This window comes from Carassius auratus, chromosome 47 (assembly GCF_003368295.1).
Source record: "Carassius auratus strain Wakin chromosome 47, ASM336829v1, whole genome shotgun sequence".
NCBI classification, from domain to species: Eukaryota; Metazoa; Chordata; class Actinopteri; order Cypriniformes; family Cyprinidae; genus Carassius; species Carassius auratus.
In genome coordinates, this window is record NC_039289.1 from 7,501,901 (window position 1) to 7,573,989 (window position 72,089).

The 72,089-nt window shown below is 38.4% G+C and overlaps 2 protein-coding genes across 14 annotated transcripts in view; both read left to right on the top strand.

The window, feature by feature from the left end:
* Positions 1-11,223: 11,223 nt before the first annotated feature.
* LOC113064971 (complement factor H-like) lies at positions 11,224-42,839 on the top strand. 5 transcript variants are annotated; one of them, XM_026236012.1, is made up of 11 exons: positions 11,224-11,370; positions 13,359-13,553; positions 13,632-13,799; positions 13,897-14,073; positions 22,239-22,433; positions 22,512-22,679; positions 22,776-22,952; positions 24,770-24,946; positions 30,193-30,369; positions 42,288-42,473; positions 42,630-42,839. In XM_026236012.1, exons 1-11 carry the CDS (start codon positions 11,301-11,303, stop codon positions 42,824-42,826), a joined length of 1,887 nt encoding a protein of 628 aa, XP_026091797.1. In that variant the 5' UTR covers positions 11,224-11,300; the 3' UTR covers positions 42,827-42,839. The 5 variants fall into 5 exon arrangements, with proteins under 5 accessions (XP_026091797.1, XP_026091798.1, XP_026091800.1 ...); XM_026236013.1 differs by lacking the exons at positions 42,288-42,473; positions 42,630-42,839 and adding exons at positions 30,850-31,035; positions 31,237-31,489; XM_026236015.1 differs by lacking the exon at positions 24,770-24,946.
* A 20,371-nt stretch (positions 42,840-63,210) lies between these two features.
* LOC113064969 (complement factor H-like) overlaps positions 63,211-72,089 on the top strand; it is a 52,215-nt gene continuing 43,336 nt past the window's right edge. For 6 of the 9 annotated variants that reach the window (XM_026235998.1, XM_026235999.1, XM_026236001.1 and 3 more), the window contains exons 1-11: positions 63,211-63,367; positions 63,599-63,766; positions 63,873-63,978; positions 64,084-64,160; positions 64,341-64,523; positions 64,644-64,811; positions 65,070-65,264; positions 65,343-65,510; positions 65,615-65,791; positions 68,492-68,686; positions 68,765-68,932. In XM_026235998.1, coding sequence (XP_026091783.1) covers positions 63,298-63,367; positions 63,599-63,766; positions 63,873-63,978; positions 64,084-64,160; positions 64,341-64,523; positions 64,644-64,811; positions 65,070-65,264; positions 65,343-65,510; positions 65,615-65,791; positions 68,492-68,686; positions 68,765-68,932 — 1,675 coding nt within the window. In that variant the 5' untranslated portion in view covers positions 63,211-63,297. The remainder of the gene's footprint in view (positions 63,368-63,598; positions 63,767-63,872; positions 63,979-64,083; positions 64,161-64,340; positions 64,524-64,643; positions 64,812-65,069; positions 65,265-65,342; positions 65,511-65,614; positions 65,792-68,491; positions 68,687-68,764; positions 68,933-72,089) is intronic. The other 3 variants (XM_026236007.1, XM_026236005.1, XM_026236008.1) reach the window with 3 other exon arrangements.

Below are 72,089 nucleotides of genomic sequence, written 5' to 3' on the forward strand. Positions count from 1 at the left end.
CTATTATAACAGACCAAGGCTGCATCTCATTTCTAGTCTTACTTGATCTTAGTGCTGCGTTCGACACCATAGATCATGACATACTCATAGATCGATTACAAAACTATACAGGTATTCAAGGGCAGGCTCTAAGATGGTTTAGATCCTACCTGTCCGATCGCTACCATTTTGTTTACTTAAATGGGGAGTCATCTCATTTATCATCAGTAAAATATGGAGTGCCACAAGGATCCGTCCTAGGTCCCCTTCTATTGTCAATATATATGTTGCCCCTTGGTAATATTATTAGAAAATACGGAATTAGCTTCCACTGTTATGCTGATGATACTCAGCTATATATCTCAACGAGACCAGATGAAACTTCCCAATTATCTAAGCTAACAGAGTGTGTTAAAAATGTAAAAGATTGGATGACACACAATTTTCTCCAATTAAATTCAGATAAGACAGAGATATTAATTATTGGACCAAAAAACACTACACAGAATCTTGTAGATTACAATCTGCAACTAGACGGATGTACTGTTACTTCCTCTACAGTCAGAAATCTGGGTGTTATATTAGACAGCAATTTGTCTTTTGAAAATCATATTTCCAATGTTACAAAAACTGCATTCTTCCATCTTAGAAACATTGCCAAGCTACGAAACATGTTATCTGTTTCTGATGCAGAAAAGCTAGTTCATGCATTCATGACCTCTAGACTGGACTATTGTAATGCACTTCTAGGTGGTTGTCCTGCTTCTTCAATAAACAAGCTACAGGTCGTCCAAAATGCAGCAGCTAGAGTCCTTATGAGGTCAAGAAAATATGATCATATTACCCCAATTTTACAGTCTCTGCACTGGCTACCTATTAAGTTCCGTATCAGTTACAAATTATCATTACTTACCTATAAGGCCCTAAATGGTTTAGCTCCAGCGTACCTAACTAGCCTTCTACCACGCTACAACCCATCACGCACCCTAAGGTCACAAAACGCTGGACTTTTGGTCGTTCCTAGGATAGCAAAGTCCACTAAAGGAGGTAGAGCTTTTTCACATTTGGCTCCCAAACTCTGGAATAGCCTTCCTGATAATGTTCGGGGTTCAGACACACTCTCTCTGTTTAAATCTAGATTAAAAACACATCTCTTTCGCCAAGCATTCGAATAATGTTTCTTTTTAATTGTGAGTGTAGTTGCATCTGTTCAAAGTTGCATTTTTATTCATTAGCTTGGGTTAAACTAATTTTACTTTGTTGGATCAGCAGCTATGCTAATGATGTCTGTATTTTGTTTCTATGTTTCGCCACGGGATTTACATCCCGTGGTAACTAGGATTTAAACAAGCTCCAGTCTGGATCCAGAACACCTGAGAAGAGATGATGCTGACCCTCAGAGGACCCCAGATGATGCTACCTTGAATCAACAAACAGAACTAACAATTATTGCTAAATGTGTGACTGAATCATATAATAACTTAATAATATTGATAGTTCATCGTCTAGCTGACTACGTCTTGTATTATTATTATTATTTTTTCTAAAATCCTGTCAAATGTGCACAAACTACTAGCTACTACTAAATATTGTAGAAACATAATTTTCTGTAAAGTTGCTTTGTAACGATTTATTTTGTAAAAAGCGCTATACAAATAAACTTGAATTGAAACTTGAATTGAATTGAACAACTAAGGAAAATCCAAAATTTAGTATCACCGAAAATTAGAATGTAACTTAAGACCAATACAAAGAAAGCAGTTGGGGTTACAAAGAAAGTGCCCAAGGGCACCTCAGTAGTGGTATTGCCGGCCTAGAATTAGGAGTCAAACAAACTAACCACTAGGCCACGACTTCCCAAGCTACTGCTAAATATTTTAGAAACTTAATTTTCTGTAAAGTTGCTTTGCTCTGATTTGTATCATTCTGCTGATTGGACTAGGCTTTGTCCTGGGTTATTGAAAAATTCAGAAAATGGGAACAGCTGTCCAAAGCTTCACAAGACTGCCCGTCACGATTTGGAGACCAGTATGGAAAAGAGAGTGACCGTGAAATTTGAATACAGCTACTTGCCCCAAGACCAAACAATTGAAATCTTATCTTCTTTCGGCTCCCTCTACCAGCTATTGGCCAAGGTCAATAGTGGAAATAACAACTATCTCCTGGCTGAACCCTACAGCGAGACGGTCTTGCGTTCCTCCCCCCTCTTCCACAGACACCTGTTGATTGTTGACTCTGTCTAAGGACCTGACCAAGGATGTCTCCATGGCAACTTGCTGTGACGCTTTTACAATCTGTGGACTGAGGCATCTGGATTGAATCGCAACTCTCCAGGCCTACAAATACACAAACTCTTACATACATACATACACACATATATATATATATATATATATATATATATATGCATTCAGTCCCCCGACCCCCCCCCCCCCATCCCTTTCCTTTGCCGCTTTGTTCCACCAGTCTGTCAAGTGGGTCTGTGACCAGTGCTTTAGGGCTGATGGACCGGATGGCTGCTTGCCTGCGCTGGATTACCTCGATCCCCCAATTTCCATCCCCAGTTGCAAAGCCGTGTGTTTGTATTGATTATGTGCTCTGTTGCTGAGGTGTTTTTCCTGTTCTCATACTGTACTCCCAATAGGAGCATAGTCTGGGTGTTGTTTTTTTCTCCTCACTTTCCTAATGTTATGCTGTATGTTATGTTTCATCCATTCCCTGTCTTCCTGTCCTGTCCTGTCTACCTGTCATATTATATGTGTGTATGTACGGACAGGTTGATGGCTAATTTCGCTGGTACTTGCGACAAAAAAGGGCTTCTACATAAGGAAACCTTTAAAATGGAAATGAAAAGATGAAAGAAAAGATTAAAATCAATAACTAAATTATTAGTTCACCTCATTAACTTCTATGATGTCTTTGCAAATTTTCAGAATTTTTAATCAGTTTTTTTTCCCATAAAATAATAGTCAAAGAAGTCCAACAGTTACAAGCACAAAAATGATATTAAGTTAACAAAAGTAATCCAGCAATATACTCCAAGTTCCCTTTCAAGGGAACTTTGAACTGTGTCCTCTAGGGGTCGCTATGGGGAACGCCTCATCGTGACCCGTGTCTGAAGCATACATTGAAAAAACACCAACAAGTTGGCCGCCAACAGCCCCTGACGTCACTACCGGTGCGACTATAGATAAATACGCACTTGGGAGAACACGTCATTCTCTTCTTCGTCTTCATTGACTGTTTTGTTTGAAGCGTACAGTGTTTAGGAGTGCATGTTTCTCGCCAGATGCTTTGCTCTGATACCTGCAGTTCACATGGCTTGCATCAGCTCTCGAGGGATCTGATGAGAAAATTCTTCCTATCAGTAATTTCCTTTTGTTTATGCTGCACTCCAGCTTAAAAAAATCATCGTCATCTGCATCCACAGATTCCAGCATATTAGTTATACCAACATTGAGGGGATGTGCCAGAATGGTTATGAAGATGCCATCTTTTAAGGAGAAGCTGACATGCTACCTCTCCATGGGGGAAGCATCTTCTCTTAAGATGTAAATTTGTTAAGACTTCCTCCTTGCAAACCGATCACTAACAAAACGTTTAGAGGTTGTGTGCATCTATGTCAAAGTTATCTGATGCCCGATGACACACAATTTCGGCATTGGTTGTTTGGGCTAAGAGCACGCATGTAATGTCCTTAAGGGGACAATTTGCTTGCATTTGTGAGCATTTTTCCAAAAAAAAAGAAAAAAAGAAAGAAACGTCTCCGCTCTCGTTGTCTCTTTTTTTGATGAAAGAGGGGCAGACATCTGCTTCCCACAAGCTAAGCGTTCTAAGAAGGTGAAGCCGCGAGGTCATCTCGATGAGCGTTATCTTTCTGGCCTTTCGTCCAGATCAGAGTGATACTTGAGTATCTACTCACTCCCTTTGGGGGTTTAACATCTGCCCTTATCTTCCCCTTCCTAATTCCCCTGTAACCACCAGCTCTCCATCTGACCGAGGTTAGGTGGGAACTTCATGCATTACAGTTTCCTCTTGAGCGGGGCTCCAGCGCGGTAACCAGGGTGGGTGAGGATGATCCATTCTTTATATATGTATTAAATTGCTGGTGGTTGTTCTAATCTGTGAGTTTTCTTTGCAGTGCTCAATCACAGTGTTTACTAAACACTCGTCGGCATTATGTCCAGCCAGTATGATATCCCTGATTCCGGCTTCATGCTTCCGATATCAGGTGGCCAGATCATAGATTTCTGCGGGAGCCTTCTTGATCATCAGGCCCTGCACGGCACCGCAAGGAATTTTCTGGATGTCCGGCCAGGTCACCCTGAGGGGTGGATATCCCTTCTTGCTGACGCACTGAGCGGAAAGTGAAGGTGGCAGATGTGGGAATCTTCTTGTATATGCTGTCTCAGGTGATGCTCCCCTTGCCACAGGTTTATAAATTTGAGCTTGCCTCTCCCATGCGGTTCAGCAACTCTGCGATGCTTAGGAAGCTTTAAGTGCACACGCTAATCTCTGTGTACTTTCTGAAAACCATATGATGGTGAGTGTGCACGTTGAACACTTTGTGCACTTTCTAAAATCCACATAAGTGGTGAGTGTAGACGCAAGCGATGCACACTTTCTGAAATCCACTTAGTGCTTTTTGTCATGATTCTGTTCTGCACTTCCCACAGCATGGCAGCGTGGGTATACTGTTCCCCATAGTGCCCCCTATAGGACGCAGTTCAAAGTTCCCTTGAAAGGGACATGTTCCCTCGCCACCTATTTATCTATAGATGCAGCGGTAGTGACATCAGGGGCTGTCACCGGCCAACTTGTTGGTGTGTTTTCAATGTATACTTCAGACACAGGTCATGACGAGGCGTTCCCTATAGTGCCTCCCAGAGGACGCAGTGTCTCGTTCCCTACTCAGGGAACCATGGTTACATTCATAACCTGACACATTTTCTGAAATGATGTGTCCAATTTTTATGATAAAAAGAGGGAAATTCAAGTGTTTCAATTCACCCTCAAATCAAATCATCAACCACTTTATGTATGCAGTGCCCAAATGTAATGTCAATAAAATTTAAACTTAATACAAACACCAGTGACATTTAATGTTATCAGCTTTGATGTTACTTTTATTATTATTATTATTACTATTATTATTATTATTTCCTCCTACAATACACTCTATTTACTACTGTTAATACTCTTTGGGTGTTCACAAATAAATTATTTGTTGAAAGTTAAATGTTTAAATTTCTTTCTTTCTTCACGCACTGATGACAACATGAGACTGATGACTGAAAAGCTGATGACATGTTTTATGTCCAACATGCAATCAAATGCCTGCCAGATGGGAGATGGAATTAACAATATCCACAATGTGGAGGTACAGACATATTCTACCACTCCACCAACTAGTTTATTTCAGCTGAAACTTCTATATGTATATTTATATATATTAACACATTATCGCATTAATTGATAAATGCAGAAAATTATATTATCACGTTAACACAGTTTTTTATTATCATGAAAGTCCATTGCTCACTGGTTCTGAATGCACATATAGACAAATCATGGGTCACAGGAGAGGATGCTCCAGATCAAATTATTAAGGCTTAGCATCAACATTTACAAACCACTGTCCATTGTTATTTTTAACAGAAAAGAATGCAACAAGCTCATAATTATGACTTTATGAGTTGGAAATAGGAAGTTTCAACACGTGAAGACAGCAGAGAAGTGCTCTCGCTCCACACAGTGGAGTGAATCATTTTGTTAACTTTGTGGTTTATTATTTTGAGTCTTATGGAACGTGTAACACACGTCCTTCTCACAATATATTGCTTTAAAGATATATGGCTTTTACCACTCAGAAATATGCAGGACGTATCAGAAAATCCGTGCTCCGGGCACACTCACACTCACTAATCTATATATAACAGAACTGTGCTCTGGCCCACCTCTTCTAACGGAGCCAGGGACTGTGAAACAGAACGACCACTGTAGTCAAACGAACCAGACTTTGGGATTAAGATTGCCTAGTGTGAGCACACCCTAATTATTTGCCCACATCCCGCGCACACGAGTCTATACCCGCACAGTAAGTGTTGTCCCGCGCCGCACTCTGCTGCGATGAGTCCCGCGATTGTGCAGGTTTCTAATAGGAAGATGCCTGTTGTAATGTTATGATCGAGGCTCTAGACTCTGAAGCCTAGGTTTCTTTGACAGTGAACTTCAGCTCATCTGCAGTTTTTGGTCTCTTGTTTCTCATTTTCCTCTTGATAATACCCCATAGATTCTCATGGTCAAGACCAACACTATGGTCTTTTAACCAACTTTTGGTGCTTTTTGCAGTGTGGGCAGGTGCATTATCAATAGGTGCCTAATAAAATTAAATCAGCATCTTCAAGAAGCTGGTCAGCAGAAGGAAGCATGAAATGCTCCAAAAATTATTGGTGAGCACACTGTGAACAGCCAGCTTCTTTGGCAATAAATGTTTGTGGCTTACCCTTCTTGTGGAGGGTGTCAATAATTGTCTTCTGGACAGCTGTCAGATACACAAGTTTCACAATTTGAGTTGAATTACTGAAATGAATGAAGTTTTCCACAACATTCTAATTTATTGAGATGCACCTGTATATAATCATGTTTCTGGATTTTCACAAAAATTAAAGTACAGTAGAGTCACATTTTTCCAGGGTAAAATGTTTGAAATATTTATATGAAGTACAATCTACAGCTTCCTAAAGAAAAGGTCTACTGCTGAAAAGTATAGACTGAACTGTAGAGATGGATGGAACATTGTGAGTACAGTTGTATCTCACTTTTCCAGGTTGTTTTCAGTTTATATACATATTTATGTGTTTGTTTGTTTTGTTGTTTTTTTCAGGTGATATACACAATAACTGAAAATAAACTGGATTTGTAACTGAGGTAAAGCAGCCTAATTCATCATAAGAATAATTGTGAATGTTCAACTTTGAAATGTGTGTTTAGTTTTGCTCTAATAACGTCACATTCCCTAAACATTTCTCAACATATAATTATGTATTTGTCATAGTATCTTGTATTAGATCTGAACAACCATCTAATGAAGGAAGAAAAATGAGATGGACACACACACACAACCATGTACATACTGTGTATGCTTTTGGGAATATCCATCAGTTACATATTCGAGTTAGTTAAGTAATTGTTACTTTTATTTCTTTTGTGTCAACATATTTCTCCAACCCTTGCAAATAAAACACATTAATGACTAACTTTGGTGTTCTTTATTTCAACATGTTCCTTGCATTGTATTTATATATAACATATAGAAAGCAGTCTTTCACTCACATCTAAATGAACCCAATTGTAAATAAAGTGACACGCATACTACAACCCCAAATCAGAAAAAGTTGGGACAGTATGGAAAACGCTAATTTAAAAAAAAAGAAGGGATTTTTAAAATTTACTTTGACTTGTATTTCATTGCAGACAATATGAATAAAAAATATTTCATGTTTTGTCTGGTCAACTTCATGTCATTTGTAAATATGCATCCTTTCCTGTCATTCAGACCTGCAACACATTAAAAAAAAGTGGGGACAGTAAAGCATTTACCACTTTGTAATGTTGCCATTCCTTTTCACAACATTTAAAAGACGTTAGGGACTGAAGACACCAAGTGATGAAGTGTTTCAGGTGTAATCTTGTCCCATTCTTCCTGCAAACAAGTCTGAAGCTGGGCAACAGTACGGGGTCTTCGTTTGTCGCATTTTACGCTTCAAAATTGCATTCTCTATTGGAGAAAGGTCGGGCCTGCAGGTAGGCCAGTCAAGTACCCGTACCCTCTTCCTCCGCAGCCAGGACTTTGTAATGTGTGCAGAATGTGGTTTTGCAATGTCTTGTTGAAATATGCATGGACGTCCCTGGAAAAGATGTCTTCTTGAAGGCAGCATAATATGCTCCAAAATCTCTATGTACTTTTCAGCATTAATGGTGCCTTCACAGAAGTGCAAGTTACCTTTGCCAAGGGCACTGACACAACCCCATACCGAGACAGACCCTGGCTTTTGAACTTGTTGCTGGTAACAGTCTGGATGATCCTTTTCTTCTTTGGTCCAGATCACACGGCATCCATTCCTCCCAAAAAATATGTTTCCACTGTGTGATGGCCCATCCCAGACGCCTCCGAGCCCAGAGAAGTCAACGGCGCTTCTGGACACTGTTAACATAGGGCTTCCTTTTGGCACAGTACAGTTTTAACTGGCATTTGTGGATGTAACTTGCATTTGTGGTACTTGACAAAGGTTTGCCAAAGTAGTCCTGAGCCCATGTGGTGATATCGCTTAGGCCCTTGTCCTTTACGCACTGAGATTCCTCCAGATTCCTTGAATCTTTTAATTATGTTATGTACTGTTGAATGTGAAATTTCCAAATCTCTTCCTATCTTTCTTTGAGGAACATTGTTTTCTCACATATTTGTTGGCAAACTGGCGATCCTCGGCCGTCTTTGCTCCTAAAGGATTAGACCTTTCTTGGATGCTGCTTTTGTACCAAATCATAATTACAGTCACCTGTTGACATCACCTGTTTCAATTCACATCATTATTTAACCATTTTACCTCATTACTAGCCCTAAATTGCTCCTGTCCCAACTTTTTTTGAAATGTGCTGCAGGTCTGAATGACAGGAAAGGATGCATATTTACAAATGACATGAAGTTGACCAGACAAAACATGAAATATTTTGTGTTCATATTGTCTGCAATTAAATACAAGTCAGAGTAAATTTAGAAATCACTACTTTCTTTTTTTTATTTGCTTTTTCCATACTGTCCCAACTTTTTCTGATTTGGGGTTGTATTAAAACTGCCATATTACTAGCAAGAGAGTTACTCTATCTACAGGCAGTGCCGTCGCTCCCTACACGCAGAGTACACAATCTGCGTAGGGCACCAACTCCCAGAGGGGGCACCATCCCCGCCATTCTCCCATCCGCGCTCGCGACCGCTCGCACCTCATGTATTCGGCTGTATGTTCATAATTGATGGATGAACATCTAAGCCCGGGTAAAGGACATCGGCAATCCGGCGCAGATAAAAGAAAACGAAAGAAAGTAAAAAAAATAAAATAAAAAACAAACAAACAAAAAAAATAAAATAAAGTTGGCTTGACGTTGGACGTTCGAGAGTTGCAAATTTAGGGACCATCTCTAAAGTTACATGTGATATTGTTATACACTTTTCTATCGTCAGTAGCATTTGACGAGAATGACTTACAGTCATAAAAACAACTGTAATTGTTCATCTAGGTGAAAGCTATAATGCACAATTGAATTGAATGTTTGATATTTATTAAAATAAACTGTAAATCATATGTAAATTATGCCACGTTTTCACATGGGCTCAAACGCAAATTTGAAGCTCAATAGCATTTGAGGAGAAAGACTTGCAGTCATAAAAACAACTGTAATGTGTTCATTTACAGTAGGTGTCAGCTACAATGCACTCCTTATACATTTTTTATATATATTAAAATAAATTATACATCATTTAGGTAAAAACAAGGTCCGTTTATCACTTTCAGGCACATTCCTGTGAAAGTGGTTTTTTTTTTCAGGTTCCCTTAAAAAATTACCCATGGTTTTAAGAATAACACCACAAATCATCCTTAATATTTTTTTGATGTTGTTGTTGCTATTAAAACAGACCTAAGCCATCAATAGCTTTTAAAATGGCTTAAAATGCATTATATAAAAAACAATGAGGCAATAATAATTGGTTAATAATAACACTGTTAAAATACATAATCTAGGCAAATAAAAAATAATCCATTTATGTACGCTATTACAAATGCCTGCAAAGGGAGCCAAATGCCTTGTAATTGCTGCTGTTACACTTACAGGACAATCAAATCCTTGTTTAGGCTACTGACCAAACATTTAATTCAAATATTCACTTAATCTTTCATTTTTGGAAACCTTTTTGCTATAGATGACACAGCCTTTATAATTTCTTCAACAAAAAATGTGCATATCACATCCCTTACAAAAATAAACCATGGTTTTATCGTAGTAAAACTGCTTAATTTCCTTTTACATGATTTCCTTATGCTTGAGACTATAAAATAAATTACAGTCATAATAAAGCTACAGCCATAGGTAAATGTCGAGAGCTGCAATTGTAATTTGTAAATAATACAATTTATTCATTTACTTTTTTATTTGATTAAAGTTCTATTTTCACCCCTATAGTAGGTGTTTTTTTCATCATCATATTTGAGGAAGGGGGGCACAACAATACAATCCTGCTTAGGGCACACATTTGGCCAGCAGCGGCCCTGTCTACAGGTTTATACAAGCGGTGTCGTAATTACTCCATACTTCTGTTTCTATAATAAGGATAACAGACATTTCACATAAATTATGTGAACAATCAATTGATTAAAAATTATTCAGTTGAAAGGGTTAATATTAGATGCACGTGACACTGTGGAAAATGAAATTCATGACTAATTCTGACTTTCATTCCTTTCACATATTAAGCAAGGGTTCAGGGTTTGGCTTGGTAACAGCAATTTTCTTTTTGCCTGTAGCAGTTAATACACCAGAAAGGCAATGTGTGTATCCTCTTTTTCTTTGTTGAAATAAAATTTTGTCTCAATACTCAGGAAACACTTAGTGACAGCAGTTTACATTGTGTGTTGATCATATATGTACTGTTTAATACAAGTCTACTATACATACAGTACATATACTTATATACTATACATTGAAGAAAACCTTCCTTAGGTCATATAGGAGACAACAACAATTTAAGCATCATCAATAGGTGTCAAACTCTTCTCCTGCCTCTATTTTTCATCATCTCAACAGCTTGCTCAATTCTAATGGAAACATTTTGCAATGGCAGTTACAGACATGTTTTGCAATTAATGTACTATTGCGATGTTTGAAGGTTTGAAAGTGTTGTGGATCTTTTACCATGTCACTCATTATAATGGGACAGATTCATATATCAAATGTTCTGCTTGAATAAGTCATAATGGACATGAACTGGATAGAAACATATAACAGGATTAAGCATTAAATATGACCGTTATTTTCAAAGCTGCCCTTTGTTTCCTGTTCATACGTTACCTTAAGTTTGACTTCTCTAAGGTAACTTTTTTGGTGTGTCCAAATAACAAAGATGAGTTGCTGCATCAGATAAAGTTTTTTTTTTTTTTCACTTACAGGAAATATTACAGGTCTGGTGTGAGAAAGACATATTTTTGACAAGCAAGCAAGAGTTTCAGAGACAGACCAAAAAGGTAGCCTACTTGTGAACTGTGCTCAAAATGAGAGTTCCTGTGAAACTCCTCGGCTTCGGCTTTTGGTTGCTTTCCTTAAATTTTGCTCAATGTAAAGGCAAGTCATTTATTATTGTTATTATTCCATATTATTATTATACTTTTAACAACATATTTTTCATAATGCAAAAGAGGTAGCATCACACATGAACTGAATCATTCTTAAAATAAAAATAATAATAATTAAGCCTAATTCAAATTAAGTCTAAATTATATCTGGCTAATTTATAACTAAATTTGGTTTGTAGTTATTGAAAAGGTTATATTTTTAACCATTTAACACAGTGTAACACACTGAATTAAACACAAAACTTCTGAAGTATAAAGACTGAAATTGTATTTTCGTAAAATACACTACGATAATATGTATTTCTGTTAAAACTTCGAAAAATTATTTTGCAGTGTATCCTTAACAAATACCGCACTGTATCAAATGTGCCTCTAATACTTACAGAATATATGGACAACAAAATGCAGTCAGAATTTATTATTATTTTTTAATGTCTTAAAAAACTTGTAAATTATTTGCTTCCTGCAAAAGACAAATCTGATCCAGTTTCACAGATGTTTGATGCTTCATGTCTTCTTACCATTAGTTTTATATAATTATGTCTTCTACAGAAATAACCTAGTAAATGCTAGTATAGTAAAAGTTTGCTGGAACTAACTTGTGGTTCCAGCAAACCCATCGTTTCATCACAATTTCATCATCCAGTTAAGCACATCAACCATAACTCCTTCAAAAACAGCCAGAAACTTACAGTTATGATTGATAAACAGCTGACTTTCTCAGACCAGATGATCAGGTCCTTCGTTTTAGAACATGCTGCACAACTCCTTGTTCTGTCCGGGCTGGACTATTGCAATGCTCTCTTTCTCTTGGCAGGTCTTCCAGCCAGTTCTATCAAACCTTCACAAAGTAACTTTTACGGACCTTTAAATTAAATATTCCCTCCTGGTGGAATGACCTGCCCAACTCAATCCGAGCAACTGAGTCCTTAGCCATCTTCAAGAATCGGCTTAAAACCCATCTCTTCCATCTTTATTTGACCCTCTAACTTTAGCACTCACTATTCTAATTCTATTCTTAAAAAAAAAAAGTTTTCTAATCGTTTTGTATTCTATCTGTTTTCTTTTCATTTATTATACAATTAACAAAAGCAAAAAATATATATATGTGTATTTTAAATTCAGTCAAATTATTATATGCATTTGTGGTCAAAAGTTTGCATACACTTTGCTGAATTTGCAAATAGGTAATAATTTTAACAACAAAAAAAAAGGGGGCTATGTTTACAAACAATTAACATTGGTTAACTTACCTATTGTTGATTTTTCTGAAGTAAATAACATTATGTGAATTGTGACTATTCTCAAGCTGTTTTATTTATGGTGTTACATTCTCCTCCCAATCATTTTAACTTTATGATTGTATTTATGCCCTTGTGTGATGATAAATGAGTGTGTTGTGTTTTTATTCACAAATGAAACTACGTGAATGATTAATTCCTCAATGAAACACTATATTATTTATATCTACAGTCTATTAATTAGCTGAAATAAAATGAAATATGCTCAATTTAAACTGCATTACCGCAAAAATTCCAGTCAGGATAATCAAGTTTTATTGGCATGTCAAGCATTTACAGTTGGCTATTGTTTACAAAAATATTCAGAACTTTAAGCAAAGAGATCCAAAGGTAGGGAAAAAAAATGAATATACGTAAACATATAAAAAACTTCTGAAGTATGAAGACTGAAATTGTATTTTCGTAAAATACACTACTATAATATGTATTTCTGTTAAAACTTCGAAAAATAATTTTCCAGTGTATCGTTAACAAATACCGCACTGTATAAAATGTGCCTCTAATACTTACAGAATATATGGACAACAAAATGTAGTCAGAATTTTTTTTTTTTTTATGTCTTAAAAAACTTGTAAATTATTTGCTTCCTGCAAAAGACAAATCTGATCCAGTTTCACAGATGTTTGATGCTTCATGTCTTCTTACCATTAGTTCTATATAATTATGTCTTCTACAGAAATAACCTGTGAGCTGAAGTCAACCACAATTGGAGTAAAAAAGATCAACCCAGATGGAAAGATTATTTTCAGAGCTCGAGAAAGTGTGGAGATCACCTGCTCTGAAAAACACTGGATCTTTTTTACTAAAGAATCCAGAAAAACATTTACATGCAAAGCTGATGGAAAGTGGGACAATGAGCCTGTTTGTGCAGGTAAGGTTATAGAGAAACATTTCTGGATTTGGTGATGAATTTATTGCATGTTATTAAAGCATGTGAATTTTGTTTCAGAGATTACATGTGATGATCCACGTGACCAGCTTGTGTCTAGACCATACTACTGGAGAACAATGAAATTAGGAGAAAAACAATCTTACACTTGTGTGAATGGTTATCGTGGAACAGAAGCAGAGGCCACATGTACACGAGACGGATGGACACCAAAACCACTGTGTACTGGTGTGTTCTGCTGTAGAGTATTACAATCTTTGTTATTCTCATAATATCAATTATATGATTATGCTGATGTGTTTTTTTTTTTTTTGTTTTTTTTTAGAAATTCTCTGTGACGTACCAAAAATAAAAAATGCAGAGATCGTGGGACGTCAGAGACCAAACTATAGAATCAATTCAAAAGAAGAATACAGATGTCTTTCTGGATTTAAACCGGAGAAGCCTGTACAAATCACCTGTGATTCCCAGGGCCAGTGGAAAGACATACAGCAATGCATTGGTACAGTATGTTACAGCTTATTGACATGTTGCTCTAATTTCATTAAATGTTGTAAAACCTTTGTTTTGTTCTTAGTTTCTAAATCCACTCCAAAGGGAGATATTTCATCTTTAAAAATCCCTTTTCAAGAACTTCACAGAACGTCCTGTTTGGACTACAGCATTGTTTTCTGGGGCTTTTGTGATGTCACAAAGCAGCCCATTAATTATCATCAAAATAATTCCCGCCTACGGCAATTTGAATGGTTGGGGGGTGGAGAGGGTCGAGGTCATGGTTAGAACGCTTGGTTGAGTGCATCAGGCAAGACGACGACAAAGTTATTACACATGCACCTAAATAATTATATATGTAAATATGTATGCTACAATTATGAAAACATTTTTATTATAAATTGCTGATGGTACAATACTGGACAATGATGTAATGTTTAGATTTTACACTTCAATTATGAGACTACAGTATTTCCCATGCATTGAGTGCGGGTGTTTTTATATCATTGTATTTCTGAAGAAAACCAACTGTCTTCAAATAATGTTGGATATAATTTCCATTTAATCTTGGATTTAACAGTGCCCGGGAGGTGACATCAAGGCCATGACATAACTCGTGAGAACATGATGATATGCTGTGGTCATTTTTATTAAAACATTCTTATTAATATGAAACATTTAATTTAATATTTGTACATTATTATTATTAGTAGTATAACTTTAACTTATTAGAGCTATATTTTTGTATTTATTGTTATATATGCTTATTTCCCCTGTTCTATTTATAATTTCAATATAATTATGCTAGTATTTGCTAGCCTACCATTTATTTAGCAAATAAACGCCTGCCAAGTATGCCAGTAAAGCAGGGGCGCAGATGGGATTTTTTAACTGGGGGGGACCAAGCTGTCCAGCAGTCACTTTATTTTTTTGTAACACTTCAAAAAAGCAAACTTTCTTATATTCTAGATTAATTGTACACAATCTGAAATATATATATAAAACAAATTTGTTTTAATTCTCATGGTTACGACTTACATCTTAAGAAAATAAAAAATTCAGTATCTAAAAAATGTTAATATTCTATTTTGAGGTTGATTAGTTTGGTAAATTTTGATTATAAATGCAGGGTATCTCCTGGGCTAGTTTAGAACATGCAACCACAATTATGGGAAAGACAACTGACTTGACAGTTGTCCAGAAGAAGTTCATCAACACCCTCCGCAAGCCACAGAAGGTCATTGCTGAAAGGGCTGTCTGTTCACATAGTGCTGTATCAAAATATATTCATAGAAAGTTGACTGGAAGTAAAAGGTGTGGTAGGAAAAGGTGCACAAGCAACAGGCATGACCACAGCCATGGGAAGATTATCATGAAAAGCTGATTAAAGAACTTGGGAGGGTCAAAAGGAGTGGACTGAAGCCAGAGTCAGCGCATCAAGAGTCACTACACTCAGACGTCTTCAGGAAAAAAAGCTACAGCAGTCACATTCCTAGAACCAAGGCACTCCTGAACCAGAGAATAACGTATGCAGCATCTCACCTGGGGTAAGGAGAAAAATAACTGGACCATTGCTCAGTGGTCCACAGTCATCTTTTCAGAAGAAAGTAAATTCAGCATTTCATTTGGAAATCAAGGTCTGGAGTCTGGAGGAAGACTGGAGAGGCACAGAATCCAAAGTCCAGTGTGAAGTTTCTGAAGTCAGAGATGATTTGGGTGCTCTGATGTCTGCTACTGTTGCTCCATTGTGTTTTATCAAGTCTATGCAGCCATCTACCAGGAGATTTTGGGAGCACTTCCATCTTCCATCTGCTGACAAGCTTTATGGAGATGCTGATTTCCTCTTCTAGTGGGACGTTAGCACCTGCCCACAGTGAAAAAAAAAACACATCCAAGTGGTTTGCTGACCATGATATTACTGTGCTTGATTGGCCAGCCAACTCACCTGTCCTGAAATTCACAGAGAATCTATGGGGTATTGTGAAGAGGAAGAGAAGTAACATCTGACAAACAATACAGAGGAGCTGAAGGCCTCTGTCAAAGCAACCTGATCTTCAGTAATGCCTCAGCAGTGCCACAGACTGATCGTCTTCATGCCACGCCACACTGAAGCCCTAACCAAGTATTGAGTGCATAATTAAACCTACTTTGGATTTTTATTTTTATTTATTTTTAAGTTTCCTACTTTTCATTTTTCTAAGCTGTCAGTCACCATCAGAACTAAAAAAAAAAACGCTTTAAATATTTCAGTCAGAAATTTTTTCAGTCTGTAAATCTAGAATATAAGAAAGTTAGCTTATTTGAATTAAATTACACAAAATAAAGAACTTTTCCATGACATTCAATTTTTTTTAGATGCACCTGTCTATTATCACTATTGTTACCCCTACAGGCACATTTGAGGCAACTACCAGCTCCTCGTAGGACCCCGGGGTCAGGAGTCATAGCAGTACACACACAGAACGTAAACGTCAGTGGAAGCACCATCGTCATGTGTGTTTATTGACAACAGAACCCTGTGTAGTGAGAATGTGGGTAAAGTAACGGTTAGACTATTATTTTCTTCAGCCTGCGTCTGCCCAGACCCGATTCTTTAGCACCAAAACAAACACACCCATACCCCAAAAGGACCTGCTACGGTGACCGATAGAGAAAACATGCTGCAAATGACAAAAATACCTGTAAATTATGGAAACATCTTCATCAGTTTGACAACACGTGCTGCAAATACTCACAATACAAACAAATAAAGAAATGTGCTGCAAAAACACAGACCACATCGGAAATATTTAAGGGGACCGTAAAGTAGGGATGTGCACATCGATGCTGCAGTATCGATATATCGATACTCAGAAGCTTCTATTTTGGTATCGATATTTTCTGCAAAGTATCGATACTTAATTATATTTATAATTTCTTTATAAATAAATGTTTTTAAGCAGTGTGTGCAGGCCAATCGGGACGGTGTGTGTATGATATAAAAAGAAAAGGTCTCGCGGACGCGGTGGTATGACGTTAACACCGATTGGTCTGCGGCTGCGCTCATTGCAATGTGCCATTCACCATCACAACACGTCATGCACGCATAGACAGTAAAAGAAATGGACACAGCGACCCCATTGGAACTCAATTGAGACAAGTGAAGCCCATTTTTTGCGTTTTTTAGCACTAACGAAGCTTGACGACGTCAGCAACCTGTCTGTCAGATGTAAATGTTCTAGTAGCTGTGCGTGAAAACTGCCATCGTTAATCTTGCAGAGACGGCGAGCTTGAGCGGGGAGTTCTTTGTCGTGAGTGAGCAGGAGTAAGTATTCTGATTAATTATATAGTATTTTAAAATGTAACGCCAGTACGCCATATTAAGTTAATTGCCTGCGAGCTTCTCCTCCTGTCTGTACGGTAATGCGACAGAGAGACAGTGGTTATGACGCAATCGTTAGCCTATTTTTTACAAAAACTGTTTATACGGGGCCATAATGTAACATAGAAGGTAATGGAGCCCTTTATACATTGTCGTGTATCTTTAGAAATAAATAATGGACAAACGGAGTCTTTAAACGCCTCAGATGTAAAGTTATTCACTGTCAAAGTGACACCAAAATGAATGGGAGTCAATGGGAATTCTAACGCAAGTGAAGTTCTGCTAAAAGATGGCAGCCCCCACCCGACTTCAACTTCCGGTCGAGTTCCTTGCCCCCTGCATGCGGTCGCGACTTGCGTGAAAGATGACAGCAGTACCGCCACTCCCTATACGCAAAAAACGCATTCTGCGTAGGGCACCATCCCAGTTGCACAAAAAAAAAAAAAAAATGCACCATTCTCCCATCCGCGCTCGCGACCGCTCGCACCTGGGGCATGTTCAAGTTCAAAACAGTGCGCAACGTTTTGCTACGGTTTCCGTGTTGAATGTCATGTTTCCTGGAAACGGCGTGCACCGGTGTGCAATGGGGTTTGAGATGCGTTTTCTCTTGTTTGGTAGTTGTGTCAGAACTGCAGTCCAATCAGCAGCAACATGTATATAAAGCATGCGGTATTAAAGTGAACTCGCACAATGGCTTCAAGGAAAATAATGTACAAATGTGTTCGCTGCAGCTCAGTATACGCAACAACTGAGGATATTAGAAGACATGTTTCTGGTAAGTTTTATTGTAAAAATATAGGATATCAACATGATGTAGTTGTTTATATTTTTAGCTTCATTGCAAGTGTATGACATTTGGTATAGAAATAAACAATGGTAATTAAGTGCTTTTCCTAAAAATGAGAAAGAAAATACAGGGTATTAAAACCGTATGAACTACAAATAAAGTCAGTATGTGAGGCTAAATAGATGGCTCTGAAAATTATTCACAAAGAACACAAATAATGGCCTTCTCGGTTGCCATAGTTGCAACTCTTGCGTCATCAGAACAGTGTGTTCAACGCATCACCGTTTCTGTTTAAAAAACGTTGTCCAACGTTTTGTCGGGGCTGAACGCAGCCCTGATGTTTGCGGCTGAATGTTCATAATTGATGGATGGACATCTATGCCTGGGTAAAGTACATCACCAATCCGGCGCAGAGAAAAGAAAACTATGAAAAAATGAAGTTGGCTGGACGTTGGACGTTCGAGAGTCTCAAATTTAGGGACCGTGTCTAAAGTTACATGCGATATTGGTATACACTTTTCTAACGTCAGTAGCATTTGAGGAGAATGACTTACAGTCATAAAAACAACTATAATTGTTCATGTAGGTGTCAGCTATAATGCACAATTGAATTAAATGTTTGATATTTATTAAAATAAACTGTAAATCATATGTAAATTGTGCTACTTTTTCACATGGGCTCAAACACAAATTTGAAGCTCAATAGCATTTGAGGAGAAAGACTTGCAGTCATAAAACAATTGTAATGTGTTCATTTAGGTGTCAGCTACAATGCACACCTTAAACATTTTTAATATATATTAAAATAAATGATAAAACTTTTAGGTGAAAATGAGGCCCGTTTATCACTTTCAGGCACATTCCTATGAAAGTTGTTTTTTTGTTCAGTTTTTTTTTTCAAGTTCCCTTACGAAAATTACCCATAGTTTTAACAATAACACCACAAATAATCGTTCTTGTAGCCATGATAAATTGCAAATGTATTTATAAATGTATACATACATACATATATATATTATATATATATATTAAATCAAGATTATTTAGAAAAATCACATACACTTTTAAAATTATAAGCAGTATCGGTATCGTTAAAATTGTAACAAAAAGTATCGGTATCGTATCGCATGGAAAAAATGTGGTATCGCCCATCCCTACCGTAAAGTGACAAATGTGGCTGGGACATAATTTATAAATGTTTGCTCTGAAAAAATATATTTTGTTTATTTTAACAATTCTAGTCATACCATCCCTTAGCTTTATGGATATTATTAGCCTAAATAAGGTGACTAAATACACAATTTCTGTACCTGTGAAATGTTATGTAAGCTGGCTTACCTTACAAAAACTAACCATAGTCTGTGGTTTTACTATTGAAATGTATTAATAATTAAATACATTATATATATATATAATGTATTTATTTATTAATTCATTTCAATAGTAAAACCACAGACTAGTTTCTGTAATCATTAACAAATTAACCATGAATTTACTACTATAACTATAGTTTAACCATGGTATTTGTACAAATATGGTCATAAAAATGGTAATCAATACTCACAAAAAAAAAAAACATTGTATAAATTTTCTTTTTGTTGGGGTAATTTTGTTTGGTTTGAGTATTTGCAGAGCGTTTCTGTATTTGTTTGTGTTGTGACTGATGAAGATGTTTTCTTAATTTGCTGGTGCTTTTTCTATTTGGATGTGTTTTGTGAAGTTGAGCTCTCTCGGCCACCGTGCATCGCCCCTATTACTTTACCCCACACGTACATTCGCAACCATGGCAACAACGATCTTGGAAACAAGCGAAGATGACACACAAGCATATTCAAATGAAAGCCAACATGGATAAGTTGTGTGAAACAACGCAAAATCGTTACTCACCTATCAAAAAGAAACAAATAAACCTCGGCGTCCGATTCGAGCCCTTCCCAATCCTTGAATTTCTCTCCACCGCTGGAAAGCTGCTCCGATATTTAGGCGGGTCCTACGTCTTTCTTGATTGTAAACCCTCTTTTTTATCCGCCATCTCTCTCAATAAAAGCGTCAGCTAAATGACTGACGTTAAATGTAAATGTAATGTAATATGCATCCTGTGCACTCAAATTGAGCGCTCTCTTCTCGCTATCAGGACAAGACACGCCCCCGCCCTTACCGCTGATTGGCTACAAGTGTGTTTTGGGACTCGGTCAGACACAGTTTATTTGGCCACAAGAAAAATGTCGCTCCCTCAACATAAGAAGTAGTGGCCACGAGTAATGGACATCATTCCCTCAACATAGCATCTCCAAGCCACAACATAAGGATGTTGTTACCTCGACAAAATTATCTTGTGGTCACAACATAATATGAAATTTCCATAAATTAACATCTTGTGGCCATGATGTAGTATCACGTTCCCACGAGTTATTATGTCATGGCCATGACAAAACTAAGTGAATCGGCCATGTCACCTCCCGGGCACCGTAGGTAAAGCTGTATTTGTTAGTTACTATGGTATAAATAAATTCAAATCTATAACAGTTTCACTGCAATTCACGTTATAATGTTAGAATTAAAGAACAATTAACATAATACATATGCACTTATCTGTACATAGTAAATGCTAGTATAGTAAAAGTTTGCTGGAACTAACTTGTGGTTCCAGCAAACCCATCGTTTCATCACAATTTCATCATCCAGTTAAGCACATCAACCATAACTCCTTCAAAAACAGCCAGAAACTTACAGTTATGATTGATGAACAGCTGACTTTCTCAGACCAGATGATCAGGTCCTTCGTTTTAGAACATGCTGCACAACTCCTTGTTCTGTCCGGGCTGGACTATTGCAATGCTCTCTTTCTCTTGGCAGGTCTTCCAGCCAGTTCTATCAAACCTTCACAAAGTAACTTTTACGGACCTTTAAATTAAATATTCCCTCCTTATGGAATGACCTGCCCAACTCAATCCGAGCAACTGAGTCCTTAGCCATCTTCAAGAATTGGCTTAAAACCCATCTCTTCCATCTTTATTTGACCCTCTAACTTTAGCACTCACTATTCTAATTCTATTCTTAAAAAAAAAAAAAAGTTTTCTAATCGTTTTGTATTCTATCTGTTTTCTTTTCATTTATTATACAATTAACAAAAGCAAAAAAAAAATATATATATATATATATTTTAAATTCAGTCAAATTATTATATGCATTTGTGGTCAAAAGTTTGCATACACTTTGCTGAATTTGCAAATAGGTAATAATTTTAACAACAAAAAAAGGGGGGGGGGTATGTTTACAAACAATGTTTGTAACATTGGTTAACTTACCTATTGTTGATTTTTCTGAAGTAAATAACACTATGTGAATTGTGACTATTCTCAAGCTGTTTTATTTATGGTGTTACATTCTCCTCCCAATCATTTTAACTTTATGATTGTATTTATGCCCTTGTGTGATGATAAATGAGTGTGTTGTGTTTTTATTCACAAATGAAACTATGTGAATGATTAATTCCTCAATGAAACACTATATTATTTATATCTACAGTCTATTAATTAGCTGAAATAAAATTAAATATACTCAATTTAAACTGCATTACCGCAAAAATTCCAGTCAGGATAATCAAGCTTTATTGGCATGTCAAGCATTTACAGTTGGCTATTGTTTACAAAAATATTCAGAACTTTAAGCAAAGAGATCCAAAGGTAGGAAAAAAATGAATATACGTAAACATATAAAAAACTTCTGAAGTATAAAGACTGAAATTGTATTTTCGTAAAATACACTACGATAATATGTATTTCTGTTAAAACTTCGAAAAATAATTTTGCGGTGTATCGTTAACAAATACCGCACTGTATAAAATGTGCCTCTAATACTTACAGAATATATGGACAACAAAATGTAGTCAGAATTTTTTTTTTTATGTCTTAAAAAAGTTGTAAATTATTTGCTTCCTGCAAAAGACAAATCTGATCCAGTTTCACAGATGTTTGATGCTTCATGTCTTCTTACCATTAGTTCTATATAATTATGTCTTCTACAGAAATAACCTGTGAGCTGAAGTCAACCACAATTGGAGTAAAAAAGATCAACCCAGATGGAAAGATTATTTTCAGAGCTCGAGAAAGTGTGGAGATCACCTGCTCTGAAAAACACTGGATCTTTTTTACTAAAGAATCCAGAAAAACATTTACATGCAAAGCTGATGGAAAGTGGGACAATGAGCCTGTTTGTGCAGGTAAGGTTATAGAGAAACATTTCTGGATTTGGTGATGAATTTATTGCATGTTATTAAAGCATGTGAATTTTGTTTCAGAGATTACATGTGATGATCCACGTGACCAGCTTGTGTCTAGACCATACTACTGGAGAACAATGAAATTCGGAGAAAAACAATCTTACACTTGTGTGAATGGTTATCGTGGAACAGAAGCAGAAGCCACATGTACACGAGACGGATGGACACCAAAACCACTGTGTACTGGTGTGTTCTGCTGTAGAGTATTACAATCTTTGTTATTCTCATAATATCAATTATATGATTATGCTGATGTTTTTTTTTTTTTTTTTTTTTTTTTAGAAATTCTCTGTGACGTACCAAAAATAAAAAATGCAGAGATTGTGGGACGTCAGAGACCAAACTATAGAATCAATTCAAAAGAAGAATACAGATGTCTTTCTGGATTTAAACCGGAGAAGCCTGTACAAATCACCTGTGATTCCCAGGGCCAGTGGAAAGACATACAGCAATGCATTGGTACAGTATGTTACAGCTTATTGACATGTTGCTCTAATTTCATTAAATGTTGTAAAACTTGTGTTTTGTTCTTAGTTTCTAAATCCACTCCAAAGGGAGATATTCCATCTTTAAAAATCCCTTTTCAAGAACTTCACAGAACGGCCCGTTTGGACTACAGCGTTGTTTTCATGACATAACTCGTGAGAACATGATGATATGTTGTGGCCATTTTTATTAAAACATTCTTATTAATATGAAACATGTAATTTAATATTTGTATATTATTATTATTAGTAGTATAACTTTAACTTATTAGAGCTATATTTTTGTATTTATTGTTATATATGCTTATTTCCCCTGTTCAATTTATAATTTCAATATAATTATGCTAGTATTTGCTAGACTACCATATATTGTCATGACTTAGGTCTGTGTTGCTATATTTTTGTCTTGTTGTCTGTGTGTCTAGTCTCAGAACACATGGGTTTTGTTTTGACAGCTCATGTGTTCTGCTGTCAGTGTTTCTTCCCCCTCCCACTCATTACCCTTAATTCCCTGTGTTCCGTCACACCTGTAGCCACTCCTTCCTCATTAGCTCTCCTCTATTTTAGTTCCTCTCTTGCTCTGTCTTGTGTCAGACCGTTGTGATTGTTTTGTGCTTCGAGTGTGATTGTTTCAACCTGTCTGCCTAGTCCTGCCTTGTCGTGTTTTTGGATTTGTGTTCTTTCCCCCGGGTACTGCTCTTGTCAGTCTAGACTGGTTCTGCCTCCGGTCCCTGCCTCACCTCTCTTTTGGATCTTCTGAGACCTGACCCCCAGCTCCTCTCTGCACTCTGTCCTTTCCTTCAGGGATTTTGGTGTGACTTGACCCTGCGTCCCCCAACGACGCTCTGGTGGATGTGATCTGACGTTGCGTCACAGAAGACGCTTGGACTGGTCCCCGCTGAGAGGTTTCTTTTTTGCTCTGCTCTTAGGAGTAGCCATTCTTCTGTTTTTCCTGTTTGCCCAGTGTGGGCTAATAAACTCTGTTACCTGCATCTGAGTCCCGCGTATCCCTGACATATATTTAGCAAATAAACGCCTGCCAAGTATGCCAGTAAAGTTTTTACTTTATGATTGTATTTATGCCCTTGTGTGATGATAAATGAGTGTGTTGTGTTTTTATTCACAAATGAAACCACGTGAATGATTAATTCCTCAATGAAACACTATATTATTTATAACTACAGTCTATTAATTAGCTGAAATAAAATTAAATATGCTCAATTTAAACTGCATTACCGCAAAAATTCCAGTCAGGATAATCAAGTTTTATTGGCATGTCAAGCATTTAGAGTTGGCAATTGTTTACAAAAATATTCAGAACTTTAAGCAAATTAAACTTAATTTGAATGCTGACTATCGCATGTCAAACAGTCCGGTAGCTAAGGCCTATGGTTAATATAATGATTTAGTAATATAATAATAAAAAAAAAAAAATATATATATATATATATATATACATACATATATATATATATATAATTTCTTAATTCAAAATAAAATGTTAATGAATCCATATCTGATAATCCCGGGTTGCTATGGTATAGCAGGTTTGTTTATGTGGCCACAAGAAAAATGTCGCTCCCTCAACATAAGAAGTCGTGGCCACGAGTAATGGACGTCATTCCCTCAACATAGCATCTCCAGGCCACAACATAAGGATGTTGTTACCTCGACAAACCCATTCAAATGTTTACATATGCTTAATTCATAATACTGTGGTTGAGTATAATCTATTTTTTCCCACATAATATTAATTATATGATTATGCTGATGTTTGTTTGTTTGTTTTAGAAATTATGTGCGACCTACCAAAAATCACAAATGCAGAGATTATGAGAAGTCAAGAATCAAACTACAAAATCAGTTCAAAAGTAGAATATAAATGTCGCTCTGGATTTGAACCAGAAAAGCCTGTACAAATCACCTGTGATTCCCAGGGCCAGTGGAGAGGCATAAAGCAATGCACTGGTATGTTACAGCTTATTGATATTTTGCTCGAATTTCATTAAATTTTGTAAAGATTTCTGAATTCTGAAGTAAATAACATTATGTGAATTGTGACTATTCTCAAGGTGTTTTATTTATTTAACAAAAATACATGGAGGATACACTTCAGCCTCCGGCTTCAGAGTGAGAACGAAAACAGATTCAAGTACAAGAAAAATATTTATTTCTGTTATAAACTGAAATGGTTGACAAAGGATTGGAATAGGTCTTCCAGACAGAGCAACGCCTAAAATAACAAACCAGAGGCAAACTAAGGTTAAACAGAGCTATCTGCCCTGTACAAAAACTAAAATGAAAATCAAAAACTTCCCCGAGCTCCCTCTCTAACCAAAAACAGGAGAAAAAAAATGTCTAAAATCAAAAAGGCATCATCTCCCTACATTTCCCAAATAATCCAAAATGAACAAAGCTAATAAGATTACCTACAATACCTTTTAATTACCCACAGGTAGAGAAGTCAACACTAGAAAGCAAACCTGATCACTTCTTAGCACCAAGAAATGAGTATGAGTCCACTCACAGTTCCCACCAAAATACACAAAACACACAATAGCCGTGTTTCCACTATCGAGCTAAGACCGGGCGTGCTAGTGCATGCCAGGGCCAGACGCGTTTCCACTGTCACTTCCGTGCAGCAGAGCTTCAGGCTCCACTGTGGAAACTCTGCGCTATTCTGGCCTCGGTGCTACTGGCCCGGGGCTATGAGCCCCACCCGGCCCGCTTCAAGCCCTGGCTCGCACTGGCCCGATAGTGGAAATGCGGCTAATCTCAGTCTGAGGCTGGGGGAGAAGTGTTCCTCTCCAGAGGCTTCTCTGAGTGCTATATTAATACTCTTCGGCTCAGACTAGGTGCAGCTGATGGTAATTAACCTGAGTGAGAGAGAGATAGAGAAACAGAGCGCAATACAGGGCAGACAAGCATTTTCTTACAACAGATTATATAAAAAGACCCTCGGACGTAACAACGGTAGAGGCTAATGCTTGGAAATTATGTTTTCAAGTCCACCCGCTAGTTGTAACACGCAAACTACTCAATCAAAGTTCCGTGCTTTGTTACTACAAAGTCTCAGCCTTTATGACATAATAGAAATGATACATTTTTATTTGTATTTTTTTCCTCAGTTTAAGCTGCATGTGAATCAATGAATCAGAATTAGAATGAGCTTTCAGTTAATGAAGAGCAATTCTAGATCAGGACAGCACATCTTATTTAACACTGTAAAATCTGGACACCATCCGTTGATGTAAAGACATGACTCGCTGCCGCACGATTTCGAACAGTGATGATTTTCCGATGATTTTTCCTGAATATCTTTTCCTGTTTAATATTGCAGAACAAAATAAACGTTAATATTTGAATGCAGGCTGAAAAAAAAATTCAGAACAATTTAAAGGGGGGGTGAAATGCTCGTTTTCACTCAATATCCTGTTAATCTTGAGTACCTATAGAGTAAAACTGCATCCTTCATATCTCCAAAAGGTCTTTAGTTTTATTATATTCATAAGAGAAAGATAGTCTGTACCGATTTTTCCTGGAAAAACACGACCGACTAGAGGCGTGATGTGTGGGCGGAGCTAAAGAATCACGAGCGCCAGTAGGCTTTTGCGTTGAGAGCGTTTTGAAGCTGTGACGCCGTGAGGACAAAACCAACCAAAACAAACCATGGCTAACAGTCAGATTCAGCGTATATTTATGATCCAGAATCAGATCCAGAGGCTGAAATTTAACAAGAGCAGCATCAACGTCTCTATGTGGTATGTACTGAAACTGTATATATTTGCTTAGCGGTTTTGGAAAATGACTAAGTTCCACTTTGTCGTCTTTTTTTTTTTAAGCTGTACATGTGGAAAGTGCAGTTTGATGACAACATTGCATGTTGTTTACTTGATATGCTTACGCGCCGATAGCTAAGTTAACAACACAGAGATATTTGAAGCAGTTTTACTCACTGCATGCGGTTCCAACACACAATCGTGACCCTTTTTCGTTGGGACTGCATTATCCTTAAGAAATAAACGATGTGCAAATCCGGCGTCAAACTGGACCTTGTTTGTAAAACAAGCATCTTCGAAATGCAGGGGAACACACACAAACACTTGCACAACTCTGTTGATTCTCTGTAAAAATAAACTCCATCCACTGGTCCCTTAATGCTGTTTCTCTTTTGGTAATCTGTGCAGGGTTGTCTTGCCCTGGCAACAGTGCTTTAAGTGGCCCAAAAGAGGTGCCGGTACTCTATTATAGCCTATTTTATGAACCGGCGGGGGGGGGGGGGGGGGGGGGGGTTGGTCTTGGGTGACGGGATGGGGGGCTTATGATATTAGACTTCGTAGCCTATAATAAAAGATAATGAATTTCAAACCTTAACAAAACACATTTTTATTCAAAGATCAACCGTCTGTCATTACTCTTTAGTCTGGAACAAGAAACAGCAACATTAAAATCATGAACTCAAATGTCATTGTAAAAAAAAAAAAAAAAACAATGACTGTTGTAACAGTGCGTAAATCAGACCTTTCTGTAACACTTAACGTTAATAAGCTTAAATGAAAATAATGAAATAATTGTGTAGCGGAGTATTTTTTGTACACAGTGCCGCGAACTGTTAATCACTCCTTCACGCGTGCATCACTGTCCTCCTCGCAGCTGCAGCAACTTGCGCTCTCTTCATCAAACTTTAAAACAAAAAGGGGACAAAAATATATAGCGGGGGCTGGCTGCAGGACGACTCAACCTCCGTGGACAGTTTTTAATGTTTATCAGACAATAAATACTCAAGATTTGGCTTTAGTATAATTTTTGGGACAATTAGGGCCAGATTCAGGAGTCGGGACAATAGTTTAGATTTCGGGGCTGTCCCGAATTTTTCGGGACGTCTGGTCACCCTACCTGAAAGAGCTGCATTACTTCATTAGCTTGAGTCTGACCTGCAGTGATATCATTCAGACTTAGTGAGGTGTCAGTCAGCGAGTTTCACACACTTTCTCCGGCCACGTTGAGTTGTTGACACTTAACAGTGGGAAAAGCGACACATGCGCTATTATCTTGTATTACTTGAGGGTGAATGGGTAATTGGGTAATGTACTTTCTGCTCTCGGTGGGATGAATTAGGAAGCTTGCATTAAATCGGCAGTGCAGGTAAAAGATTAAATCCACTATTAAAACAGATGTCCAAATGAGCGTACCGGTAAGCTAAAAGCACGTTCTGGGTGCACGGAGAGGTGGCGGTACACTCAAGAGCTATATTTGGAAGTGGCGGTACTGAGTACCGGTGCTTACCGGCCCACTTAAAGCACTGCCTGGCAACCAAAAACACACTCCTTTTGTGACATTTTGCGACGCTCTCGCTCTGATCAGTGAAGTCTGTTGTGCTCTTTGCTGTGCTATACAGGAGCGCGCGCTCTTCCGGCAGACGTGCCCTTAGGACCCTTATAAGGAAATTCCGCTCCATCTAACGTCACACAGAGCCATACTCGAAAAAAAACTTTCCGAAACTTGTGACAAACTGGAAGGAGTATTTTTGGAACAGAAATACTCCTTCAAACGTACAACTTAATTTTTGAAACTTTGTCCATGTTTAGCATGGGAATCCAACTCTTTAACAGTGTACAAAACTCAGTATGCATGAAATAGCATTTCACCCCCCCTTTAATACAAATGAATGCCTTATGAATCGATCAATCAGAGTTTTTAAAAAAAGTCAAAAGAATGGCGGATGCCACAGACTTTTTTTTTATTTATTTTTTGAAGGAGTAGGCCTAACTTCATAATATATCATGTTTTTACTATCGTAATTTTTACTTGATTCAAAAAAATATTATGATGTTAATCTTATTGATTTATTTATTTTTTTCAACGTGGCACAAAAATGCTGCAGTACAGGCTACTGAATGCAAATACAATTTTGGCAAAGCGGCCCTAAAAACAAAGAAAATTTTTAATTAAAAAAAACAAAATAAAGAAAGAAAATCTTCACAGATTAAATAATGTTTTTGTTTTAGAGTTTTTTTTTCTATATTCTATAAGTATTCTATAGATAGGACTTTATCTATTATGTCGGTAAAGGCACAATGTTGAACCTTTGCAGTTCCGAATGATGGATAGGCCAACTCTTACCTTCATGAGCAAAAATTATGGCGTATTTTTAAGTTTCCATTGTTATTTAAAAAACGATTGGGTATGTGCCATACAGCGCTAATTTATCTAGGATTCATGCTTAAATTAATACTGTGAAATGCATAAAGTGTTGCATGTCTGTTTATTTTAGGTAAGTTCTGTTGGTTTGAGAAGATCAAACATAATGCTCAATTTACTGTCTGCTGCTGCCACAAGGTTTTTTCCTTTAAAATGTTAAATTAACAAACATACAATTTTTCAAACTTATTTTTAAAATAACTTAACAAAGAAACAAAAATAAAAGACCACTTTGCCATTAAAAACCAAAACTGAAACATTTTGATAGCTGTGTAATAGGAAGAGAAAAAAGACACTATGTCCGGATGGGCTAGGGCTGAGAATTTAGCTTGGCGTGCCCCCAAAATGCCCAGGCCCATATGCACCTGCGTATCTTGCATACACAGTTTCACTAGTTCACGCTTACATATAGTTAGCTGAGGTATGGTATGCGTATTTGGCGTGCTGTCCGGGGAAGGGCTCCGAGCTCGGGAATTGCCCGAACCTAGAGTACCCCCCCTTCCCCGTATATTGTAAAGTGAACTTGAAGTGAGGAGATGGGGTGGAGGAGGGATGCTGATAAACCGTCAATGGATAGAGGTAAGTCAGCGATATTTATACTGTGGGATTGATTACTTGATTGTGGTCACACAAAAAAGATGTTTACAAATGTTTACAAAAAATGTTTAAGGTAAATTAAAATTTGATTTTTTTTTTTAAAAGTAACCCCCTTCAAATGATTGCATATGCTTGATTCTTATAATCTTCGTTATTCATATAATTTGGGGTGGTGGGGTGGTGTTAGCGCAGTGGATAAGACACACGTCTGTGGTGTGGGAGACCCGGGTTCGAATCCACTGTGAGACACCAATGTGTCCCTGAGCAAGACACTTAACCCCTAGTTGCTCCAGAGGTGTGCGACCTCTGACATATATATAGCAACTGTAAGTCGCTTTGGATAAAAGCGTCAGCTAAATGAATAAATGTAAATGTAAAATATAATTTAAATTATATGATTATTCTTTTTTTTCTAGAAATTATGTGTGATCTACCGAAAATCCTAAATGCTGAGATTTTGGGAAGTCAAAAATCTAATTTCAAAATCAATTCAACAACAAAATATAAATGTCGCTCTGGAATTGATGCCGAGAAGCCAATACAAATCACCTGTGATTCCCAGGGCCAGTGGACAGGCATTCAGCAATGCACTGGTATGTTACATCTTATTGACATTTTGCTCCAATTTCATTAAATGTTGTGAAACCAGAAATTCAGTCAAATTATGATATACATTTGAACACACACACACACACACAAATAAATAAATAAATAATTATTATTATTATTTTATATATATATATATATATATATGTGTGTGTGTGTGTGTGTGTGTGTGTGTGTGTGTGTGTGTGTGTGTGTGTGTGTGTGTGTGTGTTTACAGATGTTTACAAACAATGTTCAAGATCAATTTAAAGTTGGATTAAGAAAATAAGTAACCCCCTTCAAATTATTACATATGCTTGATTCTTAATACTGTGGGGTTTTACAGATTATCCATATTGAGATTTATCAGTGCTGCATTTCTTGGTGATGACAGTCTAAAAATAAAATAATAATAATAAATAAATAAAATAATATTAATAATTAATAATGACAACCACAATGATGAAATATCTTTGCTTTGCCTTCAGAGAAATGCGGACCCCCACCAGAGATCAGCAATGCAGATACAAAAGAAATGACAAACAAAGATTATAATACAACGGAGAAAGTTGAATACAAATGCTTTGATAAATACACAATGAATCTGAGTCCCCCCTTCTCCAAATACTTGACCTGTGTAAAAGGCGAATGGAAAGGGGACATTTATTGTTTCAGTAAGTTTACACACTACAAGTTTACACACTACAAGTTTACACACTACACTCCACACTACACTCCATATATATCAGTGAGGCTATTCTCACTGTAAAGTTTTTATTTGTAAAGTTGATGTAATCTTCTAGTTTACATTGAACATTGTGATGATGAATCAATAAATGTATATTTTAACACTGAAAGTTACATGTTTATTTCAGAGCCCTGTATAGTGACAGTGGAGGAAATGGATAAAAGAGGGATAAGAATGCGGTGGAAGGCAAATGAAAAGATGATCATACCACATAATGATGCCATCGACTTTCTATGTAAGAGCGGCAAAGAATTTCGATCAACATGTAAAGATGGAGTGATGCTTTTGCCAGAGTGTGGGGAATAAAACATTGATGAAGCATTAGTTGAACTGCTAAGCAAAAACAAATGGAGCATACAAAATAAAATAAAAATTTCCTCAATTCAGTTTCTCTGTTTAGGATTTCTTGCAACTTAAAAAAAATGCTTGTGCATGTACAGTATGAAAACATGAACCCTTTTACAGGTTTTTTTTTTTTTTTTTTTTTTTTTTTTTTTAATCGTGTACACACAATTTTGAAAACTGGGTTCTTTTTTTTCAAAATATAAATCACAATTATCCAAACACCACACTCAATTTGCATAATTCCTAGATTGTTTGCAAAATGACACACTTCAGTCAAAGCAAATTGGTAAAAAAAATAATTTTGGGAAATAGCATGTGCTAGATTTTTGGCCAGACATTGTTATGTAAGGGATAATTTAGATTTTTTTTAAAAAGTGACAAAACCACAACATTCTTCATGATTAGTTTGAGATATAGGAAGAAAGTACACAAATAGGCCTGCTATAAACTTACCAAGCACTGCACAACACTGATGCTGCAGACTGAATATTTCAAGTATTTCAGTACTAAAGAGTATTTCTTACCATCATCAGTTACAGTAATCAACCCACAATGAAATCAATGAAACAAATAAAATCTGTAGACAAATAAATAACTGCATGAAGTACATATACTTTGACTGAGAAGAAAAACGTTGTAAAAGCAAAAAGAATACTGTAACTATTCATCATCTCTCTGCAGGGGATAACAAAGATGAAGTGGGGGCCCCAGGCAAAATTTAAAGATGATACACAAACAGAAGGATAAGTCCTTTTCATGTTTAATTAGCAAATGCACAACTAACAAATGCAAATGCATTACTCCATGCGTCTTATAGCAACATGATGGGGTTTCGTTCCTGAATGAATCAAACATTTAAATGATTTGGTTCAATCGCAATGACTCACTTATTGACAATGATTTGCTGCTGCTTACTGGCAGTTTTAATTTCACATTCAAAGTACCCTTTTTATCAAAAAAAATGCAAATATTAGTATTCAACGTTTTATGCACTTTAAAAAAAAAAAAAATACAAATGTATGTTCTATCATATGCGTTTTAACTACTTTTTGTATGTTGTATAATATTTATATATATAGTGGAAACCGATAGGAGGGATGCAGATATATTGATCCAAGTTATATTATTAGGCTATTGACATTTTTGTTTGTTCAAATGGTCTGCTGTCAGCCAGTTGCCTGCCCCAGGCCATAATATTTTATCCACATCACAGGCTATGTCTTCATTGTCAAGTCACCGTTGGAAGAATCGCCTCGTATGACGAATCCACCCCTGCACAGAAGCTGATTCGATATGATCACAGGTCTGCTCCATGGCCTGAATGAGGGGCAAAGGGTCATAGGACCGTAGGTCGTATACCTTCCACCACCATGCTGAAAAAAAAAAACTCCTCTATTGGATTCAGGAAAGTGGGAGTATGGGGGAAGGACTTCAAATTCAGGGTGCTCATGGAACCAATTCTGGACCAGAGATGCCCGGTGGAATGAGACATTGTCCCAAACGACAATGTACTGCATTAGGTCCACTTGGTTTAGTGCTGTGATAATCTTGTGCAATCTGTCAAGAAATGCAAGTATTAGATTTGCATTATAGGGTCCCAGATTTGCGTGGTGGTGGAGGACCTCATTTTGTGTAATAGCAGCACAAAGGGTGATGTTACCCCCTCGCTGCCCTGGCACATTGGTGATGCCCGGTGTCCAATTACATTTCTCCCTCTTCTTGTTTTCGCAAGGTTAAATCCAGCCTCATCCACATATACTGTATAAATCCATGCTGAATTTCTGCAGCATCCATTTGCAAGACTCTCTGAAACACAATAAAAGACAATAGGATGCTATTCAATATCTATTGCACAGTATTTTTTTGTGCCAGAACATTATGAGCAGTGCACAATACCAAACCTTAGTAAGGTGAACAATACATACCTCCACATACTCATTGCGCAGATGTTTCACTCTCTCTGAATTTCTGTCAAATGGTACCCGATACAGTTGCTAACAGTTTTTCTTGATTAGGGCACATTAATGGCCACATTAGTATTCAACATTCAACAATTATATCATTATTGATGATTACTGAGAATGAAACACCACTTACCAGCTTCAGCGGTGTTGAAAATAATATCCTCTGACAATTAAAAAATGCAGCGTGACGAATCGTCCCAGTCGGATGAGGAGGTCGTCGTCGTCAGGTCAAAGGTCATGTTGGTCATCTTATTGACAGCTAAATTATTATTCAAAATGTTACTAATATTTAGCTTGGGCATGAGCAGGCATTCACAAAAGGAAACGTTATGACAAAAAAAATTAGAGGAAATTTTGCTTTGACAAAAGGGCACTTTGGGCACCAAAGGGCAAAGGGGCAGGTGCTCAAGCAATAACTGCACCAATGCAAATCTGATAATCGCTCTGCTCGGCGCACCTGGGGATTGAAAAACCTGCTGACTCAGATCAGGGGAGGAGCCGCAACTTGACACAGCTTTCTGCCGTTTCAAATGAGTGAAGCCCCCTAAAAAGGGCCTAGTTATGCCCCTGGTTGTAACCACTGATCTATAATAGAGAAGCATTACTGAACATGTAGCCTACGAGTATAATATTACTTAAAATTGATTAGTAATGCCTTACACTACTGCGTTACAGCATAAAGTAATATGTTGCTGTAATGCATTACTTTTGTAATGCGTTACTCCCAAAACTTTTCAGAATGTAATACATTTCTCATACAATTAGCCTATTAAATTATGTGAATTTTTATTACATTTAAAAATTATTAAATTATGAGCTCCAAAAATGATTACATTATGAAAAATGTATTACAATAATAATGCAATATGTATTACATTATATGCAGCTATTACAATATGAGTTGCTACACTGTATCCCTGTCCACTGGCCCTGGGTATCACAGGTGATCTGTACTGGCTCCTCTTGTTCAAATCCAGAGCGACAGTTTAATGACAGCTAACTTTACTTCAAATTAAAAGGGATGGTTCACTTTCAAATTAAATTTTGATATGTTTTAGCTTACCTCAAGGGCATACAAGATGTAGGTGTTTTTGTTTCGGCAGTAGCTCCCATTTTGATATTTTTACAGTAGGTAGACATCCAAAAGGCCCTTTTTACCGCCGCACATACCGCTGCAGCGGTGTCTGTAAAGTCCATTTGCAGCTTTTGACCACTGAGTGGTGTTTTAACCACAAGTTCACGAGTTCACACTTACATATAATTAGCTGAAGTATTATAGTGCATATTTGGCGTGCTGTCCGGGGAAGGGGCTCCGAGCTCGGGAATGGCCCGAACCTAGAGTACCCCCCCCGTATATGTAAAAGTGTAAAATGAACTCTAGTGGAGGAGATGGGGATGGAGGAGGGATGCTGACAAACCATCAATGGAGACAGGTAGGCTAATTCAGCTGTATTTATACCCTAAGGTTGATTATATTAAGTGGCTCCACCTGTGTTAATTAGGCTAAGTATCTGACGTGCTCCTCCCGAACCTTGTTATGAAACTGCATTTATCAAACAAGCGCATCAAAGTACATTTTTCGCAAATATATTAGGGGTGCTCCGATCACGATCGGCCGATCGTTAATGCGCATCTCGTCAGTAAAGCCGGTTCTCTAATCAGCGGTTAATTCCATCAGGTGCGTGATTTCACATAGAGCAGCTGTTACTACACAGAGCGGTTGTTAACTGAGAAGATGTGCCAAAAAACGCTGAAAATGAAGTGGATTTGCGCATCTTCTCTATTAACAATGGCTCTGTGTAGTAACAGCTGCTCTATGTGAAATCACGCACCTGATGGAATTAACCGCTGATTAGATAACTGGCTTTAGTGACGAGATGCGCATAACGATCGGCCGATCGTGATTGGAGCACCCCTAATCTTACAGTGCTACTACATTATCAGTAGGCTATCTGATTTTGAAATCTTGCAGAAATTCATCAATTTGAACACACTGAAATGCTTAATGCACGGAGTGAAGGCGAGTGGTGTTTCTGGTATCACTGATCGGAGTGATTATTAAATGCTCTGAGCGCGGAGGAGAAGTTGTTGCTGCTCCAGTCCATTCACGGATTCTGCTGCCTAGTGAGAGAGATATTTCACAATATGAAATGAAGACGACCTTGTTAGCACAAGCACAGCATATCTGCCAAAAACAGCCTGCAGCAATGCTCATTACTCGGCTTGGCAAGCTTTACTTTTGTAGGTCACATGGCAGTAAATAATATGATGATATGATCATACAGTCAACACAGATATTTACTAAAAACATTAAAAACAACCAGGGCTGTAACATAACCGATTAAAAAACGCACGCCAGGTCTACACCGGACAAGTGGCGTGATCCGGCAAAAGACAACAGAACCCAGTGATGGATACACTAGACACGATCACCATCAGTGAACTGATGCTTGTTCTGTTTATGACGAAATGTACTGACACTGTGTTCAGATGATTTGACACTATAATGTGATTTCATCAGGTTTAGACATTTTTTTTATTTTTTTAGGCCATATGCTATTCGCCCAGCACTAAAAGTAAGTAAAGAAGGCTCCCTTTAAAATCAATTATGTTGTCAGTTAATGAAGCTCTTTTTTTTACATTGTGTGCATTTTGTTGATTATAATGAGAGAACTTGAGTTTAATCATGAGGATGGTTTAGTAATCCGTCCATTCTTTAGAGTTTCAAAGATTTAGCTAAATCGTGCAGGTTTAATTTATTTGTTTCTTGTTTTAGGCTAATTAGGCATAAATAATGTGAACAAAATTATGCAGTGCTTCACGTTTAAACATGCAACAATTTCTTAATCAGTCTACAGACAAATGTCTTTTTCATAAGAAGTTATCTGTCAAAATAAAGGACAGGTAGTGAAAAACAAAAATGCTATTTGTTTTATTAAAGGAATTTTAAAATATAAATTAAAATATAGGCATAATATGTGAAAATATTGACATTGCATATAAATCCATGTAGCTTACCCCCCTAATTCATATAATATAAATAATACTGCTCACCTTTTAAATTTATCAAATCTAAAATATGGTTTAATACCATTTGCTTAAGAGAAAATATAAGCACAGGCTCAGGCACAGGCTTGACATTTATAATGCTTGAATACATTCTAAGGAATTAACATAACTTCATAAGTACCAAACATTCATCTGTGAATATTACATATTAAATATATTAAATATTTAACACTTTTAACTATAGTGTTTTTCTTTACCCTGACTGAAGTGTTCAAATGTAAACACATCAGCGAGGCAAAACTGACATTTATTTGCGAAAATGTGATTTGATGCGCTTGTTTGATAACTTGTGGTTAAAACACCACTCAGTGGTCAAAAGCTGCAAATGGACTTTACAGACACCGCTGCAGCGGTATGTGCGGCGATGAAAAGGGCCTTTTGGATGTCTACCTACTGTAAAAATATCAAAATGGGGACTACTGAAAGTAGAAAGTGAACCATCCCTTTTAATTTGAAGTAAAGTTAGCTGTCATTAAACTGTCGCTCTGGATTTGAACAAGAGGAGCCAGTACAGATCACCTGTGATACCCAGGGCCAGTGGACAGGGATACAGTGTAGCAACTCATATTGTAATAACTGCATATAATGTAATACATATTGCATTATTATTGTAATACATTTTTCATAATGTAATAATTTTTGGAGCTCATAATTTAATAATTTTTAAATGTAATAAAAAATTCACATAATTTAATAGGCTATTGTATGAGAAATGTATTACATTCTGAAAAGTTTTGGGAGTAACGCATTACAAAAGTAATGCATTACAGCAACATATTACTTTATGCTGTAACGCAGTAGTGTAAGGCATTAAAGATATTTTAATCATAACATTATGAATTTTTGTAAGGCTATTATGGGAAAAACTATAAAAAATAAATTTGCTTGAATTAGCAATTTACCAGTGATCGTTTATTTGGTGAAAAAAGGTAACAGCAACTGACCTTCAAGAGGTTTTCTACAGCATGACAAGTAATAGTCACAATTAAATAATGTTTAATTCATTTTTATAAATATTGTAGCACTGAACATATACTTTAATTTCAGCCTTCAACCCTGTTACTGAACCTATGATATATATATATATACATCAATTGAATCTGTAAAGGGTCTACTTTTTTTGTATACAGACATAAAAACAACAAATCTCTGTGCACTTATAAAATAAAGATAACAATAAAGGTGTGCTGTCTGCAGCCTTTGTCAGCGCTGATCTTCACTTAGACACATGTCATTAAAATGAAATGTTACTCAGTGAATACTCAATGAGGAGACATGAGAGAGATATCTATAGAAAGACTGACATGTCTTCTTTTAAACTAAACAAGTGCTGCCGACAACAAATATTCTGTGATAAAGTTATCCATATGAAATTTCACGTCTCCCTTCATTATCTTCTAATGTGTCCATGCCCCTGTGCTGAACGCTTCAGATTCTAATGTTTCACTGAAGCGCGCAGCTTGAGTATGCCCACAGAACAGAAGACAACGCATCTAGTGTTAAGGTACACAGGCGTTGCAGGATCTTCGCAATGTGATGACGATGTTACGCTAGGCTCCGGGAGTAAATGAGGATATCATCAATGTAGACGAGGACGAACGTGTGGAGGAACTCCCGGTGCACCTCATGAATGAAGTCCTGGACTACAGAGGGGACATTGACTAGACCATATGGCATGACAGGGTATTCATAGTGGCCAGTAGGGGTGATAAACGCTGTCTTCCACTTGTCCCCCTCACATATCCGGATGAGGTTGTATGTGCTGCGGAGGTCCAACTTGGTGAAGACAGTGGCAGCACGGAGATGTTCCAGGGCAGCAGGGACAAGAGGAAGGGGATAGCGGAAATTGACAGTGATATTGTTCAGTGAGTGGTAATCTATGCAGGGCCGCAAGCCTCCGTCCTTTTTCTCCATGAAGAAGAAACTGGAAGCAGCAGCAGGACGGATGTAACCTTGCGCCTGCGCCTCTTTGATGTAGTCCTCCAAGGCCTTCCCTTTGTGGAAGATTTTTAGTAGAAAGGTTTTAATTAATCAAGTATATAATCAATGTGAATCTAGCCATTTTTGTTTTAAGTTATTATTCTATTAAAAGCTAATAGAAAGTTGCCTACGCCCTGGAATGTACCAAACTGATAAGAAACACACGGTCAGATATACATTGAGGGCCTGCGTAAATCAAGCAGAGGGCCTCTCCTCTAGGGATGTATGAAATGTGTAGACTAAAGATAAAGTTGTTGACAATGTGGAACCGCCCCATATAATGTATAAAAGGAAAAACCAAATAGCATACGAGAGATCTTCTTGCCAGGAGTTCTCGGCTTTGTTTTGCGCAAAATAAAGTATTTTCTTCTGAGAGAAAAATCCCTGACTGAGTTCGATTCTTTGGAGAACCGGCAAAATACACCACATATTTAAAGGAAAAACCAAATAGCATACGAGAGAGCTTCTTGCCAGGAGCTCTCGGCTTTGTTTTGCGCAAAATAAAGTCTTTTCTTCTGAGAGAAAAATCCCTGACTGAGTTCGATTCTTTGGAGAACCGGCAAAATACACCACAGTGTTTGGTGCATTTGCATGCGGGTATGTTGCCAAATCCATGGAATTTAGGCTACTTTGGGAAAATGTTTGATTTACTTTTTGGTTGGGTTTATTACACGGACCTGGCAACCCGAGGGGAAACAGACATTCAGAGGGGAACAGAATCGACTGCTACACCGGCCTCGGTTGTTGTGTCAGTAGCAGCAGTGGAATTGATGGTTGAAGTGCCAGAGTTAGAAAACTCCACACTTTTACTAGTGGGTTTATTAAATAAAGGACAAATGTCCATTTTGTTTATTTAGCATGTAGACTAAAGCGGGAACAGAACGAGAAGAGAGTCCACCCACGTAACTTAGCGCGATACTTTGAAGTCCACCAAAATAAGCTTCTTTTTCAATATAGTAATTAAAAATAATTAATTCTAAACTTACTCATTATAGCCACAAAAATTATAAGATAGGACAAATAAAATTAGAAAATATGAAATCTGTATTTATTTTTATTTTTCAAAGCACAAGACAGGCATTAATTGGCTCTGGTCCGCCCATGAGTTAAGTAATTGTGACTTTTATTTATTTTGTGTCAACATATTTCTTCGACCCTTGCAAATAAAACATATTAATGATAAACTTTCGTGTTCTTTATTTCAACATGTTTCTTGCATTGTATTTATATATAACATATAGAAAGCAGTCTTTCATTCACATCTAAATGAACCCAATTGTAAATGAAGTGACAAGCAAACTATAAAAACTGCCATATTAATACCAAGAGAGTTACTCTATCTACAGGTTTATACAAGCAGCGTCGTAATAACTCCATATCTGTTTCTATAATAAGGATAACAGACATAAATTATGTGAACAATTAATTGATAAAAAAATTATTCACTTGAATCGGTTAATATAAGATGCATGTGACACTGTGGAAAATGATATAGCCTACAGAGAATTCATGACTAATGCTGACTTTCATTAGTTTCACATATTAAGCAAGGGTTCAGGGTTTGGCTTGGTAATAGCAATTTTCTTTTTGCCTGTAGCAGTTAATACACCAGAAAGGCAATGTGTGTATCCTCTTTTTCTTTTTTGAAATAAAATGTTGTCTCAGTACTCAGGAAACACTTAGTGACAGCAGTTTGCATTGTGTGTTAATCATTTATGTACTGTTTAATACAAGTCTACTATACATACAGTACATATACTTATATACTATACATTGAAGAAAACCTTCCTTAGGTCATATAGGAGACAACAACAATTTAAGCATCATCAATAGGTGTCAAACTCTTCTCCTGCCTCTATTTTTCATCATCTCAACAGCTTGCTCAATTCTAATGGAAACATTTTGCAATGGCAGTTACAGACATGTTTTGCAATTAATGTACTATTGCGATGTTTGAAGGTTGGAAAGTGTTGTGGATCTTTTACCATGTCACTCATTATAATGGGACAGATTCATATATCAAATGTTCTGCTTGAATAAGTCATAATGGACATGAACTGGATAGAAACATATAACAGGATTAAGCATTAAATATGACCGTTATTTTCGAAGCTGCCCTTTGTTTCCTGTTCATACGTTACCTTAAGTTTGACTTCTCTAAGGTAACTTTTTTGGTGTGTCCAAATAACAAAGATGAGTTGCTGAATCAGATAAACTTTTTTTTTTTTTTCACTTACAGGAAATATTACAGGTCTGGTGTAAGAAAGACGTCTTTTTGACAAGCAAGCAAGAGTTTCAGAGACGACCCAAAAAGGTAGCCTACTTGCGAACTGTGCTCAAAATGAGAGTTCCTGTGAAACTCCTCGGCTTCGGCTTTTGGTTGCTTTCCTTAAATTTTGCTCAATGTAAAGGCAAGTAATTTATTATTGTTATTATTCCATATTATTATTATACTTTTAACAACATATTTTTCATAATGCAAAAGAGGTAGCATCACACATGAACTGAATCATTCTTAAAATAAAAATAATAATAATTAAGCCTAATTCAAATTAAGCCTAAATTATATCTGGCAAATTTATAACTAAATTTGGTTTGTAGTTATTGAAAAGGTTATATTTTTAACCATTTAACACAGTGTAACACACTGAACTAAACACAAAACTTCTGAAGTATAAAGACTGAAATTTTATTTTCGTAAAATACACTACGATAATATGTATTTCTGTTAAAACTTCGAAAAATAGTTTTGTGTATTGTTAACAAATACCGCACTGTATAAAATGTGCCTCTAATACTTACAGAATATATGGACAACAAAATGTAGTCAGAATTTTTTTTTTTTATGTCTTAAAAAGGTTGTAAATTATTTGCTTCCTGCAAAAGACAAATCTGATCCAGTTTCACAGATGTTTGATGCTTCATGTCTTCTTACCATTAGTTCTATATAATTATGTCTTCTACAGAAATAACCTGTGAGCTGAAGTCAACCACAATTGGAGTAAAAAAGATCAACCCAGATGGAAAGATTATTTTCAGAGCTGGAGAAAGTGTGGAGATCACCTGCTCTGAAAAACACTGGTTCTTTTTTACTAAAGAATCCAGAAAAACATTTACATGCAAAGCTGATGGAAAGTGGGACAATGAGCCTGGTTGTGCAGGTAAGATAATAGAAAAACATTTCTGGATTTGGTGATGAATTTATTGCATGTTATTAAAGCATGTGGATCTTGTTTCAGAGATTATATGTGATAATCCACGTGACCAAAAAAACATCTTCATCAATTTGACAACATGCACTGCAAATACTCACAAAATATATATATATATATATATATATATATATATATATATTATTCATGCTAAAGTAAATTCTAAACTTTGCTACACAACATTGACATCAACAAAGTCTCTCTTAACTTGGGCCAACAAGCAATCACCCAAAACAACCTAGCAACAGATACACTGTGGCAGTGAGTCTGCATAGATAAACACAAATCAGATTTTCTTCAGAAACTCTATATTATATTATATTATATTATATTATATTATATTATATTATATTATATTATATTATATTATATTATATTATATTATATTATATTATATTATATTATATTCCATATTTCACAATACCGATTTATTTTTCTTTAACATTTTATTCAAATTAAAGTTTTACTGAAATTTCATTAAAATATCATTCATTAATAAAATGTTCTATGGTTTAGGGCCATTAACAAATAAATAAATAAATAAAATAACATTAATAATTAATAATAACAACCACAACAATGATGAAATATCTTTGCTTTGCCCTCAGAGAAATGTGGTCCCCCACCAGAGATCAGCAATGCAGATACAAAAGAAATGACAAAAGAAGAATATAATACAGAGGAGAAAGTTGAATACAAATGCTTTGATAAATACACAATGAATCTGAGTCCCCCCTTTTCCAATTACTTGACCTGTGTAAAAGGCGAATGGAAAGGGGACATTTATTGTTTCAGTAAGTTTACACACTACACTCCATATATATCAATGAGGCTTTTCTCACTGTATTTTAATTTGTAAAGTTGATGTAATCTTCTAGTTTACAATGAACCTTATGATGATGAATCAATAAATGTATATTTTAACACTGAAAGTAACATGTTTATTTCAGAGCCCTGTATAGTGACAGTGGAGGAAATGGATAAAAGAGGGATAAGGTTGCGGTGGAAGGCAAATGAAAAGATGATCATACCACATAATGATAGAATTGAATTTGCATGTCAGGGCACCAAAAAATATAAAGCCCAAAACCTCCCAAGACCAACATGTAAAGATGGAGTGATGCTTTTGCCTGAGTGTGAGGAATAAAACATTGATGAAGCATCAGTTGTACTACTTAGCAAAAACAAAAAATAAATAAAAATTCCCCAGTTTAAATCATTACACCATACAAAAAGGATTGAAACGATTAAAGATCAGTCTTTCAAAATTGTCTCTGATATGTAATTGTCTCACTTTTTCCCCACACCTCTCATGAGTATATATATATATATATATATATATATATATATATATATATATATATATATATATATATGTGTGTGTGTGTGTATGTATATATATATATATATATATATATATATATATATATATATATATATATATATATGTGTGTGTGTGTGTGTATGTATATATATATATATATATATATATATATATATATATATATATATATATATATATATATATATATATCGGAACCACTTGCAGTTGCTTCATGAAGTATCTGGTCACAAACAAACAGGCCTGTTCATCACTTCATTACTATCACCCATTTATGAAACATTCTTTATGATAAAGCACTAAGACATTTTAATCATAACATTATGACTTTTTGTAAGGCTGTCATGGGAAAAATTTTATACAAATACATTTGCTTAAATTAGCAATTTACCAGTGATCATTTATTTGGTGAAAAAAAAGGGTATCAGCAACTGACCTTCAAGTGGTTTTCTACAGCATGACAAGTAATAGTCACAATTAAATAATGTTTTATTCATTTTTATAAATATTGTAGCACTGAACATATACTTTAATTTCAGCCTTCAACCCTGTTACTGAACCTATGAAACAGTGATCAAATTAATATATTTAGGTTTATCAAACCTTTGGCCCAAAGCTAACGTAGCACCAGAAGCTTAACCCTATGCTAAATGTAAAACCTTTTTGTTCATTTTGGATTTTTTTTTTTTTTTTTTTTTTTATGAATAGAAAATAAAACTGCTCATTTAATGTTTTCTCCTACACTTAGGATAAATGTCAAATTCAACCTTTTGAATGAGCCAAAACTCAGCAAACACAGCTATTTGCATACAAAGTAAAAGACCTTTGAGTTTAACATATCAATGTTTATCAATCGCCCACAATGTAAGATCCAGTAAATGACTGCTTATTTATTTAGTGTACGATGAGGAGGATCATCTAGGTCATATGAGGACAACAACATTTTTTTTTCATTACGTATCAATGTCTTTATCTATCTCAGCTTTTTCCACTGCAGTATTGCAATCGCAGTTACAGATATATTTTGCAATGTGTTATTGCAAGCTTGTATATTCTGAAACATCTCTCATCTCACTCATTTCTGTAGTTTTGTCTTTTTTACAATGCTTGGTGGGACAGATTCATTTATCAAATACAGTTCTTCTTGAAATATAAAGTACTCTTACCAGAGGAAAACATACATTTAAAAAGTATCATGCGTAATCTGTACAGCACAGCAATTAAAACATCAAATATTTTGCAACTTACATTTTGCTTCCTGTTTAACTGTATGTTACTCTGAAGTCGATTAATGCGTATACGCGTTTTGAGGCATAATCTCCTGATAACCACGAAAATAACTTAAATTGCACTTTCAGTTTTGAATCGTAAAGATAAGAGCAATACATCAATCGAATCTGTAAAGGGTCTTTTATTTTTATTTTATTTTTTTGTATACAGACATAATAACAACAAAACTTTGTGCACTTATAAAATAAAGATAACAAACAAGGTGTGCTGTCTGCAGCCTTTGTCTGCGCTGATCTTCATTTACAAACACATCATTAAAATGAACTGCTACTCAGTGAATACTCAACGAAGAGACATGAGAGAGATATCTATAGAAAGCCTCACATGTCTACTTGTAAACTAAACAAGTGCTGCTGAAAACAAATATTCTGTGATAAAGTAATCCCTATGAAAACAACGCGAAGTTCGTTTTTCACGTCTCCCTTCATTATCTTTTAATGTGACCATGCCCCTTTGCTGAACGGGCTATTCAGATTCTAATGTTTCACTGAAGCGCGCGGCTTGAATACGCCCACAGAACAGAAGACAACGCAGCGAGTGTTTTACGGTAATCAGGGACAGGAGACTGTAATAACAGGAGAACACGGTTTATTTGGGCACAAGCAGAGGAGCAGATAGTGAATGTGAGGTAGGGTGACCACCCGTCCCGCGTAGCACGTGTGCGCACAGCTTGCCCAAAAAGAGTTGATCGCTCTTTATCCTCGAGCCCCAGGCAGCCAAACTAACATTACTTGACAGTTCAGCACTCTACTGCGAGAGCGGGAGCGAGCGAGTTTGAATGAGAGATGAAGTTTACATCTTTATTATTTCTGTTTTAACATTTTTCCTACATTATTTATATTCAAATATGTTATGTAGGCAATAACTCAGTTTAATATTTGACTAATTTACTGGGGTGGCATTGTTGTTAACTTACAAAAATGATGATAATTTGGTGGATAATTCACATTTCTTCCTTAATAACAGGTAGTGTATTTCGATGTAAAATTAACAGTCGCCTGAGGACACTCTACAGCATCTTATCTGAGCTCAAAACGCTGCTTGAGCAAGTGTCAAGATACTAAAAATAATAAATACATAAATATGAACGTGTTTATGTGTGTTTATTTTTGTTCTCAGTACGTTATTTTAATAGCATTTAATTATGAACATAAAAGCATTACAAAAAAAATATTATATAACATCGATGAAACCACAAAGCTGACGCGGGAGGTATGTATAACTGCAATATAAAGTAATTCTGAGTATTATTGCTATTAGTATTATTTTCTAAAATTAGGTACATGTAATATAAAGTACACATGGCAATGTTTTTGCAACAGCTCCAAGTCTCACGCGCAGCATAGGCTATACGTCACTGTCCGAATCCGTTCACTTATTTATTTGTTCATTTCTTCCTTATGTAGTGAACTCAACTGCCATACACTATATAGGGATTAGAGAATGAGTGAATTCCCTTCCCTTGAGTTGTGATGTTAGACTTTTTTTTTAACTGTTCCTGTGGTGTCGAGCAACTGCAATACATTTTAATCCTATAATTTTATATAATAATTTATTTAAAGTGAATAAATTGTAATGAAACATAAATAAAATAGCTAAAGTAAATCATAAGTGGAAGTGCATCTGTCAATTCTGTCATGAGCATACATCAGCAATCACACGTTTAGGGGAATAGGGCATTATTAATATACCATGTAAGGTGGTATGTGCTGGAAATGGGTAAACCACTAGGTGTGTGTGATTAGTATTCCGGTGAGGGTGTGCGCTGTGATAGGTTGGTGTTCGAGCCTGGCGTGTCTGTTACAGCGAGACTGTTCTTCAAGTTTTTTGTTTTTTTATTTTACTGTTTGCTTCGCGATGAGAGGCATATTTCACCCCAAAAAGATGTGATGTGGTTGAAGATTTGAGATTTGGATTTCCTCAGGAAAAAAAGAATGAAGCCCTTTATTCAGTAGAGATCATAAACATGAGTAAGTCTCTTTTTATTTGTTTATATACTTCACATAACTATATACTATACATAACGTGTAAACATTTTACTAGTTAGAATTTTTCCAAAGACTTTTTTCCAAACTATAATTCCTGACTCAATGTATAATCAAGTGAAATATTATGAAGTTTCAATAACAATATATAATACTCTACCATTCAAAAGCTTGAAGTAAATTATATAAATGTAACAAATAGATAAATGTAACACAATGCTGTTCTTTCAATTTATTCCCCCTAAAAAACCTGAAAAAATATTCTCAGCTCTTTTCAACATTAATAATAATAGAAAACAAGATTGTTAAAAGGATTTCTTAAGGATTGTGTGACTGGAGTAATGATGCTGAAAATTCAGTTTCAAAGTCAACTTTGTTTGTTCCTAATAAACTGTTAAACTGCACTCCCAAGTGGATATTAAATTATGTTGTGGGATAATTAAATATATTCTAAAAAAAACTACAAACATAAAATTATATAGATTTATTTTGTCCTCACATTCTTTCTTGTAACCCTTCCCTCTCAGTGACAGCTGACTGAAAGGCTCATTATGCAGCTCATTGTGCAGGCTTTTGTCTGCTCAGGTGTAAATCACAATGAAATTCATGATAGTTGATGCCTACTCACATTTGGCTTTTACCAACAAAAAGTGTCTTTGAAAATTTAAATCAATATATTGTTTTCTGTGAGTGAGTAAACAAGATGATTTTCATATAATTTAGAAAAAAAATTCTAGGCTACAAGCTCCAGTTCTCAAAAATCACAGGAACCAATGTTCTGTATGTGTTTTATGATTTAACATTTTTACTTTTTCACTAACCATGCATAAATTTTTTTTTTTTTTCTAGAAAACAATATCATTTACGTACATACATGCTGCTCACATATTATTATAGCCCAGTTTGTGCTGATTGCCGTGAGACTAGACTTTAGCCATTTAGATGTATAAGAAACTGAAAAAAGCACAAATGTCAGGGCATGACAAAACTCCAGGCCCCTAAAATACCCTTAGAATTCAGAGGGTTAAATGTGACTTTAGAAGTTTGACCTCTCAAACCTGTCTTCTGGTTTGTCAAATGTGAATTGCAGTAAATATTGTTGTACACAGAAGCGTCTTTTTGTTGATCCACAAGCAAGCAAGAGTTTCAGAGACAAAGACCAAAAAGTTCTTAAGTGAACTCAAAACTATTTCTATAAAAATCTTTAGCTTCATATTTCAGTTGTTTTCATTAGGTTCTCAACGAATTCAAGACAATTCATTATTTGTGATGTCATTTTTCTTTTCACTTTGATTTAATTGACTTCAATTTAAATGTTATACATATTGTAATGCACTTCTTAAAATGTAGAAATACCTCAAAATACACGTATACTGTATAAACACCTGTGTTCAGTTGACAAATGTAAACATTGGACACATCTTTTGTTTTAATCAAAATATAATTGTGCATGTTTATGGAGTGGTCTGATGTAAAAGCATCCACCTTTTGAGTTTAGTAAATGATTAAATTTTTGATCCCCCATCATAAATCAGAAAACAAAAGCATGTGTGAGATGACTTCACAGAGATGACATAAAAATATGAATTTTAAAATAATAGTAACCCCCTTCAAATGATTCTTAATACTGTGGGTTTTTACCCAGATGATCCACGACTTTTAAGTTTTGTGATGGTTGTTCACAAGTCCTTTGTTTGTCCTGAGAATTTAAACTTCCAACTGTTCTTCAGGTCCCTGCCTTGCCTTGCCTCAGTTTTCCAGCATCTTTTGCATATTTATACTCTTTCCAGCAATGACTGTATGATTTTAAGATCCATCTTTTCACAACGTGGACAAAGGAGGGATTCATAGACAACTATTAAAAAAGATTCAAACATCCACTGATGCTCAAGAAGAAAACATAATAATTTAAGAGCTGGGGAGTATAAACCTTAAAATGGATCATCAAATCATAGTGACCACAGAGGGTAAATTATCATCTAACATTGCAAAAAAGAACTATTGTTCATGTTTAAGTAAATGCTAAACTTTGCTACACAACATTGACATTAACAAAGTCTCTCTTAACTTGGGCCAACAAGCAATCACCCAAAACAACCTAGCAACAGATGTTGAAATATCTTTGCCTTCTGAGAAATGCGGACCACTACCAAAGATCAGAAATGCAGATACAAAAGAAATGACAAATGAAGAATAAAATACAGAGGAGAGAATTGAATACAAATGTTTTGATAAATACATAATGAATCTGCAATCCCACTTCTCCAAATGCCCGACCTGTATAAAAGGCAAATGGAAAGTGGAAATGTATGGTTTCAGTAAGTTTGCACACTACACTCCATAGTGAGGCTTTTCTTACTTTTTTTTTCGCAATTTTTATTTGTAAAGTTGATGTAATCTTCTAGTTTACATTGAACATTGTGATGATATATAAATAAATGTATATTTTAACACTGAAAGTAACATGTTTATTTCAGAGCCATGTATAGTGACAGTGGAGGAAATGGATAAAAGAGGGATAAGGTTGCGGTGGAAGGCAAATGAAAAGATGATCATACCAGATAATGATGTCATCGACTTTGTATGTCAGATCGGCAAAAAAATGAAAGCCCAAAACCTCCCAAGACCAACATGTTATGATGGAGTGATTATTTTGCCTGAGTGTGAGGAATAAAACATTGATAAAGCATCAGTTGTACTACTTAGCAAAAACAAACAAATAAATAAAAATTCCTCGCGTACACTTTCTGACTTCAGACTTTCTCTCTGTCAAGCGACCTGTGATTTTTTCAGTTCATCTCAATGGATGCACAGCGTACCTGTGTTTGACATACCGTAAACTCTACTGTAAAGGCACACCACTCACCGTCGCTTTGGTGAAAGCAAAGAGATCGAGAGAGTCTTACAGTACATACATGCAGAATTAACAAGCTACATGTAAAAGATATAATTTTGTTATATTTTCCTATGTTCCTATGACTTTTTTTCTAGCTTTTAAGAACTGTCGCGTTTTCTGGTAGTTGGCAGAGCTAATGCGCAAACAATAATCTCATTGACTGGTGCTGAGCTATAAACGTCCCTGTTTTCATTTCAGCAAATCAGTTCGAGCGAATGCACACAACCTGATTAATATTCATAAATCCAGTAGCTCGCTAATCCTTAGTGCGTTTTATAATGTGCTTATTAGTAGAATTCATATTATTATTGTTATTATTTTCATCATCTTATAAGTATAATTGTTAGTTTAAATTGCCAAGGTGTCCATAGAGGGTTGCATACAGGTTTGTTATTTACATGTCTGCAGTGCACTTATGTAGTTTGATTCAGTATTTCACATTGATTGCTCTTATACCCCAACATTTTGCCACCTTTTATTTCATATTATTATTATTATTATTATTATTATTATTATTATTATTTTTTGCTAAGGGACCAATGAAAATTTAGATTGGTCAAATTTGACACATTGCCCACCTGGCCAGTAGAAACAATCCTTAGCATTAAGCCCTGCTCTGTCTAATTTAATACATGGAGAATGATAGATCTAACAAGCCAAAACAAATCGAGTGCAGTGTTAGTCCAGTCAGGCCACGGAGGCATAGGCTGTGAAAAGCTGATGCGGTCAGCTGTCAAATCGCTCCAATCACTACCACTCTCCTATTAGACATGGGACATATATATGTGGCACCACTGCTCAGTAAGTATGCTCAACGGCTCATAAGGCTCATACTGCTCACGAGAGCTATCGCTTGCTCAGGAACTATCAGACGGCAAATCTATCTCCATAAGAAGCGTTAGTAGTAGTAGGAGGAGCCCTTTATTGTCACTAGTCACAAGTACCAGCGAAATTAGCCATCAACCTGTTCATACATACACAACATACATACAAGATGACAAGGGGGTAGACAGAACAGGATGACACGGTATTGAGGAAGAAATACAGCATAGCATTAGGGAAGTGAGTAGAAATAACAACAACACCCAGACATGACCCAGAAAAAAACACCTCAGCAACAAAACCACATAATCAATACACCATAAACACACGACTTTGCAACTGGGGACTGAAATTGGGGGGTCGAGGTAATCCAGTGCAGGCAGCAGTCGTCCTTTCCTGCGCCATTCTCGGCACTGGTCACAGACCCGCTTGACAGACTGGCAGGACAAGCGGAGGACTCAAACAGGTTTTGGCAGGATTCCAACAAAGTATCTCACCAGTTTCAGTCGTGAAATTAAGTGAATTCGCCGTGTTGTTTGTCAAGCAATGGACTGAATTGGTATGAGCGAGCTCTTGATATATATACACTTCGCACGTGATTCATCATCAAAGTGTACTAATATGACCGACTCACAACTTTACACAAGATCTGCTCCCCGCTGGAAGAAGCTATATATTCAGCAAATCAAGCATCCACAAACAACTGGCAATTTCACCTTTAATTAATCTCTGGACATCTTCATGAAGCTAAGCAAGCTCTCTCATTTTATTGCCTAGTGCTATTTAGTCCTGTCATGCATAGGAGGGATTTATGCTTTCGCTGGCTCCACTGTGAGCCTCTGCTGACTGAGTGTGCACCTGATCAAATGGTCAAGGCTTATACGCATTACATTCGTCATCGTACAGGGTCATATGTTCGAATCCTCGAAAATGCTGGAAATTTAACGCAGTGTTTTCAAGGTTAATTATGAAAATGCTTGGATTTAAATAAGTGCTTGGACATGCATGCATTGGGTTAATATTTGCTTCTCACTGAATGGGTAACCATGGTTCCCTTTCAGTCGGTCACGTTCGACGTTACGAATGGGATCTCGCCCGAGAGCCCAATCACCTTCGAGTGGTACAAAACGAGCCAATGGTACACAAAGTACCTTGGTCTGCGGAATTTGCATCGCGAGCTCCGCCCCGCAGAGCGGGTATATAAGGAGCAACGCGAGCAACTCGCATTCAAGCTTTCGCTTCGGAGCCGAGCACATCGCTTGCTGCAATCACCGGAGTGTTTACAAGCAAGAGCTGGTGTTGGTGTGACGGCGCGATTCAGCGGTTCGTCTGGGTTTCCTGCGACAGCTCCCGCGTTCCCCTGAGCGCTTCAACACCTCTAAAAGAGACAAATTTCTCTCACAAAAGAGATACGGGCCGATTTGCGTCTTTTTAAAGATGTCATTTCGCCCGTGTGTTTCTGGGTGCGGTCGATATATCGCTCCTCGTGACGGTCACGATCGCTGTGTCACGTGTCTGGGCTTCCAGCACGCTGAGACTGCGTTCGTGGATGGCTCATGTTCTCATTGCGGGGACATGACCATCTCGGCGTTGAGATCGAGACTCGATTACCTTAAAAGGTATAGAGTCCCCTCTGCCACACCCCGTTCTAGCTCTTCTTCTCGTAAGAGAGCTACTTCGGCTGGTGGCCAGGGTGATCTGAGGGTTACCGTGTGGGCTTCCCCGACGAGCGAACCTCCTCGGGCCACACCCCCCTCACTTACGCCGCAGCCGGTTGAGTTCCCGGATGAGTTTGCTGGACCCTCTCAGGCTCCTGACATCTCATTCGGGGCTCGCGAAGAGGACCATATGTCGATCGCCGCATCACAAGGCGGGCTTGAGTCCTCGGGAGATGAGGGTTCGGCTGCGTTGCCTCCCTCGGGAGTGCCAGCGTTGTCCGAGTCTGATCCCGAGCTGACGGCCGTGCTTTCCCGGGCAGCGGAGAGCATCGGGCTTGAGTGGAATCCTCCACCCTGTCCTGAGCGCTCGAGGCTGGATGATTGGTTCCTGGGGGCTGCTCATGCGGATCGCCAGCACCCCCCTCTGGTTCCTTTCTTCCCGGAAGTGCACCAGGAAGTAACTAGTTCATGGAGGGCACCTTTAACTGCCCGAAACCGTTCTGGTTCTTCCTCCGCCTTCACTGCCCTCGATGGCGGGGCGGCCAAGGGGTATGCTGGGATTCCCCCGGTGGAGCGCTCTGTTGCGATGCAACTGTGTCCACAGAGCGCCTCCGCTTGGCGTGGTGGTCCCAAGCTGCCCTCCAAAGCCTGTAAGTTCTCATCCACGCTTGTGGCCAAGGCTTACAGAGCTGCGGGCCAGGCCGCTTCTGCCCTGCATGCCATGGCCTCTCTGCAGGTCTATCAGGCCAAGCTGCTCCGGCAGCTGCACGAGGGCAGTGCTGACCCAGGGGTTTTGCAGGAGGCGCGCACTGCAACCGACCTCGCTCTCCGGGCGACGAAGGTCACTGCGCGCTCCTTGGGTCAGGTGATGTCCACTTTGGTGGTCCAGGAGCGCCACCTATGGCTGAACCTGGCAGACATGAGGGAGTCTGATCGGGCTCAGCTCCTCAACTCCCCGGTCTCCCAGGATGGCCTCTTCGGCGACGCGGTAGAGAGCTTTGCCCAGCAGGGCGACCTGGAGTTGGAGACGTCAGCTCATCAGTGGTACCCTGCGGCCAGTGGTACCCAAATCTTCACTAAAAGAGCTGTTTCCTCTACCTCCGGGTCCCAAGAGGCCACGAATGACAGCTGGCGACGTGCTTCCTCGCCGCTCTCGTTCCCCTCTCCCCTTGCCAATTTCCATGCAAAGACGGCTCAAGAACGCTTCGCCTTCTCATGCCCTCTTTGCCACTCGGAGTCAGACGAGTGCCCGCACTCCGCCCCCGCTAAGGGACGCTATGCCTCCCATGCCGGGGCTGTCTGCTCCACCACGCTGCCCCACTGTGGGTACGCCTGTAGTCCCCTTGACCCCGCTGGTTCGGTTCCTGGGAGCCTGGCTAGAGCTCCCCAGGCCTTCCCGCTGGCTCATCCGGACGCTCAGGCTTGGCTACGCGATTCAGTTCGCCCGGCGTCGCCCCAGGTTTCGGGGTGTCCACGCGACGATGGTGGGCAAAGATGCCCCTGTCATGCGCGCGGAGGTCGCGACCCTGCTGGCAAAGGGCGCGATAGAGCCGGTCCCTCCAGCCGACATGAAGTCCGGCTTTTACAGCCCTTACTTCATAGTACCCAAGAAGACAGGTGGGTTACGGCCAATTCTGGACCTGCATGCCTTGAACCGAGCTCTGCACAGACTCCCGTTCAAGATGCTAACGCCCAAGCGCATTTTCGAATGCATTCGTCCGATGGATTGGTTTGCAGCGATCGACCTGAAGGACGCGTACTTTCATGTCTCCATTCTTCCTCGACACAGACCGTTTCTTCGGTTTGCTTTCGAGGGGCAGGCATATCAGTACAAGGTTCTCCCATTCGGGTTGGCCCTCTCTCCCCGCGTCTTTACGAAGGTTGCGGAGGGGGCCCTGGCTCCTCTCAGGGAACAGGGTGTCCGTATCCTCAACTACCTCGACGACTGGCTGATCCTAGCTCACTCTCGAGAGCGGTTGTGCGAGCACAGGGATCTGGTGCTCAGACACCTCACCCGACTGGGTCTTCAGGTCAACTGGGAAAAGAGCAAACTCTCCCCTGTGCAGAGGATCTCTTTTCTCGGTATGGAAATAGATTCGGTCGACATGTTCGCGCAGCTTACAAACGAGCGCGCGCAGTCACTGCTGAGTTGCCTGAGACAATTCGAGGGCAAGAGAGCGGTTCCACTGAAACTGTTTCAGAGGCTCCTGGGGCATATGGCGTCCACGGCGGCAGTCATACCGCTCGGGCTACTCCATATGAGACCGCTTCAGCACTGGCCTCTCCAGAAAATTCCCACTGCCAGTTGTTTTATTCCCTGACCGAGGGCACCCTCGGCACGGACACCCTGGCACACAGCTGGCCACTGGGCCTGCGCAAGTATGCGTTTCCCCCAGTGAGCCTTCTCGCACAGACGTTGTGCAAGATCAGGGAGGACGAGGAGCAGGTCCTCATGGTTGCGCCTTTTTGGCCCGGCCGGACCTGGTTCCCCGAACTTGTACTCCTCGCGACAGCCCCTCCCTGGCCAATTCCTCTGAGGAGGGACCTTCTTTCTCAGAGACGGGGCACCCTCTGGCACCCACGTCCCGATCTATGGAACCTACATGTGTGGGTTCTGGACGGGTCACGGAAGGTTAAGGTACCTTGCCACCACAGGTGGTAGCTACCATCACTTCAGCTAGAGCCGTGTCCACCAGACATGCCTATGCTTTGAAGTGGAACCTCTTCGTCACTTGGTGTTCTTCACGGCGTGAGGACCCCTGGAAGTGCCCGATTGGGTCAGTGCTTTCCTTTCTTCAGGAGGGGTTGGAACGAAGGCTGTCTCCTTCCACCCTCAAGGTCTATGTGGCTGCCATTTCGGCTCACCATGACCCTGTTGAAGGTAAGTCTCTTGGAAGGCACGATCTGATCATCAGGTTCCTGAGAGGAGCAAGGAGGCTCAATCCGCCTCGCCCTCAGCAAGTCCCCTCTTGGGACCTCGCAGTGGTTCTATCTGCACTGCAGAGAGCTCCCTTCGAACCCTTGCTCTCAGTAGAGCTAAAGTTTTTATCTTTGAAAACTGCGCTCCTGACTGCTTTGGCTTCGGTGAAGAGGGTCGGGGACCTGCAGGCATTTTCAGTTGACGAAGCGTGCCTGGAATTCGGGCCAGCTAACTCTCACGTTATCTTGAGACCCCGGCCTGGGTACGTGCCCAAAGTTCCCACCACTCCTTTTAGGGATCAAGTGGTGAACTTGCAAGCGCTGCCCCTGGAGGAGGCAGACCCAGCCCTGGCGCTGCTCTGTCCAGTACGTGCGCTCCGCACCTACGTGGACAGAACTCGGTGCCTTAGGACCTCAGACCAGCTCTTTGTCTGTTACGGAGGCCAGCAGAAGGGAAAGGCTGTCTCCAAGCAGAGGTTATCCCACTGGATAGTGGATGCTATTGTCCTGGCTTATCAGGCTCGAGACCTGCCATGCCCCCTAGGGGTGAGAGCTCACTCAACTAGGAGCGTAGCTTCCTCCTGGGCGCTGGCGCATGGCGCCTCGCTAGCAGACATCTGTAGAGCTGCGGGCTGGGCGACACCTAACACATTCGCAAGATTTTATAATCTCCGTGTAGAGCCTGTGTCCTCCCGGATACTCGCCCCTTCGGGCCATTAAGGACCTGCTCGGTGTCAATCCGCTTGCTTCGCCATTCCACTCCGCGGACTGGATGCGTGCGCTATTCCCCTCAGGTGAGTTCCTCAGTCAGAACCCTGGGTTCCTCCAGCACTGTTGATGTCCAACACTTGTGTACATGCCCTTTGGTCAGCCATGTGTGGAACTAGGTGCCTCCATGTGTCGTGATTCCCCTTCTGGGTAATCCCACGTGTGTATGTCCACAGTAAGTCTCTCCGCAGCATGTGTCTTTCCCTTGGCAAGCCTTGCCAGCTCTGTCGTTGAAAATTCCACCCTGCGGGCTGGGTACCTCAGAGTTCTTATGTATCACCACCTTGGTAGATACCTGCTTCTGTAAGTCCTCCCACGGGCAGGCAGCCTGCTAGCATATGTCCAGCTGGAATATGCTACCCAGCGTATTCTGTGCGAGCTGTATAGGCCCTCACTCGTGCTGGCCTCACGACAGGGTGCTGTCACTCACACGGGTCGCTGGAAGACAGCTATGTGGCGTTTTGAAAGGGACCCCATTCGTAACGTCGAACGTGACCGACTGAAAGGGAACGTCTTGGTTACGTATGTAACCCTCGTTCCCTGAAGGAGGGAACGGAGACGTTACGTCCCCTTGCCACATCGCTGTTCCGCTGAACGGCCGGGTCACTGGCTCGGCTCCTCAGCGAAGACTTGAATGCGAGTTGTTCGCGTTGCTCCTTATATACCCGCTCTGCGGGGCGGAGCTCGCGATGCAAATTCCGCAGACCAAGGTACTTTGTGTACCATTGGCTCGTTTTGTACCACTCGAAGGTGATTGGGCTCTCGGGCGAGATCCCATTCGTAACGTCTCCGTTCCCTCCTTCAGGGAACGAGGGTTACATACGTAACCAAGACGTTATATTTTATAAGCAGCTCTGCTCGAGTCAACGCCTGTGGCTGCAGAGTGCTCTATTAATGCGACCCCTCCCATAAAGAGAAAGTCTGCCTGGTTTGTTTTCCACGGGATAGCGTGCACTTGAACATATAAGGCAAACAAAAATTTCCTGCTCAGTTAAACTACATTCTCAAACTACATGCATACAATCTTATGCAGGGTTCCCCAGCATCAGGGTAGGTATTATTGGCATTATAATTAATCACACACAGCATTGAAAAAGTTAATTTACCCAGTCGTAAAATGCTGGAAATTGAAATGTCTTTGGAAGTTCTTGGATTTACTCGAAGGCAAAAACCATGGTGTACCTTTCTAAACAACAGGGGGCGACAAGGACTAACCATCCTCTAAAATCATTGGGAATCACTAGTGCTATTTGTACCCAAAAATAAAAATACAAATGAACTAGACGAAATGACTGGCAACATGGGCACTATTTTCTCTAATAAATTAGAAGATGTTGCCCCCATCAAATTGAAAAAGGTTAGAGAAAAACCTAATGTGCCATGGTAAAACAGTAATACTCACTCTCTCAAGAAAGAAACTTATAGTCTTGAATGCAAATGGAGAAAAACTAACTTGGAAGATTTTAGAATTGCATGGAAAAACAGTATGTCCAGCTATAGACAGGCTCTAAAAACTGCCAGGGCTGAGCATATCCATTGAACTCATTTAACTCGAAATTATTTGGTTATTGAAAATAACCAAAACAATCCAAGGTTTTTATTTAGCACACTGGCTAAATTAACAAATAACCAGACACCACCTGATTTAAATATTCCATAAACGTTTAATAGTGATGACTTTATTAATTTCTTCACTGATAAAATAGATAGCTAATGTAGATTCTACAGTTTCTAATACTTCATTTTCATCCATTGCACCCAAAGATAAACTGCAGTGCTTTACAACTATAGGACAGGAAGAGCTAAATAAACTTATCACTGCATCTAAACCAACAACATTTTTATTAGATCCTGTACCCACTAAATTACTGAAAGAGTTATTTCCTTTAGTAGAGGAACCGCTTCTCAGCATTATTAACTCGTCGTTATCTTGGGGTCACATCCCAAAACCATTTAAGCTGGCTGTTGTTAAGCCTCTTATTAAGAAACCACAACTAGATCCTAGTTAACTGGAAAATTATAGACCTATCTCAAATCTTCCATTTATGTCTAAAAGTTTTGAAAAAGTTGTGTCTGCTCGATTGAGCTCCTTCCTGCCAAAAAATGATCAGTATGAAGAATTTCAGTCAGGTTTCAGGCCCCACCGTAGCACAGGAACTGCACTTGTTAAAATTACAAATTACTTGCTTCTTGCATCAGATGAAGGTTGCATCTCATTGCTAGTTTTACTTGATCTTAGTGCTGCGTTCGACACCATAGATCATGATAAACTTATAGATCGATTACTAAACTATACAGGTATTAAAGGGCAGCCTTTAAGATGGTTTAGATCCTACCTGTCCGAACGCTACCATTTTGTTTATTTGAATGGGAAGTCGTCTCAATTATCACCAGTAAAATATGGAGTGCCACAAGGATCTGTCATAGGTCCCCTTATATTTTCATTATACATGTTGCCCCTTGGTAATATTATTAGAAAATATGGGATTAGTTTCCACTGTTATGTAACTGTTACTGATGATAATGAGCTATATATCTCAACGAGACCAGTTAAACTTCTAAATGATGTAAGCTAACAGAATGTATTAAAAATGTAAAAGATTGGATGAACAATAATTTTCTACTATTAAATTCGGATAAGACTAAGATATTTATTACTGGACCAAAAAACAGTACACAGAATCTAGTAGACTACAGTTTGATACATTTCTACTTCCTCTACAGCCAAGCATCTGGTTGTTATATTAGACAGCAACTTGTCTTTTGAAAACCATATTTCCCATGTTACAAAAACTGCATTCTTCCATCTTAGAAACATTGCCAAGCTATGGACATGTTACCTGCTTCGGATGCAGAAAAGCTAGTTCATGCATTCATGACCTCTATACTGGACTATTGTAATGCACTTCTAGGTGGTTGTCCTGCATCCTCAATAAACAAGTTACAGATAGTCCAAAATGCAGCAGCTAGAGTCCTTACCAGGTCAATAAAATATGATCATATTAAACCAATTTTACAGTCTCTGCATTGGCTACCTATTAAGTTTTGTATCAGTTACAAATGATCATTACTTACCTATAAGGCCCTAAATGGTTTAGCTCCTGTGTACCTAACTAGCCTTCTGACACGCTACAATCCATCACACTCCCTAAGGTCACAAAACAATGGACTTTTGGTAGTTCCTAGGATAGCAAAGTCCACTAATGGAGGTAGAGCTTTTTCACATTTGGCTCCCGATCTCTGGAATAGCCTTCTTTATAATGTTCGGGGTTCAGACACACTCCCTCTGTTTAAATCTAGATTAAAAACACATCTCTTTCGCCAAGCGTTCAAATAATGCATCTCATAATTTGTGACTGCAGTTGCATCTGATCAAATGTGCATTCTTATTCTTTATCTTTGGTTAAACTAATTAATTTTACTTTGTTGGAACAGCAGCCCCTCGGGCTGTCCCGGTCTGCCCGTATCTTCACGAAAGTCACGGAGGCAGCTCTTGTTCCTCTCCGATAGCAGGGTGTTCGCATTCTCAACTACATAGATAATTGGCTGATACTAGCACAGTCTCGAGATCAGTTGTGCGAGCACAGGGATGTGGTGCTCCGGCACCTGAGCCTGTTGGGACTTCAGGTCTGCTGGGAAAAGAGCAAACTCTCGCTCCGGCAGAGGATCTCTTTTCTCAGTATGGAGTTGGATTCGGTCGAACAGACCTCACAGAGGAACGTGCACGGTTGGTGCTAGCCTGCTTGAATACGTTCAAGAGCAGGACAGCGGTCCCACTGAAAATCTTTCAGAGGCTCCTGGGGCATATGGCGGCTGCGGCGGCACTTACACCGCTCAGCCTATTACATATGGGACCGTTCCAGCACTGGCTTTATGGCTTTATGTCCCTAGGTGGGCGTGGAAGCGCGGCACTCACCGGGTCCAAGTTACATCGGCCTGTCGCCAAACCCTCACTCCATGGTCAGATATTGCATTTCTCTGGGCAGGGGTGCCCCTAGAGCAAATCTCCAGGCATGCTGTGGTTAACACGGATGCCTCCACCACCAGCTGGGGGGCCATGTACAACGGGCATGAAGGCTCAGGGGTTTGGACGGGCCCGCAGCTGCAGTGGCACATCAATTGCCTAGAGTTGTTAGCAGCGCTCCTTGCCTTGAACCGTCTCAAAGGTCTCTTACGAGGCAAGCATGTGCTGGTCTGAATGGACAACACTGCGACCATTGCGTACATCAACCAACAAGGTGGTCTGCGCTCTCGTCGCATGTCGCAACTCGCCCGCCACCTCCTCCTTTGGAGTCAGAAGGTTCTGAGGTCACTTCATGCCATTCACATTCCAGGCCTGCTCAGTTGTACAGCCGACGAGCTGTCTCGAGCAAAGCTCCTGGGAGAATGGCGACTCCATCCCCTGATGGTCCAGCTGATTTGGAGGCAGTTCAGAGCCACTCAGGTAGACCTGTTTGCTTCTCAAGAGACCTCTCACTGCCAGTTGTTCTACTCCCTGACCAAGGGAACTCTCGGCATGGACGTACTGGCACACAGCTGGCCGCGGGACCTATGCAAGTATGCGTTTCCCCCAGTGAGCCTTGTCGCACAGACACTGTGCAAAGTCAGGGAGGACAAGGAGCAAGTCTTGCTAGTATCACCGTATTGGCCCATGTGGACCTGGTTCCCCGAACTAGTGCTCCTTACTACAGCCCCTCCTTGGCCAATTTGGCACCCACGTCCAGACCTTTGGAAACTCCATGTCTGGTCCCTGGACGGGACGCGGAGGTTCTAGGTGACCTACCGCAAGAGGTAGCGAACACCATCACTTCGGCAAGAGCACCGTCTACGAGACACGCTTACGCCTTGAAGTGGAACCTGTTCGTCGAGTGGTGTTCTTCTCGCCGAGAAGCCCTCCGAAGATGCCCGATTGCGGTCGTGCTGTCCTTTCTGCAGCAAGGGCTCGAGCGAAGGCTGTCTCCCTCCACCCTCAAAGTCCAGGTTGCCGCTATTGCTGCGTACCATGACCCCGTGAATGGGAAGTCTTTGGGTAAGCATGACCTCATCGTCAGGTTCCTTAGAGGGGCCAGGAGGTTAAATCCATCCCGGCCCCCCTGTATACCCTCTTGGGACCTGTCTCTAGTGCTTAAATCACTACAGCAGGGCCCATTCAAGCCTTTGCATTCAGTTGAGCTAAAGTTTCTTTCATTGAAAACTCTGCTCCTGCTTGCACTGGCCTCCATCAAGCGGGTAGGGGACCTGCATGCATTTTCGGTCGACGATTCGTGCCTAGAGTTCGAGCCAGCTGACTCTCAGGTAATCCTGAGGCCCCGGCCTGGCTACGTGCCCAAGGATCCCACTACAACCTTTAAAGACCAAGGTGTGAACCTGCAAATGCTGCCCCTGGAGGAGGCAGACCCAGCCCTGGCTTTGCTTTGTCCCATCTGAGCATTAAGGTGCTACGTAGACTGGACACAAAACTTCAGGACCTCAGACCAGCTCTTTGTCTGTTACGGAGGCCAGCAGAAGGAGAGTGCTGTCTCTAAGCAGGGGATGGCCCACTGGATTGTGGATGCCATAACCTTGGATTATCAGGCTCAGGATGTGCCCTGCCCATTCAGGTTGCGAGCTCACTCAACTAGAAGTGTTGCATCCTCCTGGGAGCTGGCTCGTGGTGCCTCGCTGACAGATATTTGTAGAGCTGCGGGCTGGGCGACCCCTAACACGTTCGCTAGGTTCTATAGCCTTCGTGTAGTTCCGGTATCCTCTTGTGTTCTCACCTCAAATGGGTAGTGGCACTGAGAGGCCCCGGTTAGTGTTGGCTTGCTTAAACTGCTCCAGAGTGTCCGTACTGTAGACCCTGTTGAGATCCTCCATCACCCTAAGTAGCTGGACGTGGCGGAATGTCCGGCGCCAGGCCTTCATGATGTATCCGTGAGATCCATGGAAGGGTGGGTTCCATATTGAGACCTAAGCGGTACTCGTATGTGTATAGTCCATGGCAGTGGTTTTCAACCTGTGGTCCGTGGTATTGCAGGTGGGCCGCCAATTACTATTTAAAGAAATAATATTGTTAATATATGTAAAAATGTCTAAGTCATAACATAACATCGTTTCATATATATAATTAAATAACATCAAATAAATATTAAACTGTTACTATGCTTCCAATATTCGAGCTCGCTGATTGGCTCAAGAATTAAACCACCAATTTATCTTAGATATTTTTGCTGCATATGATACAGAACAACAAATTCAAACATGCATAAATGGCTGTTGTGTTTCCTCCTGACTGCTTGCTCCGGTGACTATCTATCCGCTGCTGAGCTCTGCCTGGATCTGGTTTTCCCGTTTTGCTGAGTGGTGCCAGGCAGAGTTATTTTTATGTTATTTCCAGTCCATCCTAGGGCTATGCGATTAATAGAAATCGTCATAAAATCACTATATAAAGCTATTTCTAAATAGCTTTATAGCACAATTTTCCGCGGCCCTGACCTCCCGCATTATGCTATCCGATCCAATCAGGATGCAGCACCTAGCGCGAGAACAGAACAGACTGGGCATGTGCTAGTTTCTTGTATTAGAGCTGATCAACCATTTAATGAAGGAAATAAAATGAAGATGGACAGACACACACAGACACACACACACACAATGTACATACTGTGTATATGCTTTTGGAAATATCCTTCAGTTACATATTCGAGTTAGTTAAGTAATTGTGACTTTTATTTATTTTGTGTCAACATATTTCTTCAACCCTAGCAAAAAAAAAAACATATTAATGACTAACTTTGGTGTTCTTAATTTCAACATGTTTCTTGCATTGTATTTATATATAACATATAGAAAGCAGTCTTTCATTCACATCTAAATGAACCCAATTGTAAATGAAGTGACATGCAAACTATTAAAACTGTAGAGTTACTCTATCTACAGGTTTATACAAGCAGCATCATAATAACTCCATTCTTCTGTTCCTATAATAAGGATAACAGATTACACATAAAAGATTTTGTGAAAAATGAATTGTTTAAAAAATATTCAAACGAATCTTGTTTAAAAATACTTGGTTAATACAAGATGCCTGTGACACTGTGGAAAATGATATAGCCTACAGAGAATTCATGACTAATGCTGACTTTCATTCGTTTCACATATTAAGCAAGGGTTCAGGGTTTGGCTTGGTAATATCAATTATCTTTTGCCTGTAGCAGTTAATACACCAGAAAGGCAATGTGTGTATTCTCTTTTTCTTTTTTGAAATAAAATGTTGTCTCAGTACTCAGGAAACACTTAGTGACAGCAGTTTGCATTGTGTGTTAATCATTTATGTACTGTTTAATACAAGTCTACTATACATACAGTACATATAGTTATATACTATACATTGAAGAAAACCTTCCTTAGGTCATATAGGAGACAACAACAATTTAAGCAGCATCAATAGGTGTCAAACTCTTCTCCTGCCTCTATTTTTCATCATCTCAACAGCTTGCTCAATTCTAATGGAAACATTTTGCAATGGCAGTTACAGACATGTTTTGCAATTAATGTACTATTGCGATGTTTGAAGGTTGGAAAGTGTTGTGGATCTTTTACCATGTCACTCATTGGGACAGATTCATATATCAAATGTTCTGCTTAATTCAGTCATAATGTACATGAACTGGATAGAAACATATAACAGGATTAAGCATTAAATATGACCGTTATTTTCGAAGCTGCCCTTTGTTTCCTGTTCATACGTTACCTTAAGTTTGACTTCTCTAAGGTAACTTTTTTGGTGTGTCCAAATAACAAAGATGAGTTGCTGCATCAGATAAAGTTTTTTTTTTTTTTTTTTTTCACTTACAGGAAATATTACAGGTCTGGTGTAAAAAAGACGTCTTTTTGACAAGCAAGCAAGAGTTTCAGAGACAGACCAAAAAGGTAGCCTACTTGTGAACTGTGCTCAAAATGAGAGTTCCTGTAAAACTCCTCGCCTTCGGCTTTTGGTTGCTTTCCTTAAATTTTGCTCAATGTCAAGGCAAGTGATTTATTATTATAATAACAATAATAATTATTATTATTATTGTTTTTATTCTTTTGAATGTCTTGTTTATTTACAGTATATATTACCAACTTAAATATAAATATATTATATGCAGTTTCCAAAACATTTAACTGTACAATTATCTATAAATGTTGACTAGTGCATGTACTTCAGCATTTAATATACATAAAACGTCTTTGTGTAACATTTGTTTGTGCTTCTCAGAATGTCTTCGAGGGGACATTAAATATGCAGACATAGTACCAGCTGAGAAAGCTTCATACGCTGATGGTGAAACAGTGAAAGTGATCTGCGTGACAGGTTATACTGGCTTGTATAAATTGAAATGTGAAAAAGGAGAATGGAAAAATACCATTGAGCGACCATGTGCAAGTAAGAGAATTTGGTATATACGATGGCCACTTTTTTTTTCTTTTTTTTTTTTTCTTTTTTGTTGATTATTAAATGATGTAAACTAAAACGTGTCTGATTTCTGCAGAGAAAAAATGTAGTCATCCAGGCGACACACCAAATGGTGATTTTAAACTTACAGAGGGGACAGAGTTTGTTTTTGGAGCAACAGTGGTGTATACTTGCAAGAAAGGGTAAAAATGCTTGTGCTTTTTTATTCTCTTTTTTTCTTGTATGAAATGTAAACTCTCCTCTTTGAGTCTGACACTCTTGTACTTGTAAAAACATTGTGTTCACAGGTATGAAATGGCAAGCAGAATCAATCAGCGTACCTGCAGAGCTCAAGGATGGGACAATGCTGTCCCTGTCTGTGAGGGTACGATTTACCAAAGTCACTGTTTTTCCTCTTCTTCTTTTTTCTCTCAGTCATATGCTTCTGAACCAATTACTCATACGCTACATTTATACAAGAAAATCATAATTAAAATGATTTATTTATTTATTATTTTGTGATTGTTTTATTGGTTTCTTTATTTCTCTTTATTTTCATATTCAGTGGTGAAATGTCCAGCCATCCGCACAGATGAGGGGGTGACTGTATTGGGTAACGCAGAGGAGGGAAGTTATGGTGATATTATTCGCTTTGAGTGTGTATCTTCTGACAAAATGATAAACGGGAGTAGTGAAATTCACTGCGATGAGACGGGAAAATGGAGTGATGTTGCTCCAAAGTGCAAAGGTTAATTTCCTTTGATTATTGTTTTGTTTGTCTGTATCTTCATTCAATGATCACAAATTCCTGTCCTTTAATCAAAGCATAACTTTATTCTTATTTTTCTCACTCTCACTTTTCATACAGACATAACATGTACAGCACCCACCATACCAAATGGATCTGTTGTTGATTCACAGCGAGAGTACAAGAAAGATGCCACATTAAAATACAAATGCAAAGAAACATTCAAGCCCAGAGAGGGAATCCCCAAATGTGCTAAATTTGGCTGGACTGTGAAACCAGAATGTGATGGTACTGCAATACTTCCAATCATATATTTTTCATAATGCAAAAGACTTGGTAGCATCACACATGAACTGAATCTTTCTTGGGAAAAAAAGAAAAAAAAAGTATATATATATATATATATATATATATATATATATATATATATATATATATATATATATATATATATATATATATATATATATATATATAATGTATGTGTGTGTGTGTGTGTGTGTGTGTCTTCTTACCATTAGTTCTATATAATTATGTCTTCTACAGAAATAACCTGTGAGCTGAAGTCAACTACAGCTGGAGTAAAAAAGATCAACCCAGATGGAAAGATTATTTTCAGAGCTCGAGAAAGTGTGGAGATCACCTGCTCTGAAAAACACTGGTTCTTTTTTACTAAAGAAACCAGAAAAACATTTACATGCAAAGATGATGGAAAGTGGGACAATGAGCCTGTTTGTGCAGGTAAGGTTATAGAGAAACATTTCTGGATTTGGTGATTAATTTATTGCATGTTATTAAAGCATGTGAATCTTGTTTCAGAGATTACATGTGACGATCCACGTGACCGGCTTGTGTCTAAACCATACTACTGGGGAACAATGAAATTCGGAGAAAAACAATCTTACACTTGTGTGAATGGTTATCGTGGAACAGAAGCAGAGGCCACGTGTACACGAGACGGATGGACACCAAATCCACTGTGTACTGGTGAGTTCTGCTGTAGAGTATTACAATCTTTGTTATTCTCATAATATCAATTATATGATTATGCTGTGTTTGTTTGTTTTTTTTTTTTTTTTTTTTTTTTTTAGAAATTCTCTGTGACGTACCAAAAATAAAAAATGCAAAGATTGTGGGACGTCAGAGATCAAACTATAGAATCAATTCAAAAGAAGAATATAGATGTCTTTCTGGATTTAAACCGGAGAAGCCTGTACAAATCACCTGTGATTCCCAGGGCCAGTGGAAAGACATACAGCAATGCATTGGTACAGTATGTTACAGCTTATTGACATGTTGCTCTAATTTCATTAAATGTTGTAAAACCTTTGTTTTGTTCTTAGTTTCTAAATCCACTCCAAAGGGAGATATTTCATCTTTAAAAATCCCTTTTCAAGAACTTCACAGAACGGCCCGTTTGGACTACAGCGTTGTTTTCTGGGGCTTTTGTGATGTCACAAAGCAGCCCATTAATTATCATTAAAATAATTACCTCCTACAATTTGAATGGTTGGGGGGTGGAGAGGGTCGAGGTCATGGTTAGAACGCTTGGTTGCGTGCATCAGGCAAGACGACGACAAAGTTATTACACATGCACCTAAATAATTATGTATGTTAATATGTATGCTACAATTATGAAAACGTTTTTTATTATAAATTGCTGATGGTACAATACTGGACAATGATGTAATGTTTAGATTTTACACTTCAATTATGAGACTACAGTATTTCCCATGCATTGAGTGCGGGTGTTTTTATATCATTGTATTTCTGAAGAAAACCAACTGTCTTCAAAAAATGTTGGATATAATTTTCATTTAATCTTGGATGTAACAGTGCCCGGGAGGTCACATGTTTGGTTTACTTAGCTTCTCAAGGCTACGACATAACTCGTGAGAACATGATGATATGCTGTGGTCATTTTTATTAAAACATTCTTATTAATATGAAACATTTAATTTAATATTTGTATATTATTATTATTAGTAGTATAACTTTAACTTATTAGAGCTATATTTTTGTATTTATTGTTATATATGCTTATTTCCCCGGTTCAATTTATCATTTCAATATAATTATGCTAGTATTTGCTAGCCTACCATATACAGTATTTAGCAAATAAACGCCTGCCAAGTATGCCAGTAAAGTTTTTACTTTATGATTGTATTTATGCCCTTGTGTGATGATAAATGAGTGTGTTGGGTTTTTATTCACAAATGAAACTACGTGAATGATTAATTCCTCAATGAAACACTATATTATTTATAACTACAGTCTATTAATTAGCTGAAATAAAATTAAATATGCTCAATTTAAACTGCATTACCGCAAAAATTCCAGTCAGGATAATCAAGCTTTATTGGCATGTCAAGCATTTACAGTTGGCTATTGTTTACAAAAATATTCAAAACTTTAAGCAAAGAGATCGAAAGGTAGGGGAAAAAATGAATATACGTAAACATATAAAAAATATAATCATCAAAAATAATAATTATATAGAAATATTACTGAGAAAAGACAATCGGCAAATAAACTGTCACGATCCCGATCCAGAAAACACAGGGAGAGAGAGATCCAAATGCAGGTATACTTTTATTGGGGTAATCCAAATCATAATCAGTCCAGGCAGGGGTCAAAACCAAAGTAACAAACCAAACATGAACAGACACAAAACAAACGGGCAAGAACAAGACTAAGAACTTGCGTGATAACTACAAGGACTCCGTGACACATACTAAAACAGACAGGGTATAAATACACACATAAAGACAATGCTAATAGGTAATTGGCTGAGTGCAATGATTAATGACTAGTGACAGCTGAGTGCAATGAGGAGACAGAGATCGTGGGGAATGTGGTTCAGGAAGTGACAGACACCGTGGGGAAGGAGGACATCTAGTGGTTACCCAGGGAACACAAACCAGACCCTGTGACAATACCCCCCTTCTACGGAGCGGCTACCAGATGCTCCAAGACGTGACTGACAAAACAAGAGACCAGGAGGGAGGTGGACAGGTGGAGGCTCAGGGGGGAGGGATGGAGGGCCAGATAAAATGGGGTAAACAGAGACAAGAGGAACATGTAAATTGAGGAAACAGAGACCAGAAGTGCAAACACAAAACAGGGGGAGGGACAGAGGGCCAGGCTCACAGAGGGGAACAGGCACAGGAAGTGAACAAAAAACAACAACAACAACACAACAGGAGACCAGGGTGGAGCAGAACACCACCACATCCGTGCGGTCTAAACAGATGCCCCCCAGGGCGGAGCAGAAGACCACCACATCCATGCGGTCGAGACAGAAGTCCCCCAGGGCAGAGCAGAAGACCACCACCTCCGTGTGGTCGAAACAGAAGCCCCCCAGGGCGGAGCAGAAGACCACCACGTCCATGTGGTTGGATTAACAGGAAAGCAAATCTGGTTAGGCAAGTCAGAAACAGAGAACATGAACAAGTTAAGGGTAGCCTCCGTGGCCACGACAGGATCAGTTGAGCGCTCAGAGAGTTCAGCTGATACGTGATGAGGCTCTGGAAGTTCTGCAGAGGCGAGGAGAGAATCTGGTAGTTCAGCTGAGACGAGGAGAGGCTCTAGTAGTTCAGCAGAGACGTGGAGAGACTCTGGTAATCACATGGTGTTTAGACTGGATTCCAGAAGATCAATGCTGACTTGACTCTGCTCATGAAGATCATTGGTGGCCTGACTCTGCTTATTAAGATCATTGGTGACTTGCATTTGTTCATGAAGATCATTGGTGACTTGCATTTGTTCATGAAGATCATTGGTGATTTGCATTTGTTCATGAAGATCATTGGTGACTTGCATTTGTTCATGAGGATCATTTGTGACTTGCATTTGTTCATGAAGATCATTGGTGATTTGCATTTGTTCATGAGGATCAATGGTGACTTGCCTTTGCCCATGAAGATAGTCTTCTTACCATTAGTTCTATATAATTATGTCTTCTACAGAAATAACCTGTGAGCTGAAGTCAACCACAACTGGAGTAAAAAAGATCAACCCAGATGGAAAGATTATTTTCAGAGCTGGAGAAAGTGTGGAGATCACCTGCTCTGAAAAACACTGGTTCTTTTTTACTAAAGAATCCAGAAAAACATTTACATGCAAAGATGATGGAAAGTGGGATTATGAGCCTGTTTGTGCAGGTAAGGTTATAGAGAAACATTTCTGGATTTTGTGATTAATTTATTGCATGTTATTAAAGCATGTGAATCATGTTTCAGAGATTACATGTGACGATCCACGTGACCAGCATGTGTATAGACCATACTTCTGGAGGACAATGAAATTAGAAGATAAACAATCTTACAGTTGTGATTATGGTTATCGTCAAACAGAAGCAGAAGCCACATGTACACGAGACGGATGGACACCAAAACCACTGTGTACTGGTGTGTTCTGCTGTAGAGTATTACAATCTTTGTTATTCTCATAATATCAATTATATGATTATGCTGATGTGTTTTTTTTTTTTTTTAGAAATTCTCTGTGACGTACCAAAAATAAAAAATGCAGAGATTGTGGAACGTCAGAGACCAAACTATAGAATCAATTCAAAAGAAGAATATAGATGTCTTTCTGGATTTAAACCGGAGAAGCCTGTACAAATCACCTGTGATTCCCAGGGCCAGTGGAAAGACATACAGCAATGCATTGGTACAGTATGTTACAGCTTATTGAGTTGTTGCTCTAATTTCATTAAATGTTGTAAAACCTTTGTTTTGTGCTTAGTTTCTAAATCCACTCCAAAGGGAGATATTTCATCTCTAAAAATCCCTTTTCAAGAACTTCACAGAACGGCCCGTTTGGACTACAGCGTTGTTTTCTGGGGCTTTTGTGATGTCACAAAGCAGCCTAATAATTATCATTAAGAAGCCCCCCAGGGCAGAGCAGAAGACCACCACCTCCGTGTGGTCGAAACAGAAGCCCCCCAGGGCGGAGCAGAAGACCACCACGTCCATGTGGTTGGATTAACAGGAAAGCAAATCTGGTTAGGCAAGTCAGAAACAGAGAACATGAACAAGTTAAGGGTAGCCTCCGTGGCCACGACAGGATCAGTTGAGCGCTCAGAGAGTTCAGCTGATACGTGATGAGGCTCTGGAAGTTCTGCAGAGGCGAGGAGAGAATCTGGTAGTTCAGCTGAGACGAGGAGAGGCTCTAGTAGTTCAGCAGAGACGTGGAGAGACTCTGGTAATCACATGGTGTTTAGACTGGATTCCAGAAGATCAATGCTGACTTGACTCTGCTCATGAAGATCATTGGTGGCCTGACTCTGCTTATTAAGATCATTGGTGACTTGCATTTGTTCATGAAGATCATTGGTGACTTGCATTTGTTCATGAAGATCATTGGTGACTTGCATTTGTTCATGAAGATCATTTGTGACTTGCATTTGTTCATGAGGATCATTGGTGACTTGCATTTGTTCATGAGGATCAATGGTGACTTGCCTTTGCCCATGAAGATAGTCGGTGACTTGACCTTGCCCATGTAGAACACTGGTGACTTGACCTTGTTCATGAAGAATACTGGTGACTTGCCTTTGTCCATGAATTATGTATATATAGTACATAATTTTTACTTTATGTAAACAGTTTTACTTTTTTTTCCTAGAAATTATGTGTGACCTGCCGAAAATCCTAAATGCTGAGATTGAGGGAAGTCAAAAATCTAATTTCAAAATCAATTCAACAATAAAATATAAATGTCGCTCTGGAATTGATGCCGAGAAGCCAGTACAAATCACCTGTGATTCCCAGGGCCAGTGGACAGGCATTCAGCAATGCACTGGTATGTTACATCTTATTGACATTTTGCTCCAATTTCATTAAATGTTGTGAAACCAGAAATTCAGTCAAATTATGATATACATTTGAACACACACACACACACAAATAAATAAATAAATAAATAATAATTATTTTATATATTTATATATGTGTGAGTGTGTGTGTTTACAGATGTTTACAAACAATGTTCAAGATCAATTTAAAGTTGGATTAAGAAAATAAGTAACCCCCTTCAAATTATTACATATGCTTGATTCTTAATACTGTGGGTTTTTACACAGATTATCCATATTGAAATTTATCAATGCTGCATTTCTTGGTGATGACAGTCTAAAAATAAAATAATAATAATAAATAAATAAAATAACATTAATAATTAATAATGACAACCACAATGATGAAATATCTTTGCTTTGCCCTCAGAGAAATGTGGACCCCCACCAGAGATCAGCAATGCAGATACAAAAGAAATGACAAAAGAAGAATATAATACAGAGGAGAAAGTTGAATACAAATGCTTTGATAAATACACAATGAATCTGCAATCCCACTTCTCCAAATACTTGACCTGTGTAAAAGGCGAATGGAAAGGGGACATTTATTGTTTCAGTAAGTTTACACACTACACTCCATATATATCAGTAAGGCTATTCTCACTGTATTTTTATTTATAAAGTTGATGTAATCTTCTAGTTTACAATGAACCTTATGATGATGAATCAATAAATGTATATGTTAACACTGAAAGTTACATGTTTATTTCAGAGCCCTGTATAGTGACAGTGGAGGAAATGGATAAAAGAGGGATAAGGTTGCGGTGGAAGGCAAATGAAAAGGTGATCTCACCACATGATGATGGCATCGACTTTCTATGTCAGAGCGGCAAAGCATTTCGATCAACATGTAAAGATGGAGTGATGCTTTTGCCAGAGTGTGGGGAATAAAACATTGATGAAGCATAAGTTGTACTGCTAAGCAAAAACAAATGGAGCATACAAAATAAAATAAAAAATTTCCTCAATTCAGTTTCTCTGTTTTGGATTTCTTTCAACTTAAAAAAAAATGCTTGTGCATGTACAGTATGAAAACATGAACCCTTTTACAGTTCTTTTTTTCACTCAATTTCCATAATTCCTAGATTGTTTGCAAAATGACACACTTCAGTCAAAACAAATTGGTAAAAAAATAATTTTAGGAAATAGCATGTGCTAGATTTTTGCCCAGATATTGTTATGTAAGGGATAATTTAGATTTTTTTTAAAAAGTGACAAAACCACAACATTCTTCATGATTAGTTTGAGATATAGGAAGAAAGTACACAAATAGGCCTGCTATAAACTTACCAAGCACTGAACAACACTGATGTTGCAGACTGAATATTTCAAGTATTTCAATACTTAAGAGTATTTCTTACCATCATCAGTTACAGTAATCAACCCACAATGAAATCAATGAAACAAATAAAATCTGTAGACAAATAAATAACTGCATGAAGTACATATACTTTGACTGAGAAGAAAAACGTTGTAAAAGAATACTGTAACTATTCATCATCTCTCTGCAGGGGATAACAAAGATGAAGTGGGGGCCCCAGGCAAAATTAAAAGATGATACACACACAGAAGGATAAGTCCTTTTCATGTTTAATTAGCAAATGCACAACTAACAAATTCAAATGCATTACTCCATGCGTCTTATAGCAACATGATGGGGTTTCGTTCCTGAATGAATCAAACATTTAAATAATTTTGATTATTTA

Bases quoted from the DNA above. Each gene is read 5' to 3' on its own strand.
- LOC113064971 (XM_026236012.1), top strand. From the start codon at position 11,301: ATGAGAGTTCCTGTGAAACTCCTCGGCTTCGGCTTTTGGTTGCTTTCC. The intron at 14,074-22,238 runs GTACAGTATGTT...TGTCTTCTACAG, and splicing joins AGACATACAGCAATGCATTG to AAATAACCTGTGAGCTGAAG. The intron at 42,474-42,629 runs GTAAGTTTACAC...TGTTTATTTCAG, and splicing joins AGGGGACATTTATTGTTTCA to AGCCCTGTATAGTGACAGTG.